The following is a 72089-nucleotide window of genomic DNA, read 5'->3' on the forward strand; positions in this document are numbered from 1 at the left end:
GCAATGGTTTGAGAGTTATGGCCTTCTGAAGGTGGGCTACCCAAAATATTTAAAATAATTGTCAAAGATGTATTTGGCTGACTCTACATGTATTGTTAGGGTCTGCCGACCCTAGGTATTAAGTTTCAATGTCTAGAACCTTCTTGAGTGGCATAAAATTGCCTATTTAAGAAAGATCCAAACATTGTCTAGAACAACTATAGGTGGTAGTTCACAGCTTAGTCTTGCAGATTACTATAATGAAGGCACCCATGTGGGTTAGCATATTGTACTTGTGAATTCTATAATTCTACATTTGTGGTGCAAATAAAAAGTCCATATTTTTTTCTTTCATTTGTTGTTGTTTCTTTATTTCTATTATGTGTTTAAGGTATTAAGGGGAGCACCCTTCATCAAGGAAAAGGACATTTGAGAAGTTAGTAGAGAAGATTAACATTCAGGAAGGAATAAAAAAAGAGTGGAAAAAGATCAAAAAGTATAGAGAAGTTCTCTCAAGAGACAACCTCAAAAGTACAAGAACTAAGCCTATAAAAGAATAAACTACATAGACTATTGAAGTGCAAGATGCACTAGAGATTGAGATTACAGAGGCTGAGGTTGCACCTAAACCTCACCAGGTAACTAGGAGATCTACAAGGACTCCAACAACAAAGATTGAGAAGTCGTTTGAGAAAGAGCACAAAGGGACTACAAGAAAAAGGTCAAAACCCTCTATCCCTAAGAAAGCAAAGGTCGTAGAGAAAAATAAACTAGAAAAATGAAAGAAATTTGAAAAAGAAAAGGAAATAAAAGACGAGCCTATGACTATGGTTAGTCATGAGGAACCAAATATTAATATTGAGGAGGAAAGGTAGAAGTGGAAACTTGATACAAAGATAGTCATTGCAAGGATCAAACAAGAAGAAAATTTAGATTAGATCAAGAAACATTACTTAAGGTACAATGATGGTGATCAAGCTAAAATTGAGAATTTTGTTTAGTGTTTGTTGAACTATCTTGTAGAAATCAAGGGTAATATACCATATTTTATATTTGATAAATTGGATGTGAGAAGACAACAAGCCTTAGAAGAAGATAATAAAATTTGAAAGGATAAGTTGTATGAACTATTCACACTTATCACCTATGATGGGATGAAGAGAACTTTGGAGAAAGCAAGGCCAAAGATGAGAACCAAGATGAGATCGGTTAAGACCGTGGCTGATATATATGATGAGATTGCAATTGAAATTGAGAAGGAATTAATTAAAATTTGAATGAACTAAGTTCAAGAATAGACCATATCACTTAGTCTACATAGAGATCAATTGACATTACAATCAAGGAACTGTTAGTTAAGGCCATTGAAGAATCAAATGATGTAATAAGTTCTTCAACATTGTAAAGAAACTAGACTTCTTTATGACTGACATCCCAGCTACATTAGATGTTATACCTAAAGACAAAGAGAAGGAACATGCCACTTTTGAAGACAATTTGATGAATATTGAAGACTTATAAGAAATCATGACAAAGGAAAATAACCTTGTAGAAAAATTAGCCAAAGTTGAGGAAGATCAAAATGAGGAGAGGATCAAGGTTAGAAAGACATGGATGATGATAAGATAAAGGTTAGATCTATGAAAAATAAAGGCGCACCTTCATTTACCATAGAGGATGCTAGTATTCAAGTGGAGAGTCAGTCCACTCCTTTGTTACAGAGGATAAGTGTACAAGATTACATCATTGTTATGACGAAAAAGGTACTTGTTTGAACAACAACCACACCTACATCATCTAAATCATTGTTTGAAAGTCACCTCAGCCAAGAAATTTAAAGTCTAGTAAAGGAGGATATGGATGAGAATGCACTTATGAGTCTTTCCTTGTTTGTGTTTTCCAAAGCTAAAGAACAATCATAGAAGAAGTCAAAAAGATATATGAAAATATTGGAGCAAGGACTTAATATGTTATTAAAAACCCTACCAACACCAAGAACACTTAATGCCAATAATGTGCAAAAAATCTAACAAGGGTAATTAAGGATCTTAAAATTCATTACACTACATAGGCATAATCAACAAAGGCTAAAGAAGAATGATAACTTGAAGCTGAACTATTACATAAAGTGTGTGAAAACATTGATAATGAAGTACAAGTCATTAAAAAATGCATCAAAGATATCAGAGGATATGTACAAAAGGGTAAGAATGTCTATATCACTTGCATAAGGTTAGCCAAATATGTTGAGGATGTCACCAAGTATATAAATGAAGATAAAGAAAAGGTAGAGAGGCTAGCTATCAGATTTGAGAAGAAAGAGTTAAGTGTTACAGAGATGAACAAGGTAGTGAGAAAGACATTGGATGCTATTAGTGTATTGTAGAGAGAAAGAGACAAAAATGGTGGGGAGATTTTCTTCATTGTGAAGTCTCTTAACCCCAAAATTAGACATGATGCAAAAAGAACTCGAGATATTGGAGTCTTTGAAGACTTACGAGGCATTTAGGCCACTTGACCTCAATGGAGTAGAGATTTGAAACTTGTGCCATATTTTTGATTATTCAAGTTGTAGAAATTATGAAGAAGACTTGTGATAGAAATTTTGAGACTCCAAAATGTAAATTTTCAGATATTATGAGGTATCTTCAGTAAGCTCAGAAGCGCTACAATTTTTATTAGTAAATAGATCAATCACTTTTCCATTGATGTCAAAGGGGGAGTTAGTTAGTGAAAAATATACATATAAAGGGGGAGATAGGAAAAGGGAAAGTTAGAAAACTATGTATGTATATAAAGATATGAACTAAAAGGGCTACACAATGAATAGATGAAATTTTTTCATGACTATGGTTTTTTATTAGTTTTTATAATTTTGGAGTTTTGATACTTGATCAATTTTTGACCAAGCGTTGTCATTAATGCCAAAGGGGGAGATTGTTGACAAGTTGGCAATATGGATACATAGATGTTAGGTATGGTAACAGTCTTGTCAGTTAAGGTTGCATGGAGTAAAGATAAATTTTTGGTTGGAGTTAATGAAGAAATTGTCCAAGTATGACAGAGGATAACTTTCAATAGAGCAATAATTTTAGTTAGCAAGCTTCATTAGAAGTATATATAAAACCAAAATTTTAGAATATGGTCAATGCATAGTATAGATGAGTTGGAAGGATTTAATGGGAAACAAGATATTGAGAGGGGGTGAATCAAGATCTTAAACTTTTATTTGCAAAAACAAATTATTGATTTCTCACCTAATTCATCTCATATCTTAGATCTATCATCAAAACTGTAATGCTGAAATGAAATTAAAACATAACATCCATGAAAAGTTTCAACACATAAAATAAATGATTTGGCTACCCATAAACAATTCAATGTGAAGGTAAAACTAGGGTGGGGATGAAACCCACAAATCTTCATTGTTGCAATGATAAAGTTAACCTTTTAGGGTTACAATGTTGATCATAGTAAATGATCTACTTGGTGAAGGGTCTAGCTTGTTAAAAGATTTAAGACTATTAGGTCTTACCCTATTAAAAGATTTTATACTTATAATCAAGTCAAAAATCTATAAGGAGATTCTGAATAGATTTGTTGGGATCACTCTTTTAAAAGATTTTCCTTGATTCAATCTATTAAAATTGATTTAGTACTTGACCCTCAGTTTGCTCTAAAAGTTGATTTCAGATCTCCTCTATTCAATGTCTCAACATGATACCTCCATTCTGTCCTTAACTTCTTAGATGAATCTGTCTATTCTCCTTTCAAACTCAACCTTCCTTGCTCTTTTTTGTCCTGGTTCAATCCTTCACTTGTGCATTCACTCATTCATTATTGATCGGTCATTCACCATTCCTTCTCACATCCCTATGATCCTAGGGTTAGAGCCCTCATTAAATATGATGCAGGAGCATCCTGGGTGTAAGGTAAATCTTGCATCACCCAAAAATATTTTATTTTCAGCCTTTTCTATTTTAATAAGGACTAGTAGACAAGATGGTTACTATTTTCTATTTGTAGTAAGTTTTTCATACGAGCTCATAATGTTCTCATTTTCTACAAGAAGGTTCATTTTAGAGTTGTAAGCCTACCATAAAAATATGCATTGCTCAGTTATTACAGATTTTCAGTGCAAAAAATTGTAGAAAAATCTTTAAGCTCACTATTGGAGGCCTCAGAGTGTTCGGATGAGGTCTGAAAACTTGACAGAAGGGTGCTAGTACGATTCCAAGCCTGTAGAATAGGAGCTGACATTTCTAAAAAGTGGTTATAATAGCCAATCGGAGCAACAGTTCGTGAGTTATGGCCTTCGGAAGTTGGGCTACCAAAATTTCTAAAATAATTTGCCAAAGATGTACTTGGTTGACTCTATGTGTATTGTTAGGGTCTGTCGGCCCTAGGTATTAAGTTTAAGCATCTAGAACCTTCTCGGGCAACATAAAACTACCTATTTAAGAAAGGCTTGATGATTGTCTAGGACAACTCTAGGTGATAGTTCGTAGCACTGTCTTGTAGATTACTATAATAAACACGCCCATTTGGGTTAGCATATTGTAATTGAAAATTCTGTAATTTCGCATTTGCAGTGATAATAAGAAGTCCATATTTTTTTTTTTACATTTGTTATTTTTTCTTTGTTTTTGTTATGAGTTTATGGTATTAAGGGGAGTCCCTTGCATCAAGTGGTATCAGAGCTAGAGTTCTTGAGCATGTGGATAGATTGCCGATTGTGAGGTAGTTTGCACTAGGACCGTGATTTGGGCTGAATGTATAGACAGATCACCGATTTCGAGGTAGTTTGTAGTAGGGTTTCATCAAAAGCACAAAAATGCCTCTATAAAGAGTGTGGCAGAAGAGCTGCAGGTGTTACACCTAAGGGTTTTCGAGCCCTCCAAAGACAAATGCAAGCATTGGAAGAAAAAATGTGTAGATGAATGAATCTATCCATAAGGATTGTGTATTGTCCTTGATGTCACACAAATGTCATATCAGTCATCAGAACAGTGTCTACCGAGCTCAGATGGTTAGCAAGGCAAGGAACATTGTCTACCAAGATTTGATGGTCAGTAAGGTAAAGAATAGTGTCTACCGAGCTCAGAAGGTTAGTAAAAGAAAACTTACAGTATCTATTGAGTAAATAGTTGTTGCCGAGCTTTCAAAGTAATCAAAGAAATTTAGTTTTTACCAAGCTCACTTGGTCATCAAAAGAAATGTGGCAGAAGCAGTTCTTAGCAAGCTCTCATGAAGGAATTCAGTTCTTACCGAGTAAACTTGACAGTCAAAGGATTTTATAGATATTGTAATGTTAACAAAGTCAAGAAAGTTAACTCAAGAAATTTTTGGTAGCAATATTTATGGAGTAGGGTCGACCAGTAAAGGATTTCATTATTTTATGAAATAATGTTTATTTGTTTAGAGTAATATTTGTAGCCGACTGATGTATGGTTTATTGGTAAATGTAACATGTGAATGAACCAACTTGACAATCTGAATGGTATAATTAAGAGGTCAAGTTGCAAATTCTAAAAGTGTGTGAGATGCAAGTATGGAATTAATGTGAAATGAGGACTCATTATTGTGGAAGCGAATTTGAAGGATGATCAGAGATTATTGAGGAATAGCAAAGCCATATTTGATCAAGGAGGATCTAATGATGCATAACAGAGACCTGTAGTCAACAAATTCAGTTGCATCTTGTTCAAGTTAATTCATTGTTGCTTTCTAACAATTGTAGCAGTGATTTCAAATCTCTTAACAGAGCTGGTTTAACAACCATTTTGTAAACCCTTTAACAAGGTGATAGTTCAATTGAATTGTTCTAAAGACCTCTAGCAAGGTCACTCCTAATAGGGTGATTAAATCCTCTAATAGGGTCACACCTAACAGTGTGTATTGTAACCTTTAATAGGGTTGGCTCCTAACAGGGCTCACTTCAGAAGAGTGAAAAATTGGTAGCTAGTTACTTGGTGGTTTTTCCCATATTGGGTTTCCATGTTAAATCTGGTGTCTCTTGTGCTCATTTTGTTTAACTTTTGCATGCATATTAATAACTATGAATGCTAGATGATCAGTAACTAGTTAATCTACTGAGTTACAGTATTCCTGCATTGTTTATCGAGTATCAACTGTAAATAAATATTAAAGACATCTAAGGGATCTGTGGATTTGTTTTCTGGTAACTGATTCACCCCTCCTCTCAATTACTCCATCTATAATTGCAATAGTTAGCATCTTGTAATTGAGAATTCTGTAATTCCTCATTTGCGGTGATAATAAGAAGTCCATATTTTGTTTCTTACATTTTTCTATTTTTTCTTTGTTTTTGTTATGAGTTTATGGTATTAAGGGAAGTCCCCTGCATCAAGTGGTATCAGAGCTAGAGTTCTTGAGCATGTGGATAGATCGCTGATTGTGAGGTAGTTTGCACTAGGACCATGGTTTGGGCTAAATGTATAGACAGATCACCAATTGTGAGGTAGTTTGCACTGGGGTTTCATCAGAAGCGCAAAAATGCCTACACAAAGAGAGCGTGGCAGAAGAGCTGTAGGTGTTACACCTAAGGGTTTTCAAGCCCTCCAAAGAAAAATGCAAGCATTGGAAGAAAAAATGTGTAGAGGAATGAATCTATCCATAAGCAATGAAAGCAAGGATGAGGATGAAGTACAAGAAAATGCCAAAGTAGGGGCAAATCTAAACCCAGAGGAAGAGAGGCTTTTAAGGGCCATCTCCAAGATTGGAAAAAGACCTAAGTTTGAGGTTCCCACATTTTTTAGGAAATCTTAACCTAGAAGAGCTAATCGATTGGATCAATGAACTAGAGGAGTACTTTGACTATGAAGACATTGAGGATCTGGATAGGGTCAAGTTTGCAAAGGAAAAATTGAAGGGACATGCAAAGATCTAGTGGCAAGAGGTTCAGTTGGAATGAAATAGAAAGGGAAAGGAAAAATCACTAGATAGGATCAGATGATAGCTAAAATGAAGTGACAATTCATTCCTATGCATTATGAGCTTTATCTGTTAAAGAAGATGCGAGGAATGAAGCAAGTAGGAAAATCTATTCAAGAGTATACCAAGGAGTTCTACCAAGTTCTTGTTAGAACTGGCTATGCAGAAGATGATAAGGAGAAAGTCACTCATTATCTTAATGGGTTAAGACACAACATTTAGGATGAGCTAAGTCTAGTTTGAATGAATAGTATTAAGGAGGCATACCCATTTTCCCTAAGAGTTGAGGAGAAACTAAGCAAGAAGTTTGACAAAAAGAATAGTGGAAGAGGCCGTGATGGAAGATCTGGCAGATGATCTTATGGAGGCCGTAATGATGATCATAAGAATAAGGATGAGGCTGAAAGTAGCAACTAGAACCAATTCCAATCATTTCTATGATCAGAGCATAGAGATCAGAGAGGAAGAGGCAGAGGACAAGGATCTAGAAGAGGAGGCTTCCGTGGAAAATGTTTTCACTTTGGAGAAGAAGGGCATAGAGCATTTGAATGTACCTAGTGCCAAGGAAAGACAAATCAAAGAACATACGGCCAAGATAGAGTTGCACATGTTGATGAAGATGCTAGATCCTCACATTTTGAAGATGTTGAAAGAGGAGAAGTCCTAGTTAACATAAGAGTCCTGCTAAGTGGTGAGAATGAACCTGATCAGAGAAGGAGTTTGTTTCGCACAAGGTGTAGATGTAAAGACAAGTGTTGTGATGTGATCATTGATGGTGGAAGCACTAATAATCTAGTGTCACAAATGATGGTCACCAAGTTGAAGCTGAAGAGACAAAAACACCTGCATCTATACTGTATTGCTTGGGCGCAAGATGACCACAAGGCTATGGTCAATGAGAAGCTCAGTATAGTTCAAGATTAGGAGATACCAGGTTGAGGTACTATGTGATATCATACCGATGAACATATGTCATATGTTATTGGGTAGGCCATGGCAGTTTGACAAACATGTTGTACATGATGGGAGAGAAAATACCTACACTCTAACTAAGGATGGAGTGAAACATAAGTTGAAGTCATTGAAGGATAAAGAAGAAAAGGTATGTAGTGCTACTAGAATATGTTTTGTCGATGGAAAATATTTCCTTAAAGGTATGAAACATGAGCATATTGTTTTTGCTATAATTCTTAAAGATAGTAAAGAAGAAGTAGAGGAGGTACTTGCAGAAGTTGTAGATATGTTGGAAGAATTTTTTGATATTGTATTGGATAATGTACCTAATGAGGAAGATTAGTCACCATATGGATTTGGTTCTAGGAGCTAGTTTTCCAAACAAGGCAATGCACAAAATGACACCCGCAGAAAGTGAAGAGTTGAATAGGCAAGTTCATGAGTTGTTGTAGAAGGGGTTAATTTGAGAGAGTCAGAGTCCATGTGTTGCACCAACAGTGTTAGCACCAACGAAGAATAGAGAATAGAGGATGTGTATAGATTCCTGTGCTATCAACAAGATCACAATAAAGTATAGATTTCCATTGCCAAGGATGGAAGATATTATGGACTGTTTGAGTGGAGCTAAGTATTTCACAAAGATAGATCTGAAGTGTGGGTACCATCAGATTTGTATCAGAGAAGGTGATGAGTGGAAGACTACTTTCAAGACAAGGGAAGGACTGTATGAGTGGATAGTCATGCCTTTTGGGCTAACCAATGCACTGAGCACTTTCATGAGGCTCATGAATGAGGTACTGAAGGAGTTTCTAGGTAAGTTTGTCATTGTTTATCTAGATGATATATTAATCTTTAGTAAGACCTTGGAGGAGCATTTGATCCATATTTGCAAGGTGTTTGAAAAGTTGAGGGAGGAAAAGTTGTTGATAAACTTGAAGAAGTGCAATTTTGTAAAGGAGTTGGTGTACCTAGGATTTGTAGTCTCAGGAGAAGGTTTGAAAATGGACCTAGAGAAAGTGAAGGCTATCCTTGAATGGCCTAGTCCAAGGAGTGCGAGAGAGGTAAGATCTTGTCATGGGTTGGCTACATTTTATAGAAATTTCATAAGAAGTTTTAGTAGTATTTGTGGACCCTTGATTGAAACAATGAGAGGAGATAGGAAAGAGTTTAAGTGGACTGCAGGGGCAGATAAGATTTTCAATCTATTGAAATAGAAAGTTACTGAGCAGCCTGTTTTAGCATTTCCTGATTTTAACAAGGTGTTTCAAGTAGACCGTGATGCTAGTGGTACTGCAATAGGAGTTGTTTTGAGCTAGGAAGGTAGACCAGTTGCTTATTTCCGTGAAGTTGAATGATGCAAAAAGAAAATATTTTGTTTATGATTAGGAATTTTATGCTATAGTTCAAGCATTGAAGAAGTGGAGACACTATCTTCTTCCCAAGGAGTTTTTTTTGTATACTGATCATCAAGCTTTGCAATATTTGAATAGTCAAGGAAAATTGAACCAAAGGCATTTAAATTGGGTTGAGTTTTTGTAGAGTTATACATTTGTTTTGAAACATAGAAGTGGGAAGTCTAACAAAGTTGCAGATGCTCTTAGTATAAGATAACTTTTGTTGACAGAAATGCAGATAGAGGTGGTTGAGTTCAAGGAACTTAGTACATTGTATACAGATGATCTTGATTTTAGTGAAGTGTGGAAGACTTGTACATAACCTATTACACTTGACAAGACAAAGTGGTTGGATTTTATGATCCAAGATAATATGTTGTTCAAAGGAAGCTAGTTGTGCATTCCAAGAAGTTCAATGAGAGAGAACCTCATCAAGGAGAAGCATAGTGGAGGATTGGCTGGACATTTTGGCAAAGATAAAATTATAGCTTTGGTTGCTGAAAATTATTATTGGCCATAGTTATAGAAAGGTGTGAAAAAGTTTACACAAAGTTGCTAAGTATGTTAGATGGTGAAAGGAGTGAAGTAGAGTACAAAGTTATATCAACCATTACCTATACTAGAGAAGCCATGGGAGGATGTCAACATGGATTTTGTTCTTGGATTATCAAGGAAATAGCATGGGCATGATTCTATTTTTGTGGTGGTTGATAGGTTTTCAAAGATGACACATTTTATTCCTTGCAAGAAGACTAGTGATGTTGTTCATGTAGCAGAGTTGTTTTTCATAGAATTGGTGAGGTTACATGGTCTACCAAAGAGTATAGTTTCAAATCGAGATACCAAATTTGTTTGGTATTTGTGGCATATATTGCGGAAGAAGTTGAAAAAAAATTTGAAGTTCAGTTCATCACATCATCCACAGACTAATGGGTAGACAAAAGCTGTGAATCACAGTTTGGGAAATTTGCTAAAATGCTTGGTTGGAGATAAACCAAAAGGATGGGATATGATTTTAGCATAGGTAGAATTTGCATATAATAATTTTTTCAATAGGAGTATTAGTAAATCATCATTCTAGATTGTATATGGAAGTAGTCCCAGAAATGTTTTTGAATTGAGGAAGTTGGATAAATGAGAGATAAGTAGTGTTGAAGCAGGAGATTTTGCTGAACATCTAAAGAACATCCATGAGGAGGTGAGGAAGCACATCATAAAGATGAATACACAATATAAGACTAAGGAAAATATGAAAAGGAGATATAAGAAATTTTAGATTGGAGATGAAGTCATGGTTCATTTGCGAAAGGAGTGTTTTCTAGTAGGTACATATAATAAGTTGAAGATGAAGAAGTTTGGACCGTGGAAGATAGTGAAGAGGCATGATTCTAGAAATGCATATGAAGTGGAGTTGCCTGCTGAATTGAAAATTTCACTACTATTTAATATTTTAGATTTGATAGAGTATTATGAAGAAGGTGATGGAGATGAAGTTGCAGAAGTGTAGTGGAGCATTCCATTAGCTAGTTCAGCTACCAAGGAGATTGAGGAGATACTAGACAGTCATGTTGGAAAAAGTACCAGAAACAAAACTTATGAGGAATATCTAGTCAAATGGAAAGGGAGACTAGTTGAGGATTCATCATGGCTAGCAAAGGAGGAGGTCAATTGTCTTGGTTTTCCTATGAACACCTGAGACATGACGACGCCACTTCTCAAATTATCCCATGTGTCTGATGCAAGAGCATCCTGGGTGTAAGGGAAATCTCGCATCACCCAAAAATATTTTATTTTCAGCATTTTCTATTTTAATAAGGACTAGTAGACAGGGTGGTTACTATTAATGGAAACTTGCTATTTTTAGTAAGTTTGTCATACAAGCTCAAAATGTTCTCATTTTCTATAGGAAGGTTCATTTTAGAGTTGTAAGCCCACCATAAAAATCTCATTGCTCAAGCATTAGTATCAGAGAAGTTATTGCAAATTTTTGGTGGAAAATTTGCAAAAAAATCTTCAGGCTGACCATTGGAGGCCTTAGAGTGCTCGGATGAGGTCCGAAAACTCGAGAGAAGGGCACTAGCGCAGTTTTGAGCCTATAGAATAGTTGCTGCCATTTTCAAAAAGTGGTTATAATAGCCAATCAGAGCAACGGTTTGTGAGTTATGGCCTTCAAAAGTTGGGCTACCAAAATTTCTAAAATAATTTGCCAAAGATGTACTTGGCCGACTCTATGTGTATTGTTAGGGTTTGTCAGCCCTAGGTATTAAGTTTAAGCATCTAGAACGTTCCCAGGTGGCATAAAATTGCCTATTTAAGAAAGGCTTAAAGATTGTTTAGGATAGCTCTGGGTGATATTTGGCAGCACTATCTTGCAAATTACTGTAATGAAGGCACCCATTTGGGTTAGCATATTGTAATTGAGAATTTTGTAATTCTGCATTTGCGATGATAATAAGAAGTCCATATTTTTTTCTCACATTTGTTGTTGTTTCTTTGTTTTTGTTATGAGTTTATGGTATCAAGGGGAGTCCCCTGCATCCAAATAGATAATCTTTGAAAGTTTTGGATCATAATCAAGTTCACAATTCATCCCAATTTCCCTTCTAATTTTTAGATTAGTTGATCTGCTTTCCTCGGGATCAATACCTTTTGTAAAGACGTGTAAACTCCATCTTAATAACTATCTCTAAAATTATTAAATGTTTTATAGAAGTTGACAAAAAATGATTTACGTAGGTGTCTGTACGATTACAATCTTATATGAAAAAAATAGTTACTTGACATCTAAATGTTCTAACACTCAGTCACAACTAACATTCATGGTGACACTTAGTTTCTACAAACTTGATTTATTTTGTTTACTTGGAAAAATTTGTCTTACAATTTACTTAGTCTCAACTATGTAAGATCAGCTTATATATGCACTTGGTCTCAATTGGGGTGCTCAATAGTATCTGTCTTTCTCAACAAAATAAACAAGTCCTTATATACTCGACCTTTACTAGATGACTCAGTTGTAGTGATGACCATCCAACCTTCCCTAGTAAATGATTAAATGCTTGAACACTAATAGGAAACTTAGGCATACAGATCAACAAGATGATGTATCTATGTTTTCTAGTAATCATATTGCAATTGGAATAAATTTTGGATGGAAAAAATGAAGATATTTTGTTATTGTAGATTCAAAGTATATGACAAAGAACAAATATTTCGGCTAAGGAATTGAATTGTCTTGAAAACTCAAGAACTTGGCAATGTAGGGATGACATCTTATATGTCAACCCTCACTTAGGATATTGTTATAAAAAGTTTTGATGAGTGTTTACATGTTTTTTTATTCAGGACGACTAGACAAAGTAAAAGTAAAGGGTATACAAGAAGATCTTTTAGATATGTGAAGACACACAATGTTGATGAGAGCCAAGTATAACCTATTTAATTCTATATTTTAATCCATTTCATGCACTTTCCTACTCACTTCCCTATTCCATTTCCACTCCATTCCATCACAATGTTACCATTTTTACGTTGCATATGGTTTAATATAAATAAGTATTATTTAATATTTTTTTTGGGATTAAAACATGGAAAATTTATTATTGGCTACATTTTACTAATCTTTATTTTAACTTTGTGCTGCTATATGAAACAAATCCTCCTATCGTTTCCTTGATGAGAACATCCTGTCACATTTTCAATAAGAAATGATGAGGAAACCTGTAAGCCTTAACTTGTAATAAAAGACACACTTGTTAGATAGAAAAGAATATATTCCATTGTTATTTCCATTTCCACCCATAGTCAAGTTGGAATTACAAATAAATAAATATATGTATTGTGACCATATTATTTGGGGGCCTACGGGGAAGACAAATGATAGGAATGACCAACAAATAGAAAAGTCTCAACTAATATAAACTCTTGTTGCTACTACAAATGGTTCCAAATAATCCCGTGGCTATTTGTATTCCATTCCAAAAAAATGTGGCTGAACAAATATGGCCGAAGATAATGTTATTGCTACTAAGGAGATGAGATAATATAGTCTCACATGCAAATCAAAACCACTACAACTATTATGAGTAATATTACTCCATATGTCACTATTCCATTTCTGCAATAAGATTTACAAGCACATACACAGGTGTAGACTATAAGAAACCTATGGTTCTATATGCCTTCTATTATAACAAAATTATTTGGTAATACGTATTATTGTTATAGGTCAAAAGAAAAACTATTTTGTTTCACACCACATAGATAGAGGTGGTTATCATCTTGAACTTATATATATCAACTTTCAGCTGAGAGTTTGTATGGAAAATTTTGATCAATAAATATAACACCTTGCATGATCGAAATTTTTTAAGGGAGAGACATTTTGAATTTCATCACTCAACAAACTGGGAAGGAAGGGCCCACGCTACAGAATGCTAGTGATTTCAATAGCTTACATTTTGTTTGTTTGAGTTCTTCAATAGAATAAGGTTTTCCTTCATTTCAATAGTTATTTTTCATAAATAGTTCTGTAGGCAGATTAGTATTATAGTTGGGTAAGATAAATTATCATGTTCACATTATTATATAGATTATTAATAATACCTAGCATATTCTAAATTTTGTATCATATTAAGAGAGAAATCAATATAGCAATATCAGATTTATATTAGTAAATTATTATACTAGATTAGTTATATGCCTAGTGTTGGTATTGTTTCCTATAGATTAGTTGAATTTGTGAATTGTTATATTTTTTACCATCATAGTTTTTAATGTTTATTTCTATTTCTAATATTCCTATTGCTAGGAAGTGGCAGTGCCTATCACTAGGATTTTTTTAGTTTTTCATAGATTCAATTTTTCTTGTTGTAGTTACATTCATAACCTCTCATCTCACAACTATCATCCCTAGATAGCATATTGCTCAAATGCCTTTTGCAAACTTACGCTTTTAGATTGACATGTATAGACCAGCCAAACATCATCACAAATCATTAATTCTTTCTTATTATTTGCCCCAGTGTTGGCCTATCAAATGCTATGACTATGTTATGTGAACTTTATGAATGTTGGTATATGAAATTATTCATGGTCAGATGTAATCAAATGTTGTATGGGCATGATTAGATGCAAGGATCACACAAGGACTAATCATATATTGAAGATATCAATACAATAAGTTTTGGTACTATATATATATATATATATATATATATATATATGTATATATATATGTATGTATATATATATGTATGTATATATATATGTATATATATATGTATGTATATATATATGTATATATGTATATATATATATGTATATATATATGTATATGTATATATATATGTATATGTATATATATATATGTATATATATATGTATATGTATATATGTATATATATATGTATATGTATATATGTATATATATATGTATATATGTATATGTATATATATATGTATATATGTATATGTATATATGTATATATATATATGTATATATGTATAAATATTTATATGTATGTACATATATATATATATATATATCTATGTACATATACACACACACACACACACACACACACACACACACATATATATCTTTGGTAGATTGTAATTCATTTTATAAGTAGTGAGCCCCTGATGTAATACAACTCTTAACAAGGATGAGACCTCTAACAAGGTTTATTCCTCTAAAAAGGACTGATGTACTAAATGTATGTAATATGATCCTAACATGGTCAACACTACTTACAAAGTATTTTTTATTCGTGCATCATTTTGTGGGTATCATCCCCACTATGGTTTTCCCTAGTTTAAAAAGTATGATGTTATGAGTTTCATTATGTTGTGCACTTTACTTTTTACTTTGCTTATTTGTGCAAGTTTATGGTTAATTGTCAAAATTAAAAGTTGGGTAAAATGTGTTGGAATATTGACCCCGCCTCTCCCCCCTCTCAATACTTCTTATTTCTAATAGAAACTTTATTGATAGGCTGATATATCCAAAGTGAACCTTCGAAGAAGAAATTAGAACATTCTAAGGTCCAGTGACCAACTTACTAAAGATAGTATGCTTCCAAAAAATAATGACTTTGCACTGCGATAACCTTTACTAAAGAGAAAAACTTGAAATATTTTTGGGTGATGCAAGATATCCCTCATACTTAGGATGCTCCTTCATCACTGCTAATAATGAACCACAAAACTATTGAATCTATATTCAGACTCTTGCATGTAAGGGAGAAAAGACTCAAATTTACAAAGAGGGGCATCTAGAGCCACTTTTCCTCCTAGAATATGAATTTTCTCCCATGTCCAACTCTCCAAGCCATTCCTAGAGCCATAATCTTCTTGGCATTCAATACCTTATTCCATATTAAGGATCTTAAAGGTATATCATGAAATTAAAAAATTCTATCCAATGAAGGATGAAAATGAAGATGCTTTCTTTTCTAGATTGAGTTCCATTCTTCATTTTGATAATAAGTCTTCCAAATTGTCTTGGCAAAGAAGGCCTTATTAAGATTTATGATACTCCTAAAATCGATACCTCCCAAGAACTTAGACTTGTAGAAAATTTCCTAGACGATGAGAGAAATAAATTCCTTATCCTCCACCCCTAGCCATAAATATATTTTTTGAATCCTTTCAGTAGGCTCCATAAACTTAACAATTTTTTTGAACAAAATTAGAAAAAAAACTAGAAGGATTTTAAGAGAGGACTTCAAAAATTGAACTTTTCTTTCTTGACTTAAAAATATACCTTTCCATCTAGCCAACATCATATTAAATTTATCCACTAGAGAGTTCCAAAAGGAATTTGGAGGTCTTAGGCACAAGAGGAGACCCAAGTAAGTGGAGGGAAACTAATTGATCTAACAACCCAAGATATTGGCTTTGTAATGTTCTCTCTCTCTTCAAAGAGTGTTTAAAAAGAAGGGTGAACTTTTATATCAGTTAATCATTTGACCTAAAGATTGACTATAGTTGCACAAGGTATTCTTAAGGACTCTATCCTCCTTAATAGAGGAGGATCCCATGAAAATGGTATCATCAACAAATTTTTGATGAGAGAAAACAAGGTTAGAGGAAGAGGTGTTGATACCTCTGATCTTGCCTTCCAAAACTAGCTTAATGATAAATCTACCAATGCATTCAACCATGAAAATAAAAATGATATTAGTGATGGGATCTCCTTGTTTAATTCCTCTTGACATTTTGAAAAGAAGGAGAAGGAGAACCATATACAATCATAAAGAGATATTGTATGGTAATGAACTGACTAATAAGTTGTAAGACCCTGTTACTGAAACCAAAGCCTTGAAAGTTCTAAGAAAGAAATCCAATTGACCCTATCATAGGCCTTGGAGAGGTCATGTTCCATAAGTAAACTTTTCTTTTAGGAAATGTACAACGAATAAATATTCTCATGGAATTTAATTATCTAGTCAAGAATTTGTCTCCCTAAAACAAATGATGCACGATGCTCCTTCCTTTAGTGAAGATGAAGATGATTGTATATCTTTCTTTTGGCGTCAAAGTGTGGGACACACTTTTCTATCTACCAAGGGAGTCTGATGCAGGAGCATCTTGCATGGGAAAATTAAATTATTAGGAGAAAAAAAAAAGAAGAAAAAAAGGAAAAAAAAGGGAAAAAATATAAAAAAAATTTGGAGGAGAGAGAAAGTGACGAAAATAGAAAGAAAATAATAAAAAAATTGTAAAATAGGAAAAAAAAGGAGAAAAGAGGAATTTCTATTTTCAATGTGCATAGGTGGCATAAATAGAAAAATAAGAAAAATAGTTGTCATTACATTAATCGAGGTTTGTAGGTGGCATCTTAGAAGCTTGTGGAAAGTTTCTTAAATCATGCATTTAATATTTGTTGTGATCCATAAAGCAAATTTAATTTTCCCATGCAAGATGCTCCTGCATCAACAAATCCACTTTGTTGAGGAAATATGATCAAACGAAGGAGCATAATGAGCCTAGAAGTGAGGACTTTAGAGATGATCTTATAGAAAGAATTACATAGGCTTATGGGATAGAACCTATCCATAGAATTGGCTACAATAGTCTTAGGAATACACACAAGAAAGGTGGGATTCAATTCCTTGAGAAGATTTCTAGCACCAAGGAAATCTTTAACTCTGTTAACAATGTCCTGCTCCATGACATGCCATAAGATATGAAAGAAAAACATAGGAAATCCATCAAGGCCATGAGATTGATTACCTTCAAAGGAGAAGACAATAACACTCACTTCCTCTTTACAAGGGATAATAGATAGAAAACTATTATGTTCCTTGCCTAACACCAATGGAATAAAATCCAAAAATATTTCTTGGGCTTCAACATTGAGATTCTCTTTTTCCATGAGAAGAGATGAGAAAAAAAGGCCAACTTCCTTCTAGATTTCATCCTCCATTTTTGACATATTTCGATTGATTGCAAGTCAAGAGACCCTATTAGCTTCTTTGTGCTTCATTGTACTAATGTGGAAGCATCTAATATTCTTATCACTTGTAGACAACCACAAAGAGTCAAACCTTTTTTACCAAAATTCCCCCTCCTTGGTGATAATATCATAATACTTTAATAAGATGTCATTTTTTTAGTATTCTTAATTATTATCATTCTCTTTCCATGTTTTGATTTTGATTTTTTTTTTTTCTCTTTTCTTATTTTTTGGCAATTTAGTTGATTTTTGTTTTCTTATTTAATATTTTTGTTCTTGCCTTCCTTAATTTTTTGCTTTCAGTTCTCTTTTATTTAATTTCCTTTTTCTTTTGGATTATCATTGCTTTCTTTTGGTCTTTTATTTTCATTTGATTTTTGTGTTTTTATTCTTATTGTTTAAAAAAAAAATTATGCTTGTTGTCTTTTATCTTTCTTGTGCTTTCTCATTTTTGTTTTTCCTTGCATCCTTATTTTTGTTTTCTTCTTAATTTTCTTTTTATCTCTTTTCTTAGATTTATTTATTTTGTGCCATTCTTTTTCTTTTCTTTTTATTAGGCTTGGTAATTTTTCTTTTTCTTTTTCTTTTGTATATCTCTTCCCTTTGACTTTTCTTGCCTCCTTGGTGTTTGTCCTTTACTCTTGTCTTTTTTACCTCCTTGTTCTATGTGCACCATATCCCTTTCTTATTTGTCTTGTATTTTTATCCTTGTAAGGTATGCAACTATTCACCTTTCATCTTCTTGAGCTTTCTAATTGTTATTTTTTGTTGATTAAAAAACAAAGCACAATCTAAACCATAAATTTTGAAAACAACTCCAATGGATTGTGGAAGGCTAATATTTTTAATTTTTATTGTATCATGATGCCATGATTATATCATCCTCATATAGTATTATTCGAGTTTGTATAATTTATCAATTAAATGTCTCTTAATAGAAAGAGGTGGGACTTAGGGCCACACATGGTTAGGTGATATTGTTCATGATAATTGATGCTAGCTGAATTTATGGCTATGCTATAGATCCCACAAAGTTCATTTTATGATTGTGATGTTGTAGGACCATTATTGTGGAAGAGTTGATGAATATATAATTACTTTTTGACTTTTTATTTCAATTTGTATTTCTAGTCATGAATAACATTTGTAAACATGTTATCCACATTTGGAATAAAGGTGTCATAGTGTATTCTTTCAATGGCTATCATTTGGTTTGGTAGGGTACTATAAATTTAAATAATATCTAATCATGTACTTATCCTAATTATTAGGTATTTGTGGACATAATTTGCTTCCAAATTGAAATGAAATTATGAATTATATATTATACCATGAAATTGATCTAATTGTGAATTATAATTATTATTTTATATTTCTCTTTCAAATCTTTAGTAGAAATTAAGCTTTGACATGCATTATATCTCCCACATAGAAGGAGAATGGTTAAATATTAATGAATAGTATCTTTTTGGCATAAAATGAATCATTATAATTTATTATATCCCTTGAATCTAACATTGAAAATATTAGGTTTTGCCAAAATTTAAATGAAACTTTGATTGAGTTAGCCAATGTGTTTTGTGTTAGCTTGTTATAAGATTACAATAGAATAACTCTACATTAATCTTGAGTTGTATGACCTTCTTCTTGGAGATATGAGGTTGAAACCTAGTGTTGAGAATTACTTATGACTATAGGCTTGTAAAAATGTATTAGTTAGCGTAGAAGTAGAATTTGAATGATTTATGACCTCCAAAGTGCATTCTACAGTGTATGCTCTACACTCCCTAGAACCACCTATCTCTAATAGGGAAATTTGATCATGCAATAGGGTATGATTTTCATGGACAAGTTGCATTGATAATAGGGGCAACTTGACCTAACATGGGCAATTTTAATTGACAACAAGGGCGATCCTTAGGTAATGAGGTCTCCCAACGTTTTTGGAAAAATAATTCCTAAATGAAAGTTGTTAAATAGTGTTTTAGTCACATGTAGTTTAGAGTTTATTTCTTGTGATATTGCTATCAAGATTCAACTATGTAGTTCTTGAGTCAAACTCATTGACCCATGTTTCATGAGTAGTGGTTCACACGAACCCATCTCCCACTAGAATGAGTGGAACACTTCACATTCATTAGATCTAGGTGATGCTCATAGTGGTGAAGCACCAAGACTTCCCAGGAGGTCACCCATCCTAGTAGTACGCCAACTTGAGTGTGCTTAACTACGAAGTTTCCTCCATGGTTAAACCCACTCTAATGAATGGGTAGTTAAGTGTGCTCAAGCTAGAGTAGTACTGGGATGGGTGACCTCCTGGGAAGTCTTTGTACTTCACCTCTCTAAGCATCACCTAGATCTAGTGAATGTTAAGTGTTCCATTCATTCCAAAGAGAGATGGGTTCGTGTGAACCACTAGTCATGAAACATGGGTCAATGAGTTTGACTCAAGAACTACACAGTTGAGTCTTGGTAGCAATATCACAATTTGACTTGCTATGGAAAATATCTCCTACTTATCAATTTATTTCTTCTTTTGTATACGAGTGACTATTTAGTGGCTTTGTTAGTTTAGATCTTGGTTAGATCTTGTATCTCTTGGTTGACCCATATCTTGACTATGTTATTATTGTATTTGAATGTTAGTTGTGTTCTCTAAGAATCATATAATAAGACAATGAATTGTTTTCATTTTAATCCTCTTATTTGTTAAGAATGTCACTCTAGTACTCAAAACACTCTCAATAGAAAAAGTTTGACCCACTCATATGATTGTTGTAGCAATGTTGTCACATTATAGAACGTAGACTCCAAAACTTTATCTACATTAAGAATTGTACCACATCATAAATCACAATAATAACTTTACATTAGATAAACCAAATATCTAGTCCTTTGTCAATGGGCCTTTGGTCCACTGGTGAAGTTGAATGACTCACAAAGAGGCCATCCGTATTGAGCTCCTAAATCATCTATGTGGTGACCTTCGCTGATTAGTAGCTCGCACGTGGTGCCTTCACATTGCTTCTCAAATCTGAACCCTCCACCCAAAAAAATATCTAGTCTTCATTTAATTTTTAAATTCACGTCAACTATCATTTCCAACTATATCGAATAATCGAGTACACCTAACGTTTTTCAAAAAGGAAATAAGAGACCGTTGAAGAAGTAGTTGCAGGTTTATACCATTGAAACATTTGCTCTGTCACACGTCTCTTACACATTCATTGTTATTTATTGAGACACGTGAACTTTACAATTTTACTTTTAGACGCTGCAAATTGTCTGCCCACATTTTATTTGTGAACATACAATTGAATAGACTGGTGTATACAGTAGTTGAGAGATACTTTTCTCATATAAATGACAAATCGCCAAGGCCGCTAGTGCTTGGAAACTTTGGCCTATACATATGGAGATTCTTATGAATGAACTCACCAAGGAAGAATTCAAGAGAATGGGGTGTAATGGTGGAGAATATGATTTTGTGGAAGGAAGATTAGCAGAGCAGAAGTTGGTTGATGGCAGATTGTTTCCCAAAGTTTTGCTGCCTTCAAATGATGCTGAGAGGGAAGATGTTCATGCCTTGGTTCACAAGATAAGAAGCAACAAAGCATGGTTGGAAGATGAAGTGGTGAAAAGCAATGCTCTTCTTTTTAGAGGGTTTGCAGTGAGGTCTGCTGAAGATTTCAAGGCAGTCGTTGAAGCTTTCGAATGGGAAGAACAGCAGTATCTTGGGTTTGCCCCAAGAACAGAAGTTGTTGATAGAGTTTTCACTGCAAATGAGGCTCCCTTGCATGACCAGATTGATTTCCACCATGAGATGGCTCTGGTAAGTTTCTTATATTTTATAGTGATTGTCTAAATGAAATCAAGCTTGGGAAATCCACATAAGAAATTAATTGATTAGAAGATAGTTTGGATCTACATGGTGGTCACAAAGAGTGAGCTAAGAGCTCCCATCAAATCATCTTTCAAGCAAGATATTTCCTTAGTCCTTTCTTTGGGTTGTCTTCTTAATGATTAGTTGTAGGAGATGCATTGCTTGGTTGATGAAGCAAGAAAAACCATGACATGTAGAAGATTTTGATCATGTTTATGCAAATGAAACAATGGTGGAGAATATTATAATTACTTTGGATTTATTTTTAAAAATAAATAGTATGGCAGAGAACATTGTGACAATGTTAATTTGTAGATGAAACAGTCATTCTATAAGCTGTTTTTTCATCATGTGGAATTTCTTTGTATTAACATTTTGAATCACATCTTTTGATCTGTCATGGACTTTGATAATAGATCATAAAGTGCGATAAAAAATATTGATGCAAATAAATTAGATACATCTAAATTCAAAAAATATCATGATAACGATCATTGATGGTAAAATATAATGTCTCAGATTGTTATGATGATGATGCAGATGAAAGAGTGGCCCTCTAAGATATTTTTCTTCTGTGAGAGTGCACCTCCTGAAGGTGGAGAAAGTTGCATAGTGCCAAGCCATCTCATTCCTCCACTCATGGAAAAACTTGTACCAGAGTTTGTAAATAAAGGAAGAGATGTTGGGCTGCTCTTCAACATAACAACACCAAGCCAAGATACTTTGAATTCCTTCATCTCCAGAACATGGAAAACAATGCTTGACACCTCTGATCCACAAGAAGCAAAGAAAAGGTGATGTATTGCCACTTAGAGAAAGTTGATTTCCCCTAAGTTCTAATATACATTTTTACACCAAAATGTAGATCTCCGTAAAGTCTTTACGTTTTCTAAAATATAAAATAAAGAGTTATGCATAACAAACATAGAAAATTTCAAGTCTAAAAAATTTGTTCCCTTCCTTTCAATTCTCTAGTGTTTGCTCATTCCCTTTACTTGAAAATATTAAAATCATTTTTTAATTACAAATCCTTTGAAAGGCGTTACTTATTTGTTTATTTTTTTATATATTTTGGTTTTGAAATACAAGGATACTGAAGAGGTTCCGACAAAAGAAGTGCGGTCTCTCTGGATGCTAAACCTAACTCCACTAATAAATGAGGTCCCAAGGATAATATAGATCTACTTTCACCACCCATGACCACTATTTTAGCCTCTTAGCATTACTTTAAGTGACATTTTCTCTTTGGGCTTAGCTCATATTTATGTTGTTAGACATTGCCCATATGCTTTTTTGTCTAGATACATGCTCTAGTTATTTGATTCTAAAGGGTGGTGCTCTATCTCCATACTTTAAGGTATCAATTGTATACTTTATCTCATTTTTTATGGTAAAAACTTTTATGCATTAAAAATATTTTTTAATTTGGTTAAAAAATAAATTTATTTGATGTTTGAAAAATAAAACTGTTAAAAAAAAAAAAGATTTATAATTTTAGTCATATAGTTTGATTTGAATGTTAATATAATATATTTTAATAATTCTTAAATTATTACAAAAAAAATATTTTTTGAATAATTTCCCTTCTTTTCAGAAATAAGATTTGGTGATTAGCAAGTTGTAGGCATGGGGAATAACTCCTTTTCAACCAAACCCTAGGTAGTCTCTTTCAACCCTATCACTAAACCACTCGATGTGCATCTAGTGTGGGTTTATCTTCCCAAATCTTCCCCTTTGTTTCTGAGAGAATTATTGTTTTGAAGATATTGACAGCTCTATTAGTAATTTTCTAAAGGTGGATGATACCATGAAAGTAATGGCTCTCTCTACCTTTACACACATTTTAGTTATGATTGATTTATCTCAAAACCTCTCCCTCGAGATGTGGTTCTCATGGAGGAGGATAGGTCATGGGCTTGATTGGTGGATTATGAGGGTCTCCCATTTGATGTCACTAATGTTTTTGTACTTGTCATCTACTCTTATAACAAAAAGGTGGAAGGATGTAATGATGAACATATGACTATCTTGACTTTTGATTCTTCCTCTAAAGATTCATCAAAATATGATGACGACTCTCCTTTAAATGATGCCCATTTTGAAAGTATGGCTTCTATAGGACACTTGTGGATCCTAATCACCTTGCTACTAATGTAGTCCTCTTGTCCATGTGGGCCCTTCTCCATCTATTTCTCCTACTCAACTCTAATCTTTGGGTGATGATGCACAACCTTCTTTGATAGTTTTTCAAATAGGGCTCAATACTTTCTCCAACTTATTGTGCAGATTCTAGTGATAACATCGCCTAGGTTATTGTATAACAACATAGGAAAAAAAAATTTAGCCTCCCATTCTTTTCCCATGTCACGAATGAGTTCCCTACCCAATTGTGAGGTGGCTTACTATATTTTTTACTAGTGTGATGGTTATGACCTACCCTTGCAACAACTAGCACTTTTACTATTAGTGTGTCGTTCATCTCCAATATTGACGCCTATGGCTTGTGGATGTGTAGGGAGCAATACCCTTTTTTTGCACTACTACTTTATATCAAAAATATTTTTTAAGCCTTAACAAAAAAAACATTAGTTAATAAGTATTTTATGTTTGTTTTTATAGAGTAATTTTTTTTATACATAAGTTGGTTTTTACTTTTTAAAATGTAATTATTTCTTAGAGCGATCTAATATTTAGATTATACATATAAATATGTTGCTCCTAAATCACATGTTTTATTTTAGGAGGGTAAAACTAGGATGTATAATAAATATATTTCTTATAATTTTTGCAAAAGGATTCACATACTAATCTTTTCTAAATTTAAATCTCATCCTTCATTTTCAATGATATTGATCATGATTCATTCAAAATGATATTTATTGGAGTCCACCTTAACCTGTTTTTCTTTCTTGACAGGGCCATTGAGATACTAGGTTGTATGCATTTTGAATGTCATGATAATGGGACTGCAGATTTTCAATTTGGCCCTTTAGAAATAATTAGAACATTGGAAAAGGAGAAAGGAAATGAAGTATGGTTCAACACCATAGTAGGGTATGGTCAAGGAAATAAGAACCAATTTCTTAGGTTGGGAGACGACTCAAATATTCCTATTGAAGTTGTGAAAGCATTCAAACAAGTTATGGATGAGCAATGCGTGAACTTGAATTTGAAAGATGGAGATGTGTTGTTATTGAATAATTTGGCTATTCAACATGGAAGGAGGCCATCTAAACCTCCTAGGAGGGTCCTAGTTTCTATGTGCAAATAGTCTATAAATTGTTTAGCAATAGAAAATAATATCTATTGTGTAATTATTGTTTAGATAAATTTGATCTCAATATGAATTGTGGATCTAAGGACAAGGAATATTTATAGTTGTACCAAAACAAAGTAAATTCTTGTGTAGGGAAAGGAAATCAATGGTGTTCATTGTTTTAAATGTATACTACTGTAACTATTTTCACAACATATACAAAATTTTCTAAAAGTTTGCTTAATTTTATTGCCTATGTGAAAATAACTTCAAATTGAATTTATACATCATTTTTGGTTAAGCATAACAGGTTATGGAATCATGGTTGCATGCTAAGTTGAGTTATTAGATGGCTTTGAACATTATTAATTTCAAAGTATTCAAAAGGTCTAAAGTTTGCAGAAAAATCAGAAAAGAATACATGTACAAAAGATATTTGTATTTCCTTAAAGGAGAGTACATATTTTTTGTTCCACACAAGTTGTAGTAATTATTTGAAAATAAAAAAGTTCTATTTCAATTTTAGATTCTTTTGAATGCATTCTCAAGAAGGTAGAAAATCTGCAAATGAGCAATGAACACTGATCATTTAGCAAAGAATAGAAAACATTAAAAGAGATCACAATTTCGTCATTGACTAGTAGCGAGGCAACCATGCTGAATTTAATGAAGTACCCAGGTTCCCACATCCTTGTTGCAACCTATATAGAAAAGAAGAATGATGTCAATGACATGAAATGACCGAGCTTAGGAAACAAAGAAATATCAACCAATGTTATCTATTCTAGTTGAACAAAAGAAACATAAATCAACTATATGCATAAAGGAATAAGGACGAAGAAAATTGATTTTATGCTAATGTTGTTTGCTTCATGTGCAGATTTAGGTATGTAAGACCAAGTAGTTTGTTGAAGGGACAAACATACATATAGGTGTAAAAAATTTTGACTGAAGTCATAGACACAAAGATTGATTAAGGAGGTTGTAGAGGGGGCATACAAGCATTATAGGTATGAGACCTTCCAATTGAATTCATGGAGCTTTAGAAGACTAGCTATTGAAGGGACACGAAATTTTTTCATGAAACCTTTATATTGCTGCATGAACAATTCTATAGGAACTTATCATATTCATATATGCATTACAAGTTGCTACATGAAGAGGTTTCCTTAGTATAATGCTACAAGAGGAGCCATAATTGAAGGTTTAATAACATGAAGAGGTACTGCAATAATACAGTCATAAGTATTTCAAGAATGCATATTTATGCATATAAAACTACAAATGTCATTGAAAGCTCAATGAATATTTCAAATAGAACAAGGAAAAGTTATATGCATATGTGGAAGTAAAACAAAAGTTTTCAGCATGACTACAAAACGATCTACATAAAAGAAAATCGACCAGGCCTCTATATAACAAAACTTACATATAAAATTCACTAATTTGATAACAGAGCATAATATTTTGCAAATGAAATAGCAAAATTTTATCCATTTTTTGCATTTGAATTTTTGGAAAAACTAACAAGAATCAAACAAAATGCCTTCTGGGTTATGTCCAAAATGGGGTGATTTAGGTCTCTAGTAGGTAGAATCCTCATAGAGTCAATGAGCAAGGGGATATTTGGAATTTTCTAAAAGATTTTTTTTTTTGATTTATTAGTAATGGCTGAAATACTTGTCCATTCAACGTGCCCAAAAATAAAGCCTCAACACTAGATAATAGCAACCTTATATGCATTTAAAGAAATACCAACACAAATGACAACATATACAAAGAAAACCAACAATCACAAGGTTTGCTTTTCCATTTGAGTATAAACTTTTTGAGAGAGGTGTATAAAGAAGATGATATACGGGAAAGTTTCAACATTTCAAAAATAAGTATTGACATCAAAATATTGCAACTAAGATAGCTTTATCAGAATTTTCCTACGAAGAACAAGGAAAGAATTTTCCCAACTTTAACAAAATTCATTTAGTCTTCTGCAAGGTTAAATGCAATAAAAGACAAGAAGATATTTAAAAGTAAAAGGTGTCATAACCCATTTTTCTCAATCCATAATTATCGGCCCTTAAGGTGTCATGTGGGATTTCATTAAAATTATTTTTTATACTTTTGTATAAATTGACAAGTAACATAAAGGTAACAATCTTGAAGAAGATAAGTAATTCCCAACAAATCTGATATGTTTTGCATGAGAACCATTACCAAGAATCATCAGTTGGAGCTAATACCAAAAATCTATTCAAGAATGGGGGAGGGGAAGATATTTTTGGGAGGTTTGGTAAGTGCTTCTGGAGGCAAGAAGAACTAGCTAGAACTGCGCATCTAGATATCAATCCGAATAGTTAGGGAATCCATAGTCTTCTTAAGAAAAGCTTAACTAAATAGAAGAGGAAGGAGGAAGGGATCACAAGAGTCAACAGGAAAGGACATTAGAAACTTCGGTGCAGTTGGAAACTATGGGCTAAATTATCATTAATAATCAAGAGGAGCATTTTGCAATCTAAGAGAAAAATTAGAGGTGGCAGCTGGGAAAAAGATATGGAAGGAAAGCTTTGGGAGGGGAGTCTCAACAAAAAAGTTAGCTTCTTCAAATAGTACAAGGCTCCCCAGTATATTTGTGCATTTTATTGATTTATGCTCATTCTAAACTGTAAGCAATATGTAAATAATTTGGATCTTGTCGATGGTTTTCTCTATGCAAAAACTACCTGAATAGCTTCTTAATTACACCTAAATATATTTTGTTGCTCTTTGTTCAATTAGTGGATTATGTTAGTTCATTATATTTTATGGCCATTTTTGTGGGGAAAATCTAATACTATTCAAATTGCAGAAATAAGCCATTAGATTTGTTACATTTGGAAAGGGATTGGGCATTACACCTTGTCATCATTTTCTATTAGTTGCAAAGGCTTTAATATCTTGTGCTTTTTATTGAAAGAATGTGAGCCGCTATCACAACTTTGTCTTTTCTAGTGCATCAATGACAATGTGAACCATTTGGCTAGGAAGAGAATTAGTTTAATATATTGTGATGCATTTGAGTTCTTCATCTTTACCTAACCATAGAAAGCTCCCCAACAAAATGGTTTTGGAATGTGGTTTTGTCTGTGAACAATTATAGATGCATGCCATGCTATTTTCCAAAAGAGAATCTAGAGGAAAATAAATATAGATTAGTCAACAACAAATACATTGATTCAAAAGGAGAGGGTTGGCATTATGATAGTTTTTCTCTTCTGTTGATTATTTTATACCTTTTTGTAGGGTGGCTCATTGAAACAAATAAAATTCTTCCTTAATTAACATACTGTTTCAAGTTGTGTGGAATGAGGCTAAGGTCTTTGAAAAGAGGGATTTTAAACATCAACCTTTAAAACCATTACCCAACATCTCACATTCTATTGTAGAGATGGAAATTTCTATGGGTGTGTGACCCTAATACAAAAACTTATAGTTCATCTTCTTCTTGTCTGAGAGTGTGGGTAGCTTGACCTGGTCATATGTGCCAAATCTAGAGTTATATTGTCCTTGACCTTTAGATTGTAGTTAGATTTCCCTGAACCTTCAACTTGAACTAGTGTATAAATGTTAATATGGATGAAACTTAAGTTAATTATTCTTATAGTTTGACAATACCAGCTTGTTATGGTGTAAATTCACATCCATTATGCATAAATCCAAACAAAGAAAAAATGGGATGTGTGTAGTATTTGGAAGGAAACAAATACAACTAAGTGATAATAATTGGAACATACCACGTGCTTTCTAGGATTGGAAATTCATAACTATCTTGAAATCATGTAGTCATGTTGTACTTCTCATGCTTAGATGCCTTGCTTAAGTTCATTGTATTGGGAAGACTTTGATTTGGCCACCTTCCTTATATTAAATTTTGAGAAGTGGGGTCTTTTGTCTTCCAAGGAGTCAAAGAGGAATTTAAAAAAAAAATTAGACACATTTCACTAAGAAATTTGAGTATTTCCTTGTACTAGTGAAGTGGTGTTGGTAAACTTAAATGAATATTGAAATTATTTTAGTATGTGCAAGAAGAATGTATTTGTAGTGTTTATTTAATATAATGTGATTATGTCACGATATGCTTTTCGTGACAATGTAATATGTGGAAGTTTATATTATCTTGCAATAGTTATCCTTGATGATGTGTGATCAAATATGATATTATTGTAGGAGAAGTTAGGATGGAATAATATGTTGGTATATATATTTTTCTACTTGCCAGTAATGTGGCCATTAAGATGCTTTGGGCTAAGTTGTTATTGCATATTTATTTTCTATGCATGGTCAAAAGTCCACCCAAATGGAAAGTATTGTATGAGGTATTTCATTATTATGAAAGTTCTTTGATGTAATTATTATTACACTTAAATCATCATAATGACGAATCACCTATAATTCCTTTTCTTATAACATGATTTTGGCTAATGAGTAGAACTTTAATTTAGGGAAAAACATGCAGGACAAATGTGATCTTATGTGATTGAAAATGTTATATAATGGTTGTACCTTGAGCATTATGGATGTAGATTTATATTAGGCAATTAACTTGTTTCATGTGGAATAAATGATTGTATTAAGAGGGTTGTCTTCTTTAGATTAGATATCTAGAAATATTACACATAGAGATAACTAAGTATTGATAGTGTGGCCAATATTTAGATTTATTGTGACATGATTTAATTGAAATGAACTATGAGTCACTAAGAGAGTGATCGTACTACCTTACTATATGAGATGAAGTCATAATTTTTAGAAAGAGTTTTCCATAACGTGTGATATGCCTTCCTGATGGACATATAGAAGAAAACTACTGAGATAAATTACTTTTCCTATGTAATTGATTGAAACATATTATTTTGCATTTGGCTACAATAATCTATGATATTATCTTTTCAAAGATGTGTTACTTGTATGGTTGAATTGTAGACAATGTGTTGCACAATTACATTACTTTTCTTGGTTTTACCTGTTTATTATTTCTTGATGTTAGGTTGGGTATCCTTCATGCCAGAAAAGATTCTAGGGAATCTTAATAGCTTTGTGGTAGGGTGGTAAAGCACTCATACATTATTCTCGCCCTTGTGTTCTTAGACAAGTTCTGGAGCTCATTTCAACTCGCTCATCATGGTTAGACCATCTGGTATATGTATTCTTTTATATTTAATGTTAATTAAATATTTACGTTGACTGGTCAATATTCCAATTACCTTGACTCTCTTTGACCTTCTACAATTTATAGAGATTGTTGATGTGGCATTGATTTGCAAGGGCAGTCTTTACATATGGTATAAAAGCACTTGGTTCCACACTAGGACCTTTTAGTCCACTATGCTAGACACACAATTGTAAGTCAACTAATTTACTTTACATTGTATGAGTTGATGATGTGGGTTGCATGTTGTGTCTTTTAGTTATAATTACTTTTGACATAGAAGGATATGATGCTCCTTATGCATGTCATGATTTTGAGTTGAAATTGCATTCCTTTAAAGGTTGTCAAAATGGAATGTTTATGGAATGATTGGTATTTTTCCTATCTCATATGGTTATGATTATATCTTGGTTTAAATTATGTGGTGGTATAATATGAATTTTTTTATATTATACCTAAAGTATTTATTTCTTTCAAGTGTGATGCAAGAAGAGTGTAAAATTTAGTTAACTATTGAGATAGTCAAATGATGGTTGACTTTTGCACTAGGCTATGAGTGCCTACCAAATGAAGATTGGGCTGTGATAGAAATGAATTTTTTTATTTATTGTGTAAATGATATGTGATGCGCTTTTGATGCAAGATTTTTTTTTATAAAAAGAAGAAGAAGAAGAAAATTTAGGCCAAATTCATGAGTTTCATGAATAACCTAGTATGATAAGTAGGAAGAACATGGATTTCATTTGAAAAAGTATTGCATGTTCCATTGTGCATTTAGAAATAATTGATTATCAATATAAATTGCATGTGATGCATCTGAAGTTTGGTTATGTTCTTAGCAACCCTTGGATGGAAGGTGTCGTTAAACATTGACTCCCTCTTAGTGACTAGTGAGAGTCATTTTGCTTTATGTGAATTAGGTTTTCATTTTATTATGTTCAGTTTCATGAACTTGGATGTGCTGAAGGACTACCTTGAAAATTTATGTTCTTGTGACCACCGAGCCACCAATTTCTTATGTGACCTATTTACTATGACTTTTGTTCACTTTTATTTTTGGTTTTGTACCTCCTTTTTGGACTTTGACTTGAGAATTATGATCTTGTTTTCAAGACTTCTTTGATCTTGAGGTGGCTAGGGTGTGTGTGTATTTTTGATGATGGTAGTCCTATGATTTTAAAGTGATGTCATCTATCATGTTTAGTATGGAACATTGATAGGATGTTGAAAGGAGTAGATTGTGAAGAACATGCCATTATTTCTTTTTGCATTAATTAAATCATTTTTTTTTTCTTTTTTCTAGAAGATTACCTTCTGATGTGGGTTTCAAATGTGGACAGATAGAAAGGGGTAGAAGTTATGCTTTCATTTTCCACTTTACCTTCCAGTGTAATACTAACACTAGAAAATTCTTTGGGCAAAGCTATGTTGCCCTTGTTTCATCTCCCTGCCACATCCATGATTATGGCTATATGGAAATATGTGGGGTTAGACATATGTGTGAGGTAGTATATTTCATGGCTGCACCAAATACCTCCTGTCTTTGGTACTATATGGGCATTCCACAGTTGGGAATTCTACATGTTAGGTAGAATTCCAAGAATGTACCTTTTGTATTACTAGGGCATTTTCGGTTTGGGTAATTCTATGAGTTAGGTAGGATCCCAAGGAAATGCTTATTGGTAATATTTGGGCATTACAAGCTTGGTTATTATACGAGTTAGGTAAGACCCCAAGGAAGTGTAAGGCTTCATGGTTGGACAAGAAAACACCTCAACCATATTTTATGTGATGATTGAATGGCATGAAAGCCATACATCACAACTTGTGCTTATATGTTGGTTAAGAACACTATGGTGACGAGATGGGCTTGAGGGCCAATGGTCACTAAATTGATAAAAAATGGATTTACTGATCTGTGCAGGTGATTGGTGAGCATACCTAGATGATTTACTTAGTGGTGCAAATCATATGGTAGATGACATTGCACTTGTATGATGTGTTTATTACTCCATGTTTGACATGTAGGTTGACATTTTCTATGATGCCCATTGAGGTATGATGCTTTAGATTATGCTTCATGTATTTATTAAATCATGCATTTTTATGGATGGATGACGTATAGGCCAACATCCCTAGATAATGTCACATTTTACCTTCTTAAATGGATAATTATTTGATAACCCATGAACATGGTGAATGAAATAGTTGTTGACTATTCAACTAGGGTTTTTCTTGCTTATTTATGCATTCTTTCAATTGATGATGTGAAAATTGCTTAGTAGGACATGGTTATTACATAATATGAAATAAAGTTTGACATATAGCTCAACTTCTTCAGTATATTCATGTATGACATATGTTGTGTTCGACAATCTGGTTGACAATTGGCTTATGAAATGTAATTATCATTGCACCTATCATTTCAACATGTAAGTTGGAAACTAGAATGAAGTTGCATAATTAATTGGAAAATATTTTATCTACTTTTTTATTCAACTATGTGTATTCAAATTTTGACTAACGTGACTTGACTTTTTGGCCTATGTGGAAAGTGTATGAAAATGCATTATTCCTGTGAGAATGCAAAAGGGTATGTATAGATTCTTCTTTTACTTATTTTGGAAGTATTTTTTATTGGTGTTATGTATATCTGATGATCTACCATTCATGTGACTTCTACCTTATATAAAATTTTTGACTCATTTTATTTAGTCAACTTGGTTGATGAATGACAATAAAGGATTTGGTCATCTTGAGTTATCTGTTTCGAACTCCTAGCTGATATGTTGTTCGATATATACTTGGTCATAATGTATTTGACTTAGACCATTGGTCAATATGTCTGAGTGGGATTTATTTTTATTATCTATTGATGTAGAACTTTGGGTCAATATTGCTTGATACATTTGACTATGTGGCCTTTATATCATTCGATTACTTATCATATCGGTTGGATATATGTTGTAAATTTTGAGCTAAATGATGCATTATGATGTAAATACATTTTGATATAAAATTTTACAAGAATTTAGATGCATAATGATAATTAAATGTTAATGAGTACATTGATGAAATTATATTTCATGAAAAATTAAATGATGATGAATTAGATGTAATGTGATTGCATTGCCTGATTATGTATCATAGACACTAACCTATTGATGTGGACACTTACTTACTAAGTGAGTACCACATGTTAGATGGTGCGTATCATAAGTATGGTTGATTATTTTTTGTTACTTTTGATCAAGTGTGATTAAAGATGAGTTAAGGGAACACATTGACTCTTGATGTTTATAATTGAATACTTCTCTTCTCGAGCTACTGACATTGAAATGAGTTAAAGGTATCATGAGTGTACATGTATAAGTATGGTAGGAAGTGGATATGAAGTACCTAATAGTAGGGTCAAATCCAAGTGATACAAAGGTATGATAAGTAAGCACATGTATGTGTTTGGTATTATGTGATTTTAAGGTAACATGTTACTTAATTTTGAGAGTTCTTGAGATAAGGAAGTAATTGATTTGATATTCTTTGGATATTTGATTGATTTGTGATATATGATGGACTAACATTTTGGTGTTGTTCTTGCAATGCAATAGAGGGAATGACACATCTTAAGAAAGGGGGAATATTGCTGGAGAGAGGTAGTCTAACCTTGTAAACTATAGAGAAGTAATGGAATTCACACACTCACGTAGAAAAGGTCTTGAAATGATTATTTATTATGCATGCTTACTTCAAGTGTGTGTTTATTTATCTATTACATGTTGGAATATTCAAATAGGAAAGAATACTTATGAGAGGGGGGGGGGGGGGGTGGTGAATCAGAAGTATTACACTTTAACCAATAAAACTTTTCACTGAAAGTAAATTGCATGCATGTAAATACATCAAGAAAATATGAAACTAAGACATGCATCAACAACACATAACACTGAGATTTGGTAACCCAGAAACCCTCCAGGAATAAGAAGGTAAAACTGGGGTGGGGCTGATACCCACAAAAATTACTGTAGCAATATTGTTCAACCACTTCTGGTGGTCTGCCCTGTTAAAGGCCTACCCTGTTAAAGGCTTTACACTGTGTCAATAGTGACCTGGTTAAAGGATTTCAAACACTTAACATTAAGTGTCACCCTGTTAAAGGATTTATTCACCTTTTGATAAGGATCTACAAATAGCTACTAAGCCAACCTATCTACATAGGATTTCCTTGCTAATACAATGGTAAGAGAGTATTAGGTATTATAAATTTGATAGTTTGCAATCCTTGTTTTCTGAATGTAGGTACTTGTTCTAGCTCTTTCTTTGATTTCGATCCTCTAAGATCTGATTTCTATTTTTCTACTTTTCTTTGTTCTAATCAACTGATTATTGAATTCCTGCTCTTACTTTCTATGTCTCCTTTTACTGAATTCCATTATGTTTCTCCTTTTGTTAACACTGCTCTCCTTCTCTCATCTCTCTTTTTCAATGGAACTTTCGTCTTCCTTAAAAAGGCTTCGAAGACTTAGGGTTAGATATGGATCTATGATCCACATTGAATCTTAATTTCTCGCTCAATACTTACCTTTTGTTGATTGGTTGCATGCAGATTGCATAGAAAATGTAAAAGATTTGTTCTTATCTCTATATCTTTCGAGATTTATCTCATGTTGGCTACAAAAATGGTTTACATCATAGTTTGTGCAATTACAAACTCTTATGCTGATATCTTGAGTTACTTGGCTCCTGAAGCATTACTGATGCTGGTTCATGCTGTTTCCTGGATAGCTCGGCACCTAAACAAAACTGTATCACTTGGCACCTTATGTTACTCAGCACTTGTTATTACTTGACACTTGATATCACTCGGCACCTTATGTTACTCGGCACTTGTTATTACTCGACACTTGATATCACTCGACACTTGTTATTAATCGGCACTTGATATCACTCGGCACCTTATGTTATTACTCGGCACTTGATATCACTTGGCAAGTATAGTGAAAAATGGTTAAGTGTATTGACACTCATCTGTCAAAATTATTCTTTAAACCAACAATCTCCCCCTTTGACATGAGTGGAAAAAACACTTAACTAAGATGCTTATGACTTCTTATAATACTTTGTACACTTAGTGACTTCTGTTCTGTTTCTGCATTCTGATCAATATCAAAATTTGTCAAAAATAAATTAAAAAATTCTCTATCTCCCCCTTTCATCATATCATTCTACACTTGACTCCCCCATACTTAATCTCTTCTTAACACTCCCCCATACTTATTCTCCCCCTTTTTGACACTTATGCCAAGGGTTCTAGAGGGAAATGCCATACTTAGCAAAAAATGTACTATTTACTTCAAGGAGTACCTTCAGAGCTGCATCCCAATTTGCTAGTGCAACATCCAATGACTTATGCTGGATGGCAATCTCTGCTGCTAGATGTACAAGTCCATCAGATGTAGAAAGATTGGGATCTTTCTTGAGGACTGTCTCTGCATTCATCTGCTCCTTGTGAAGTAATTCCAAATGAGGAGTAATACAGGATTGAATTTGCATCAATTTAGCTTTTGTGGTTGCCTCCTCTGCTACTAAGACAACTAACTCTCTTTGTGTGTGAAGCGATTGGACAAAATGCTTCTCACTCTGAGCTAGATTTGTAGGGAGTTGCATGCTAGAAATCTTCAAATTTTTCTCCAAGCTCAGTATCTTCTAGCTAGTGTCCTATGTGAATGTGGAAAAATCACACAACTTGTTGTACAGGGAAAAAATGTTTCCAAGTACAGTTTTAACTATTTCAATTTCTTAGCCAGTTGCACTTGTGATAGTGCTATATCACCGAATATTTTATTATTTACCTTTCCTTGGAATTTTCTTTCTGACCATTCCAGTAATTTGGCATTTGTTTCTTGGTCTTCACTAGTCACTTGGTCAACTATATAAGATAGTTGCTCTATAATTGGTCTTGACTCATCTAGAGACTGTAAGCAGAAAACTTCTATGAATATGTATTTTATTTCATTTAAGGTAAGCTTATGCTTGTGTTCTCTTCTTAGTACTTCTTGTCTCCTTCTTTAGTCCAATGCACTCTGAATTTCATTGATCTTCTCTTCAGTGAGAGTGCTAGATTCATAATATGGAATCTTTATTTCTTCATCAAGCTTAGGAACTCCATAGTGAAGTTTCCTAATTGTGTTTGATGAGCTCGAGCCTAGTGTCCTAATTTGTAATTGTAACCTATCAGTGCTTGGATGCTGAAGAGTCTATGTTGGAGTACCAAATTTTGGTAATGCAACCAATGTTTGTATTGCACACTCCTCCTTCTTCTTTGTCTCATCTTTTTCTTTAGCTTGTATATCCTTTTGATGATCACTAGGTGGGGTTGAACTTGCTAGCTGTTCAGATGTTTCTTTAATTTCCCTTGCTGCTGTACTCGACATCTGAAGTGTATAAGTGACTACACTTGGTGGAGGTGGTGGTGGAAGGAATAGAATACCAGTAGTTTTTATGGTTGAAGTTGGCACTTGTGTTTTCACCTTGACTACCTTTGTTTTAACTTCTAGATTCTGTAATTCATCAACACTGACCAATACAGGATTTGAACTTAATTTTGCTACTAGTAATGATTGGTCAAGGATTTCTAAATCCTCTGCAGTTAATGGATTGATGTTTGGATTTGAAGTGTCTGTAACATCCTTGATTTTTATAATCTTTGTAGGTGTGATGGTGGCATGAGGAGGACTAGGAGGGGATACCTATGTGTCTTGCACACTTTGATCTTGTGGCTCAGCTCTATCTTTCTCTTCCTCTTTCTTCTCTGTATGTGCCTTTTCTTCCTTTTCTTCTTCAACCTTCTTCTCCACTTGTTCCTTCTCTTTTTCTTTGATTCCTGATGCCTTTTTCTCTTTTATCTTGGCACTTGCCTCTACCTTATATTCTTCATTATACACATCTTCTATTTTCTTGCAAACTATTTTCCACAATCTTGTGGATTTTGTAACTACCTCTTCAATTTTGTTCTGTAAAATACTGAATGCTCTATGCTTGGGAGTGAATCTATTGTTATGCCTTTTGACTGCATTTATTACTTGATCCTTAGTTAAATCAAGTAACAATCTTGCTAATGTTGATTCCCTTATCTCCCTTTCCATTTGTAAACAAAAATGCCATTTATCCTCTACAATTTTATACAATTCTTTAGGCATTGATTCATCTAATTCTAGAGGTGTGTGCTTATATTCAGCCATCATAGCATACACAAATTCCTCTAATTTATTTTTCTCTTCTTTGGTGAGATTAGAAAAATTTAGGTTCTTTAAACCTTTCAAATCATCATTCCTAATCTTTGAACATAATTTATCAATAGTAGTCTGAGGTTTGTGCCTTACCACTTGAAATTGGTTATTGTCCTCTGACTCTGTCTTTTCCTCATCTGTTTGAGACTGGGCAACAAATTTTCTTTTCTTTTTAGGCTTGGCAGTAGTCTTCTTTGGATTTTTCTCCTTCTCTTTTGCCTCCTCTTGGGCTTTTTGCACTGTAGCCCTTGTAGTTGGTCTCTTTGGTGTAGGAGTAGCAGTCTTCTTTCCCTTGGGTTGAGGAGCAGGAGGATTTGTGGCCTTTCTTTTTGTGACCTTGGGTTCAACTTGTGCTTACTTGGCTTCTTCTTCCTTAGCACTTTCTTCTTTATCTTCTCCTAATCCTTGAGTTAGACCTTGTGGTTCATCTCCCTTATCTTCAATATCTTCTTCTTCCTCTTCTGTTGTTCCTTCTCCTTCAACACCAAATTTTCTCTTGATTTGTCTCACCAATTTTTCTTTCTTCTTTACTACTGAGGCAGTCTTCAAATCTGTTATCACCCTTGATTTAGCAACATTATAGGTTCCAAAGGCTTTTTTATTATTATCAACTTCTTCTGCAAGAAGAGCTGTTATTGCTGCAGAGGCTTGATCAATATCAAGTTCATAACCTAGTGGCCTAAGCCATCTTACTCTAGGTATGACTGCTTGTATATAGGTATAATCGATATCTACAAGAAAACAAATGTCTTTTTTATATTTCTTAGTCAATGAGACTGGAATTCTCATTCTTTGTTTCACGGACTGTTTAAAGTCCTCAAAGTAACTAGTCATTCAGGCATCAAAAATTTCACCCATCTGTTCAATATATCCATTGATTTGTTCAACAATTGTTTTGTCTGGACTCCATCTCACCTTGCCTACTAAAGGGAATTCTTTCATCAGATAGAAAAATATGCACACCAAAACTGATCCGAATTTGCATTGAGCTCCCTTGCTCTTCCTTATAGCTCCCAGATTCTCATTAATCTATTGAAACATGAGCTCTGCTAGATCATAAGTATGATCCTTTTTTATTATCTTGTATGCAACATCAACTGCTATACAAGGCACATTGTTTAACCTACTTGACTAATAGAATTTGTGTGAAATGATTCTCACAGCAAAATCTAGTAGAGAATTTGTGACTGTATCAATAGTCATTCCTCTATTATTCCATTTAGCACCCGTGTTTTTCTCTATTACTTCCCTTTTGTCACTACGCAGGGTCTTTGGCTGATCTAGGGTTGGAATACCAGTAACCCTATGAACAGTTCTCTTTGTGAATTTCACTGGCCCTGACTCTAACCAAAAGGCTCCATCATGTATTCTACTCAAAACTATGCGTACCCATTCAATTTTGAAAACAATAAAAAATTATAGGGTTTTGGTTAATCCTTTTCTTTCTACTATTGAGAACTCATCTTTTAGTATCTTGTTCTCACATAGCTTATCATATGCATTGTAAATTTCTAAATCTCCTATGGCTCCAATTTTGCAGTTATAACATTTGCAAACATCTTGGACCATAACAACTTTATCAGGAATAACTGATAATGCACGTGCAAGATTATTCTTGTATGCTACTTCTGGAATGGGTTTGAATTCAGGTTGTATTACTTCATTAATGACCAACTGTATTTCATGAATCTCTTTACCCTTAGTGCTTCTAGACCCAGATGCCATTGTTTACCAAACTAGGGTTTACAGTATAAAGAAAGTTTATAGACTCTACGTAGCTCGACACTTAAGTAAAATACCTCAAATCAATGAAACTTGTGCTGAATCACTATTAAAATCTTCACAAATGGCTTTTGAGCTGACCTTGATCTTCTCTGCTCTTCTCGATCAAAAATCAAACTATGTACCCTTTAAAATAGAGTAATTAATGCTTAGTGTGTTGACAACTGTCTACTCGGCACTTGAAAATTTTTGACATGACTCGGCACTCATTATGTTTTACTTTACTCGGCTCCCATTAGTATTTCACTTTGCTCGGCATTATCTATCAACTCGGTAGCTATCAGCAACTCGACACCTGAAGACAATTTTGGAAATTTTTGCAAGACTCTTAATTTGACTTAGCATCTTTGCTTATACTGATTTCTTCTTTGCAGTTCTTCTATCTTTTGGGACTGATGTTTGATGTAACTTAGTTTATCAATCCCACACACCCATTCTTGCTTAATTTGATGAAGTGTGATCACTTGACCCATTAGGTGAATTGATCTTTGCACTTGATGTGTTGCATTCATCTTTCTTCTTCCATGTCGTATTCATCTCACTTCTAATATGTTCAACATCTATCTTTGCCTTTTCATTGTTTAACTTAGAACTTGGTTCCTTTGACCTTGTTGGACAATTTCTGCTGAAATGACCAGTTTTAAAGCAACTGAAACATGTAGTTTGACTCAAAAATCTTTTATAGTTCCCCCTAAAATGTGTTCTTATGCAATTCTGGGGTGTATGTCCATATTCTTGACAATAGTGACAACTATACTTGGTGTTGTAATCCCAAAATTCATGGTTTGATGTCTTTGCTAGTTGATTTGATGTCCACATAGGCTTTGATCTGCATTCAAAAGCTCTATGTCCATATTTCTTGCAATTATGATAGTGACCCTCAAATCTTGATGTCTTAATAGTCTTGGTTCCACATTCATATGCTCGATGACCTTGCTTCTTGCACATATGACAATGGTTCATACTCTTAGGTTTATCATGCTAATGGGCATTCTTGCTTCTACATACATTAGATGTATGTCCTTTCTTTCCACAGAAATGACATGTAGGTTTGAAATTTTTACCTTTGTCACTTCTTTGTTCTGCACTCTTTGATGATTCTCCAACTTTAGTGCTGTTGTATCCAAGTCTTGATGTATCATGGGTTGATCTTGGGGATTTCATTAATTGCTCAAAATACTTGATGGCTTCATTGGGTTTATTGAATTTTTTAAAAATTTCCTTCTCTCTTCTTAAGTCATTCTGCAATTGTTCATTCTGCATCTTCAGTGTAGAGATCTCAATGTCTTTCACATTAAGTTCATGATGAAGGTTCATCATTTCGGCAAGTGTATCCATCTGCATGTTTGAGATCCTTGTCAATTTAGTACATTTTTCTTCAAGCCTGTTTGCAAGATTTCTTTTGTCATTTTCCATCATGGCTTTATCCTCAACTACTCTTTTCTTTTGTTCAGTGATTTCACATAATATTATGGCCTGTGATTCATGTTCCATCTTGAGAGATTTTATCTCATCTACTTGAACTTGGTTTTTCTCCATCAGTTCTGCAATTGTTGCATCAAGCTCTTTAGTATCTCCATTGGAAAATATGTTGGTGGTATCAATCTCTTTGTAGTTTATCTCATTTTTGGCTATGGCTAGATCCTTCCTTCTTTTCAATGAGTTTCTCAACTTGTTTCTAGATTCCTCCAAGCTATGCAAAGCAAGTTGCACATCTATCACCTGATTTTCAATGATCTTTCCAAGTTTGAAAGATTCCATCTTTAGATCTTTTCCTCCAAGCTGTTAGGCTTTTTTTTTTTGTGAGAACCTAATCTGCTCTGATACCAATTGTTGGAATATTCAAATAGGAAAGAATACTTATGAGAGGGGAGGGGGGGGGGAGGTGAATTAGAAGTATTACACTTTAACCAATAAAACTTTTCACTGAAAGTAAATTGCATGCATGTAAATACATCAAGAAAATATGAAACTAAGACATGCATCAACAACACATAACACTGAGATTTGGTAACCCAAAAAACCTCTAGGAATAAGAAGGTAAAACTGGGGTGGGGATGATACCCACAAAAATTACTGCAACAATATTGTTCAACCACTTCTGATTGTCTGCCCTGTTAAAGGCTTGCCCTGTTAAAGGCTTTACACTATGTCAATAGTGACCTGGTTAAAGGATTTCAAACACTTAACATGAAGTGTCACCCTGTTAAAGGATTTATTCACCTTTTGATAAGGATCTACAAATAGCTATTAAGCCAACCTATCTACATAGGATTTCCTTGCTAATACAATGGTAAGAGAGTATTAGGTATTATAAACCTGATAGTTTGCAATCCTTGTTTGCTGATTGTAGGTACTTGTTCTAGCTCTTTCTTTGATTTTGATCCTCTAAGATCTAATTTCTATTTTTCTACTTTGCTTTGTTCTGATCAACTGATTATTGAATTCCTACTCTTACTTTCTATGTCTCCTTTTATTGAATTCCATTATGTTTCTCCTTTTGTTAACACTGCTCTCCTTCTCTCATCTCTTTTTTTCAATGGAATTTTTGTCTTCCTTAAAAAGGCTTTGAAGACTTAGGGTTAGATATGGATCTACGATCCACATTGAATCTTAATTTCTCGCTCAATACTTGCCTTTTGCTGATTGGTTGCATGTCTTTCCAATTTTCCAATTGGTTGCATGCAGATTGCATAGAAAATGTAAAAGATTCGTTCTTATCTCTATATCTTTTGAGATTTATCTCATGTTGGCTACAAAAATGGTTTACATCATAGTTTGTGCAATTACAAACTCTTATGCTGATATCCCAAGTTACTTGGCTCTTGAAGCATTACTGATGCTCGACACATGTTGTTTCCTGGATAGCTCGACACCTAAACAAAACTGTATCACTTGACACCTTATGTTACTTGGCACTTGTTATTACTCGGCACTTGATATCACTCGACACCTTATGTTACTCAGCACTTGTTATTACTCGACACTTGATATCACTCGACACTTGTTATTACTCGGCACTTGATATCACTCGTCACCTTATGTTATTACTCGGAACTTGATATCACTCAACAAGTATAGTGAAAAATGGTTAAGTGTATTGACACTCATCTGTCAAAATTATTCTTTAAACCAACATTACAGCCATGTTAATAATATCCTGGAAAAGTTGTGCCTTAACATTATTATAATGCAATTCAATTGAAAATTTGGTTTCATTTAGGAAAAAAATAATAATCTTGTTGATTATAGGGTAATATTTGAATGTAAGCACATGCATTATCTTAAATTTTAAATAATGAAAGTTAGATTTTGATTTCATTAATATGATTGTCCTCAATATTTTCTTAGATATGATCAAATTTTTTGATATATCACCACATCGGGACGATGCCTTCTTTTTAGTGGGAGAGGATGTGATAACCCATTTTTCTCATTCTAGAATTATCAGCCCTTAAGGTGCCATGTGGGATTTCATTAAATTTTTAAATTTTTTTTGTATAAATTGATGAGTAATATAAAGATAACAATCTTGAAGTAGATAAGTAATTACTAACAAATCAATTGTGTTTTGTATGAGAATTGTTACCAAGAATCATTAGTTGGAGCTAATACCAAAAATCTATTCGAGAATGGGGGAGGGGAAGATATTTTTGGGAGGTTTGGTAATTGCTTCTGGAGGTGGGAAGAACTAGCTAGAACCATCCATATAGATATCAATCCCAATAGTTAGGGAATCCATAGTCTTCCTAAGAAAAACTTGACTAAATAGAAGAGCAAGGAGGAAGTGATCACATCAGTTGATAGGAAAGGACATTATAAAATTTGGTGTAGTTGGAAACTATGGGAAAATTTATCATTAATAATCAAGAGGAGCATTCTACAATCTAGGAGAAAAATTGGAGGTAGTGGCTCGAAAAAAGACAGGGAGTGAAAGCTTTGCGAGGGGAGTCTCAGCAAAAAAGTTAACACCTTCAAATAATACAAGGTTCCCTTGTATATTTGTGCATTTTATTGATTTATGCTCATTCTAAATTGTAAGAAATGTGTAAATAATTTGGATTTTTTATTGGTGGTTTTCCCTGTGCGCAAGCTACCCAAAGAGCTTCTTAATTTCGCCTAAAACAATTTTGTTTCTCTTTTTTCAATTAATGGATTATGTTAGTTCATTAGATTTTAAGGCCATTTTTGTAGGAAAAATCTAATGCTATTCAAATTGAGGAAAGAAGCCATTAGATTTGTTATATTTGGAAAGGTATTGGGCATTAAACCTTGTTATCATTTTCTATTAGTTGAGGAAGATTTAATATCTTGTGCTTTTTATTAAAGAATGTGAGCCATTATTACAAATTTGTCTTTTCCAGTGCATTAATGGTGGCATGAACCATTTGGCTAGGAAGAATGTTTGAGTTCTTCATCTTTAACTAACCATAGAAAGATTTGTAGCAAAATGGTTTTGGAATGTTGCTTAGTTTGTGAATGATCATAGATGCATGCCACACTATTTTCCAATAGAGAACCTAGAAGAAAATAAATCTTAATTAGTCAACAATGAATACATTGATTCAAAAGGAGAGGGTTGGCATAATAATGGTTTTTTAATTATGTTGATTATTTTATACCTTGTAATAGGGGTGGATGATTGAAACAAATACAAATCTTCCTTAATTAGCACACTATTTGAAGTTGTGTGGAATGCAGTTGAGGCCTTTGAAAAGAGGGATCTTAAACATCAACCTTTAAAACCATTACTCAACATCTCATATTCTATTGTGGAGATGGAAATTTCAATGGGTCTGTGACCCTACCACAAAAACTTGTAATTCATCTACTTCTTGTATGAGAGTGTGGGCAGCTTTACCTGGTCATACACACTAAATTTGGAGCTAGATTGTCCTTGACCTTCAGATTGTAGTTAGATTTCCCTAGACCTTCATCTTGAAGTGGTGTACAAATGTTAGGATGTAATGAAACTTAAGTTAGTTTTGCTTATAATATGATAATATTAGCTTGTGATGGTGTAAATTCACATCTATTATGTGTAAAGCCAAAAAGAAAGAAAGAGATATATGTGTAGTATTTGGAAGGGAACAAATATAACTAAGTGATAATAATTATAACATACCACATGCTTTCTAGGATTGGCAAATCATAACTATGTTGAAATCATGCAGAGTCATGCTATACTTCTCATGCTCAGATGCCCTATTTAAATTCATTGTATTGGGAAGACCTTGAGTTGGCCACCTTCCTTATATTAAAATTTGAGAACTGGGGGTTTTTTTCTTCCAAGGATTCAAAGAGGATTTTTTAAAAAAAATTAGACACATTTTAGTGAGAAAGTTGAGTATTTCCTTACACTAGTGAAATGGTGTTGGTAAACTTAAATGAATATTGAAATTATCTTAGTATGTATAAGAAGAATGTCTTTATAGTGTCTATTTAATATGATCAGATTATGTCATGATATGCTTTCCGTGACAATGTAATATGTGGAAGTTTATGTTACTTGCAATAGTTATCCTTGATGATATGTGATCAACTATGATATTAGTGTAAGATAAGTTAGGATGGAATATTATGTTGCTTGATGTATTTTGGTACCTGTTAGTAATGTGGTCATTAAGCTACTTTGAGCTAAGTTGTTATTGCATATTTATTTTCTATGCATGGTCAAATGTCCACCCAAATGGAAAGAACTGTATGAGGTATTTCATTAGTATGAAAGTTCTTTGATGTAATTATTATTACATTTAAATAATCATAATGACTAATCATCAATAAAAGAATTCTTATAATGTGATTTTGGGTAATGAGTAGACGTTTAATTTAGATAAAAACATGTAGGACAAATGTGATCTTATGTGATTGAAAATTTTATATAATGGGTGTTGAAGTTGATGAAAGATTAACCTCACATCTCCCAATCACTTGCATGCAAACACTTGTCACAGAAATAGAGAAGGAAAAGTTACAAAGGCTAGAATTGCTAGATCCATAGATAAGACATTCTTGATAAGCAAAAAAGAGAAATTGCTATTATCAAAAGTGAGTGAATAAATTACAAAGAGATTGATCCTTAAAAAAGGAGATCAAAACCCTAATAGGAAAAACCTAGGTTGCATGACAATTATTAATTATTATATGCCTAAAGTTTAACTTAAGTAAACTAGAGATAATAAGTGACTTAATAATTAAATTAAAATGATTTAATTAATAAGGAAATATTTTATTACTCTATTAATCTCCCTTAAGATAAACTTAGGGAGTAGCTAAAAATCTAGAAACTGTTGTTGAAAGAAAATTTAGGTCTTGACAACAAGGCCTAGTGAGGTACCTAAGCACAATCAAATCTCTATAAAGAGGAGAAATAGAGAAAACCACATGAGAAAAACTCTTCTCCAAAAATAGATAGAAAGAATGTTCCAGAACATAGGAACAAAATGATGATCACAAAGAACACCACTGAAGCATGAAGCTACAAACATTGCTAAACTGTTGATCTAAAGAACCTCTATTGTATATAACATGACCGCGTAGAGAAGACTAAGTCTAAAGAGTTGATCAATCAAAGATGGAAGGTATCTTCATGGCCTCTAGAAAATAAGAATGAAACAATGCTTATATGGTAAATGATCCATCTCATCAAAATGTGTATGTATCCAACCACTGCAATTGCCTAGTACATAGGATCAAATACTGAATACATAGCTCACTCCATCAAACCAAGAAAGAAATAAAACCAACATAACCCCCCTCTAATGTTGAGAGGTAAGACATGAACACTAAATATGAATGCAATATCTCATGTAGAAAGAAGAACTAAGAACATTGAGAGTGCAAAGAAGTACAATACCTTTACTAGAATGTGCCATTAACACATCATGAAGCTGATGTCATGGAAGGAACACTCAGTTGACAAAGGAAGATGATGAGTATGGAAAACATAAAACCCTCCAAGACACTTTATAATATAGTGCGAGTACAAAAAAAATATAAAGATGTCCAAGATCTCGAAATGCAATAGGGTGGCACTTTATCTCAATGTGTTTGTAAAAATACTACAAAAGGATGTCAACAAAGATAAAAAGAGACATAGGGCTGAGAAAATAGATAGTACAACCCATGAAAAATCATCTAAAATAAAAAAATCAATCCCCAGACCTAAAACAACCAAAATATCCATTAGAATCACAAAAACAAAAAAATTGAATGGGATGTGCCTAGAGCAGAATCTGGAAAATAAAATGTCTGAAAATATGTCTCTCAGAGTGCAAAGTAGAACTTATAACTTTGATAGTCAAAATAGTCCACCAAACAAAATAAAAAATCCAAATAAATTGTACCATCATGATAGGCTCAAAATCATCTTTCTGATGCTTCTTTCAGATCGAAAAATGGAGCTAGATAAGCAAGTTATGGCCAAAAAATGACATATAGGTCAAAAAACCAATAAAAAAGTGAAAAAAATTACTGCCTCAAGATCCATGTAAAATGTCTTGAAAATTTTACCCAACAACACCAGATATTGCCTCGAGAAGTGTGCTAATTTTGTACAAAAATGTCTTGATTTATGTGCCAAAAAACTTGATTTTTGTATAAAATTACAAATCACCACCTTGGGAAACATGCCAAAATCATAATTTTTGAAACCAAAATCTTGATTTGCATGCCAAATTTAGAAAATCACCACCTCGGGAGATGTGCCAAAAAAATCAAAGAATCCTCGCCTCAAGAAACGTGCCCAATTTGGAAACAATATTATTTTACCTCAAATTCCAATTGTGTCTGAATTTGACAAATTTTATATGAAAATAAGGTTTTTTAGGTGCTCTAAGCTTAATGATGATGTCCGTTTGGGCTCAAAGTGACCTGAAAAATCAGTGAAACCCCAGATTCAATACAAAATAACTCTAAAAATTGAAACTCTATAAAAGAAAAAAAACACAGATCCAAAAGGCAAGACAAACTTTTCATAAATAGAATAGGGGCATGAAGATAAGAAGCTTTGATACCATGTTGAAGTTAAAGTTAATGAAAGATCAACCCCACAACTCCTAAGAATCACTTGCATGCAAACACTTGTCATAGAAAAAGAGAAGGAAAAGCTATGGAGGCTAGAATTGTTAGATCCATAAATGAGACATTCTTGATGAGCAAAAAGAGAAATTGCTATTATCAAAAGTGAGTGAATAAATTACAAAGAGATCAATCCTTATAAAAGGAGATCAAAACTTTAATAGGAAAATCCTAGGTTGCATGATAATAATTAATAAAATAATTAATTATTATATGAGTCAATTTTAGATTAAGTAAACTAAAGATAATAAGTGACTTAATAATAACATCAAAATGTTTTAATTAATAAGGCAATATCTTATTACTCTAACAATAGGTGTACCTTGAGCATTATGAATGCACATTTATATTAGGCAGTTGACTTGTTGAGTTTCATGTGGACTAAATGATTGTATTAAGAGGCTTGCCTACTTTGGATCATATATCTAGAAATATTACACATAGAAATAACTGAATATTGATAGTGTGATCAATATTTAAATTTATTGTGACATGATTTAATTGCAATGAACTATGAGTCACTAAGAGAGTGATTATACTACCTTACTATACGAGATGAAGTCATTATTTTTGGAAAGATTTTTCCTTATGTGTGATATGTCTTCTTGATTGTCATATGAGAAGAAAAATATTGAGCTAAATTACTTTTCCTATGTAATTGATTGAAACATATTATCTTGCATTTTCCTACAAAAATCTATGTTACTTGTCTTTACAAAAATGTGTTACTTGTTTGGTTGAATTGTAGATAATGTGTTGCACAATTCCATTACTTTTCTTGGTTTTACTTGTTTAGTCTTTCTCGATGTTGGGCTAGGTATCTTTCATGTTAGGAAATATTATGAGGAAGCTTAATAGCTTCGTGGTAGGGTGGCAAAGCACTCCTACAATATTCTCACCTTGTGTTCTTAGATAGGTTCTGGAGTTCATTTCAACTCGGCCGTCATGGTTAGACAATCTGGTATCTGGTATCTGATTTATGTATTCTTTTTTTATGTTGACTCATCAATATTCCAATTACCTTGACTCTCTTTGATCTTCCATATTTTATGGAGATTTGTGATATAGCATTGATTTTTCAAGGGCAATCTTTACAAAAGGTCGAAAGTGTAGCAATATAATATTTAAATAAAAGACATTAATTCTTCAGCAGAACAACAAACTTGGAGTCAAGAATGACTTATAGTTGAATAATACTAAACCCTCCAGTTATTGTGAGTGGAATAAGATAGTAATGTAAGCCACATTTCTCATAAGGTAAGTGTTGTCACAAATGTTTGCACCCTTGTCCAAAGTTTTTACCTAAGGATAACCTTACGAAACATGGAAATAATCTCCAAGCTATGGGATTTGAATTGTGAGGTTGAGTCTCCAAAGAAGGTTGGCTTCTTTTACTATCAAGGTGCACCTAACTACTCTTAGAGAGGAAAAGGGAAAAATAATGCGTAAAAGAAAATCTACCTACTCTAACCTAAAGGGTGATGCACCAAAATAGAGTGTTCAAACCAATCTCTACCCATACATGCACTATTGAACCATCATGACACCAAAGGATATACACATTTAGACTTGCTTTAATCTATCAATTGCATGCAAATTAGAAAATCCAAATAAATGACACAAGGAAAGAGAAGATTCACTTATATACCATTCATAGGCCAAAAGAGATACAGTCATGCAAAATTGTAGATATATACAATACATCAATGAGAGGTAAGTAATTCTTGCACTTTGTTGAGCTGTCATTTGACACGATGCTAAATGGCAAGAATTCTTGCGAACTTCTCTCTTGAAAAGCTAATATTGTGAGTCGACTCCAAGGTTATGGGTGATCTTGTGACCTATTGAAATCCACCCAGTTGAAGATAAATGTGAATGTTCACAAGGAGGTCTTTGCTGGTTCTATTTTGATCTTGGAATGAAGCAAAATCTATTCACTATCTCAGAATAACACACAAAATAAAAATGTTTTTGTATTTTCTATTTTTCAATGAATGCACTTTAACAATGCAACTAAAATGAGTTCCTATTCTAACAAGGGGTTAGCAAAGAAAATAATGAAATTGAAAGAAAATAACATGAAATTAAAACCAAATAACATGAAATTGAAATCCTAACAGACATAAGCTACAGAAAATAACACACTGCAAGTTAAACTTTCAAAGAGATCGGTAGGTAACTAATGAAAGTAGGAGCAATGCTTCCTAGATTCCATTGATGCAATTGTCGATGAGAAATTTCAATAACTGAATGATGTTTAACTCTTCATCAAATTGCAAGGCCACAAAAAGTGCCCTCATGTGAGACAAAGAGTTATGCAAGCACAATTTGGTGATTCCTTCTCAAGCTCAATACATCAGTAGAATTCATAAATCTATAGCAAACACCAGAACTAAAAGATTACACAACTAGAAACAATGCAATAAACCTTTGGCTCAATCACAATCTCATTAACAAAATTCACAAAACAATGACACATTCAAGCAAGAATCACTACACTCCAAATGCAAGCACCAAAAGCATAATTTTATTGCATAATAATGATAGGCCTTGTTACATATTAGAATAGGGTATTTATAAAAAATCATCTCCTCAATTTGTGTTGAGAGTGAGAGATATCTTCATGTAATAAAATTATTTTAAACAATAAAACAAACTAATTATATACAATCTAATAGTTAATCTGGTGCTTAATAGGACTCCATCCATATTTTACTCATTAATCAGATGCATGAGCCCTTTACATGTCAAAAACAAAAAAATTATGAGAGAGAAAGCATGAGAAAGCTTCAAGTCAAAGTGGAAGTGTCTAGAAGTGCCAAAAATAGAAGTTGATCCTTCACTAGGCATATGTCGAAGTTAAACTACCATTAGAATGCATTCTTGATGCACGAAAAGTGCTATTTTTGGAACAAGCAGTTAACTATTAGTGCACCTTTGAATTGCAGAGCTGCAAACCTGCATGCTTGCAGACCTACGCTCCTGTGGAGCTGCAAAGCTATGCACTAGCAGAGCTGTGGAGTTGCAAACCTTGATAGGGTCAAAATCTCAAAATTTTACTAAGTGTAAAAATTAAAATTCTAGCATCTAGGTTTTGATCTTCTTCATCCTAAAGCTATGTTTGGATGTTTGCATTGAATTTCTCTATCATCTCAACAATTTTAGTCGCATCCAATAAATCCAAAGCCTCGTATTTATCCTTAATCTTTTGTCTATAATTTTCTACCTCAATTTAGGTATCAGCAAAATCCCTGAGTTTGGTATCCAATTCTAACAATGCTTCTTCAGTCCTAAAGGCTTGTCGAATGTCCTCATCATCAGAAAACTCCACAAAAATCTTCCTAAAATTCTCCACTATTGTCTCTATAGGTAACACCTTTTGTCATTCCTCATCTTCAAAAATATCCAAGCATGCATCACAGTAGTGTCTCTTTGCTTCCAAAATTTGCTTTCAGGTTTGGTCCTTGAGCTGATGAATCTCTTCATGTAATATTCCCATTACTTTATTGCTATCCACTATCTCTTCTATCCAGTCATCAATCATATCTAATTCTTCGCTAGTATATACATCAATCAAAACCCTGTATCTTTGGCCCTTTATGGCTTGTAGAATTTTCAAATCTTTACTCCAGGCTCGTACTTCACTCCATAATACTGAAGTCCTACTTCGAATCGCTACAATTTTATTCACATTCTCCTATGTAGCATGTAGTAACTTCAAAAACCTATGATGATTGTAACACCTTTCTCCTCAAAACTTTCCCACCACTAATGACAGGCTTTCAAAAATGGATCAATGTGCACCGCTCCCCCTTCTCTAAGTATAATGTTCAAGGTCTGCTTAGGGTGCTCAGGATCTAGAGCACCAACTACTTTGACTAGATATCCCTTTAGGATCTCAACTTGCCTTCGAAGTGCTTAGAGTTCGACCTCATCCTATTCCATATGCTTAAGGACCTCTTTGACTCCCAGGGTCATTATCAATTAGGTTGAATCTTGTGTAGATCTCCCCAACATAAAATCCTTAATTTGTAATCCTCAAGACCAATACCTTCTGCATCTGTGCCTTCAGGAGGGAGATCCACTTGTGCAAATAGTTCTTGGTTCCTTGTGCTGGTGACAAATGCCAATGGCGTTGCCTCATGTGATGGAGACTCAGGTTTATTGAAAATCTCTACAATGTCACAAATATCTTCTTCTGAAGCACATAATTGAGGCTTAGTACTCCTCATTATTTCCTTCTGAATCCATCTAGGGATGCACCCTACTAAGGAGATAGCTCTTGATGATGAAGGGTTGTGTTCTACAATTTCCTTCCCTTTGTCACTCTTGCTCAGAGTTGTCTCCTATTGGGAGGGCTCCTCTTCTATAGCCTCACTCTTAGCAGACCTTGTAGCCTAAACCTCAGTGTCTTGGGAAGGTGATTGAGAATATTCCACCATTTGTCCCTCCTTTGACACTTTGTCAATTGCCATTTTTCCTAGTCTCTCCTCCTATGATGGTCATGGTGATGCACTGTTGTAAGAACTTGCATTGCAAGTGTATTGTAATCTTTCAGATTTGAGAATACATTGTGCAAGTTTTGGAGGGTGGGATTTTTCTCTTAGAAGGGTTTCCCCATGGTAACCATTGTGTTATGAGTTCATTGTTATTTTGATTAAGTTATTATATATTTCTTGAGATCTCTGCAATATTTAACTAAATTTGCATAATCATCCTCTCAAAGATCAGTTTAGGAAGTAGTTCCACACACCTTATCTTCCTTACAATCATTTCTTTTTAAGTACACAACCCTTAGATTTAGATGTTAATCACTAAGTTTTGAAGCCTCAAAGAAACATTGTTCTAGAAAAGCTTTTCAAATCAGATCCTTCAAATTTTTAAAAAATATTACCTTACCTACAACCTTTAAAGAAGTACCTCTCTTAATCTGTCAAATAATGACATTTGTTTTCAAGCTCTTGTCATGGAAAAATTTAAATCAAAAGGAAAAGATTTTGAGAAATTTAAAGTTCCTTTCTATTAGTGTAAGATAAACAGAAAGGCTTTCATTCTCATACTGTAATTAATAATAAAACAAACTTTCTAGTATGGATCATAGACGTACCAAAACAAACTCTTAACAGTAAACAAACCAAGGGCAAACATTAATAGAAAGAAGAAAATGAAGCAATCAAAACCTTTCAAAGACATGAAATTTGTGCCAAAGAATCTTTACAATGATTTGAGTTTTCAAATCTTGTAAATTTATATTTCTCCTTATTCTTTTCTGTTATTGAGATCTTAATTTAATTAAAAATATGCTAAAACATGTAAATTGTACAAATATACCTATTTGTAGTGGAAACTAATATCTGACTGCTTTTTTACAATTTCTGTTAAAATTTAAGTTGTAGGACTGTAATCTTTTCCTATTTTTAATGTAAACCATCAATTGTAAAAATAAAAAATGTACAAAATAAGTCTTTCAAAGATGTCACATGTCTTCACCATACTTTTCTCTCCTTTTTATTTACATAAAATTTTGCTTCCAAATGTTATTTACAGAAAATATTCTTACAATTTTCATTTAAAAATATTATTTAAAGTAAGTGCTAAAAATAAACAAAAATAAATCAGCTTCTACAAATCACTAGTAGAAATGTTGAGCTATGGCTGTGGGACCTACCTTTTATTTACTTTCCTATACAATCTCTTTTGTGAGATTAGGAAAGGAGGAGAATGTGAATGTGGTGGAATAACTTCTTTAAAAGGGAAATAATGGATAAATGAAGAAATGGGTGTTTGACTTCACTATGGAAACTTTTTCTCTTGCACGTTCATTGTTATAAATTGAGACACGTCAACTTTACAAAGAACATTCAAGATGGCATGTTGACAATTAATTTGTGAACATACATTAATTCAAGGGAATGGATGAGAGTAGTGATTCCCAAGGGCATGGGCTATAATGTAGGGAGTTAATTGCAAAATTTTTTCTTCACAAAAACTATAAATGACCATGGGCACTAGTTTTGTGTGTATATATGAAGGGGATTATAATATTGAACTTACAGACTCAATTTGCAAAGCCATTTAGGTATTATGATATGCCTTTTTTTGGTCTATATTTAAGCAAGGAAAGTTGAAGGACAATGGGGAGTTTAGAAGCGTGTAATGGTGGAGTAGAATCTAATTTTGTGGAAGGGAGATTAGAAGAGCAAAAGTTGGTTGATGGAAAATTGTTTTCCAAAGTTTTGCTACCTTCAAATGATGTTGAGAGGGAAGATGTAGATGCCTTGGTTCAGAAGATCAGAAGCAACAAAGTATGGTTGCAAGATGAATTGGTGAAAAGCAATGCTCTTCTTTTTGGAGGATTTGTAATGAGATCTATTGAAGATTTCAATGCAGTTGTTGAAGCTTTTGAATGGGAAGAACAATAGTATCTTGGGTTTGCCCCAAGGACAATTTTTTTAGATAAATTTTACACTGCCAATAAGGCTCCCTTGCATGATCAGATTGATTTCCACCATGAGATAGCTCTGGTAAGTTTGTAGTTAGATTCTTGAATGATTGTCTAAGAGAGAGCTTTGGATCTACATGTAATCAATGGAGGTTACAAAGAGTGAGAGAGCTCTCTTTGCCTTCTTTTCTTTTTTCTTAATAAGATGCATTACTTTTGTTGGTGAAGCAAGAAAACAACACATTACTACTTATTATGGTGTATTGTAATCAATTAGTGTAAAGAAAAGCATGACATAGAAGATTGTGATCATGTTTGTGTTAAATTAAAGAATGGTGGACAATATTGTAATCACTTTGTATTGATTTTTTTGGTTTTTTTGGAAATAAATAGTATGACATGGAAGATAAAGATTGGGATGATGTTTATGTTGATGTAGATGAGAGAGTGGCCTTCTAAGCTATTTTTCTTCTATGAGACAACACCTCTAGAAGGTGGTGAAAGTTGCATAGTTATAAGCCATCTCATTCTCCACTTATGGAAAAAATTGTACCAAAGTTTGTAAAGAAAGTTAGGGATGTTGGATTACTCTTCTACATAACAAAGCCAAGCCAAGATAGTCTGAAATCATTCATCTACAAGACATGGCAAACTATGACTGACACCTTTGATCCAGAAGAAGCAAAGAAAAGGTGATGCATTCTTAATTTTGAGCATGCTTTTTCTACACACCAAATAACAAATCTCCATATACTTTATTTTTTAATATAGAAATGAAAACTTTTAATAACAATAATTGAAGACTGCAAAGTCTATAAAGCAATTGGCCCCTTCCTCTCAGTTCTCTAATTTTTTGCCTCTTCCCTTCACTTGAAACTATTAAAAGTATTTTCTTTAAAACATAAAATCTTTAAATACTTTATTTATTAATTTATAAAAAAATTGTAGTTAATTTGATTTTTGAGAAAAATATTATGAAAAATAAACAGTATAATTTATATTAGTAGTGATAAATTTGATTTCATTATTATTTTATATTATATATTTTTAAAAGGTTATTTAAAAAGAGGTTTTATATTTTTATCATTAAATAAAATAAATATATTTTATCTATAATTTGTTTTTCTTCTTCTTTTTAAATAATTATTTTTAAAAAAATCTAATATAGATTATAATGCATATAAATTTATGTTATCATGCAAGGTTATGTTTTAGTAGGGTAAAACTAGAATTATAATAAATACATTTCTCATAATTTTAACAAAAAAATTGACCTTCCTATCTATAATTAAAATAAAATTGCATCCCTCATTTTCAACATTATTGATCTTATGGTTCAATCAATACAATAGTCATTGTGGCTTTTTTTTTTTTTTTTTTTCTTGATTGATATGGCCATTGAGATACTAGGTTGTATGCATTTTGTATGTCATGATAATGTGACTGCAAATTTTAAATTTGGCATTTGGAAACAATTAGAACATTGGAAAAAGAGAAAGGAAATGAAGTATGGTTCAACACTATAGCAGGGTATGGTCAAGGAAGAAAGAACCAATGGGCTAGGTTGAGAGACGAGTCTATTATTCCTTTTGAAGTTGTGAAAGAATTCAAACACATAATGGATGAACAATAAGTGAACTTGAATTTGAAAGATGGAGATATATTTTTGTTGAACAACCTCTCTGTTCAACATGGAAGGAGACCATCTAAACCTCCTAGGAGGGTCCTAGTATCTCTATGCAAATAGTCTATAATATATTGGGTAATATAAAATGGTTATCTATATATAATTATTGTTTACATAAATTGATCTCTGTAATGCCCCACCAAGGGATCTAAAGAATTAACCTAAAGTTTCACTAAGTTTGGTAGCAATTTTTAAAAAAAAAAAATGAAAATTAAACTACCACATACATAAAGTAACGGAAGCAATAACATCATTCAACTAAAAGTAAGCATAAATAGACATAACAGGTCACATTCTTCATGGATCCCTTAAGGTTGAGTCACATCTAAATTATCTATTAATGAATCCATCTAACACTACATCCACATGATATAATACTGAACAGTCCAACGTTCTTAAATTACATTTTCGATTGCTCGATCATCCACTATACATGCCACTGGGTATGAAAGGCTTAAAAGAATATACATCCATGTAAATAAAGTACATCATCATTCTAAATCTAATACATGATGCAATAACATAAATGAAACCACAAATCATACATGATACATCATCATAGAAGATATAAACATCCATCGTAAAAGATAGACATAAATCATAAACACTACACATAATTATCTAAATGCACGATTCCTCCCAATCGTAAATAATATCATTAGACCATCATGGATCCTAGCCGTCCTTCCATGTGTAACATTCCAAATCACCGAAGAGATCATCGGTATTGACATAGTAGGAATGTCACTCTTAAATCATACTACATCATATGCTGAAAGTAATCTAACATGCAAAGTAATAGCATAAGATAACATCATCTAACATATGCAAATCATCAATGTGAGGATACATGTCCACCATCATAATCCATGAGGATAAATTCCAATAAAGAATACATCAGCCATGGTGTCTCAGACAGATCTCAAATGATAAGAGTGAAAAAACACTACCACTCGACTTCGTGGAACCTAAATGGTCCACTGCCACTGCGTTGAGGAGATAATCTCAAGTCTCAAATAGGTTATCAAAATCACATAGCATAAATACTCTCTAAGTCCAAAAATCCTAAAACTATACTAACTCAAAGGTTCCAATCACAAAATGACATCTAATCCTAGAGTTACAGAAAGACATGTAGGAAACCTACTATGCAAGCAGGAAAGTGTCATCGCACGGATCACGCTAGAGTTACCCTGGTAGTCTCTCAATAGACCTCGGCCCCCTAGTGATCCCTTTGTGGCCACTAGTATCCTCTCATACAGATGAGGCATACTACAGAATGAAAGGTCGCAACCAAACATTCTCTCTACTCCCATCCTAGTCTATACTAGCACTTGAGGCATGGGCGAGAACATATAATTATCTTATTAGGTTCATTTAATCCCCATTTAGTGTAAATGTTTTCACTTGTTAAAAAAACTTACAATGAGTTACCTTGGCAGCCACTTAGGGTCCCGACCACCATTGCAAGCCACTTCCCGACATTACAAGTAGATAACCTACCCTAAGCTCATGGAATCATAAATCACAAAATCACCACAGTCCTATACAAGTGACTGGAAAGAAACACCAAAAGATAATCCATAAAAAGAGCATCAAATCTCCATGAGCACATGAAAAGCATCCATAGATAATCATGACCACAACAGTTCTCTATTTGCAACTGAAGGTATCACTGATAATCAAAAGTATCCATTGGTTCTCAATAACCAAAATATATCTCAAAATCATACTAATCAAAGACTCCAAAATGGTTGAGTCAAAACATGTCACAACATGACATCATCAAGAAATAAATCAACATTTTAGTCTCATCAAGGCGACTAGAAAGTAACCCAAGTATAACTAATCGATGACTCAAAAATGGTTAAGTCAAGTGTCTTAGATACACATACATTTCAGCTTCACACATGAAGACTAATGAGCAATAAAAATCAGTAAATACAACATCTCATAGAGCATACCATCACATTACCATGGTTGGGTTTATAAAGAATCGAGATCAAAAGACATCATCATGACATCACAATCATAACCCCCGAGCCTCTGGTAGACATCCTATGACTGGTCATCACTAGTCAACCCAAAAACCCAAAACAAGAAGCATAGAGAAAACACAATGCAAGCACATGTTTTTGGTTTGCTAAAATTACATAGTTGAATGGAGTATGGAGGTTTCAGTTTTTGTTTGCAAGTATACTTCAAGTATATAAGATTAATCATTTGACCTACAAGTCAACCCGTTTGTTCCTTTGATAGCATTATCCTTCCATTATTTAAAATAACATTCTAAGAATAACTGAAGGATAAATATTTACTCATTAGACTAATCTACATTGTCCCTTACTTAATATTATTTGCTTTATTTTGCTAAGATCAATGTTACTAATTGAATAACTCTTCCTTATCATTAATTCAACTTCTCCAAACAAAACCAAAGGATCATATTCTTTTAAATTATAAGAAAGCCAATTATCAATCTTCAAATTAATCTTAATTAAATCATATAATTAATTTAATTAATAGCGTACACAATCCGTGACTCTATATCATTCTAATAGTTCATAATTTAAAACTCAATTAAATATCACTACAATTTAGGTCTCTTAATTTAATCGTTATAATATTTAAATCATCACTAACAACCATTAAAATATCTAAAGTCATTATTCAAGTCATTAGAATAAGACTTATCAACTTTGATGTAAATACTTTACAATTTCGTTAAAAGAATCGATATTAGCATATCAATTAAAACTCTATTACATAACTTAATTATCAATTAAATTTAATTAATTCTATAATTAATTAATTAAATTAATAATCACATAACTGTTATAATGATTCTTGTCAAGCAAGGAGTCTCTCTATGACTTATTCCCAATTAAATTCTCACTTAATTAAATTAATTAATGAAGTATATAAATCCCCATATACGACTCCAAATCAATTAATAATATCTTAATTGAAACTCTACTAATAATTTCCATAATTTAAACAACTCAATAGAATAAACATTATTTAGATGGACATTAATAATATCCCATTTTTATTTTTATTTTCATTTTCAATAAAATCCATTTACAATTTCGAGAACCCCAAAATAATTGGTAACTTAAATATTTAAACTCATTCTAATAAAATAAATTCTAACTCTATCACTTATTTGAAGTCTTTTTGACTTGATTAATTACTCCAATAAATTTTTATTAATATTATATATATATATATTTATATATACATAAATATATATATATATATATATATGTACATATATATATATACATATGTGTGCATATATATATATATATATATATATATATATATATATAATAATCAATATTAATAACTTCATAACATAAACCTTACCATTGAATTCATATGATAATATTATAACATATAACATTACCACTGAAAGATAACATTATATATTATAACATTACTAATGAACCAAATTTCATATCGCACAACATTGTTTAAGTAAATTTAAATAGGTAAATGTTGGTATCATACTCCCCACGGCATGCAAGTCGTACTACACAATACATAACAAAATATAATTTAAATGCTGACAATTTTGCCTTTAAAAAGGTCGTGCGGCCCTGTCTGCCATCATAGGGCCTGTGACTGCAAGTACGATGCTTCAGCCCGACTGTAATGAGTATAGGGTATGGGGGGGGGGGGGGGGGGGTGTAATCCACCCTCCCCATTATATTTATATATATAAAACAATTTCATGAATTGTATTTTCAAAAAAACGCACCGCGATTTTTTATAAATGTTTTTAAATATATATCTTTTTCCATTTTCAAAAAAATGTGTAAATATATATATATATATATATAATGGAATTTCATTAAACATTTTTCTACTGTGATATGACAACATCATTTTTAAATAAATAAATAAATAAATATATATATATATATATATATAAACACACACACACACACACACACACACACACACACACACACACACAAGTATTCAGATTTGTATAAATATGTATATTTTAAAATGAGACATATACATAATTGAAAAGGGCTTCCAATTTTAAGAACTTTCCTATAAAATATTTGTTCTCTAAATTTACCCATTAATTCTTCTAATAGGTTTGACTATAAATTTTAACCCTAGCCCCATAATTTCATCAAATCTATGCATATGAAAGTTTTCCTATATAGAATTTAACTACTCATAACAAAAGCATGCAAACAAGATATGCAAAATTCTCAGAAAGCATTCAGAAGACACGACAAAGACAGGAAGTGCAAGATGTGAAAATAACATAAGCAAAGTCACAAGTGTCTACCTGGACACTGATGCTAAATCACTTCTCCTCAAGCAGAGCAACCTCCTTCCTTCTCCCACATTCTCGGTCCTCCAACCACACTCCAAACACTCTCCCTAAGCTTCTAAGAGTGCCTCATTATAAAGAACTCTCAAGAAGCACCTAGAATGTCTCTAGAAACAACCAAAAGGTGTTGACAACTAAGCATGAGTCTTTTCCAACCTTCTAGATGAGTCACAAGGTTGTAGACACCATGTGCTTAATTTGTGCGCTAACTCCTGTGTTGTTGACAACACATGCATAATTAGAGTGCAAACTCCTGTGTTGTCTACATGACAACTCCCAAGAATTCGCATACTCCTATGTGAACAAATATTATGCACATTAATTAATTTAATATTCATATTACTCTTTTCAATTTAGTTTATTAATTTTTAAATCTAATGCACTCACTTTAATAAATCCACTTGTTTTATCTTAATATATTTATGCACACATCATGCAACCTATAATCTTTTAATAATTTTAATATCTTTTCCACTTTTAAATTCATTTTCAAAACTTAATTGCTAAAATATTTATTAACTTAAATAAATATTATCACATTCCAACTTTAAAATTATAATTTTTATCTTCAAATTTAATTATTTTATTTAGTTAATTTTCCAATTAATTAAATAAAATAAATATTAAAATACCATATTAATTTTCCATTAAATTAAATCATTAATTAAATCTTTTAATTAGGCTTAATTAATAGAAAATACACTAAAGACTCATAAAATAAAATATGAAAAACCCACTATAGCAAAACACATACAAAATCAAACCAAAAGGGTTAATATCATGAATTACGTCATTTGACGCATTCAAAGGGTACTCAACTCAGATACTTGTCTTAATTTTCAATTAGGACAAATGGCTTAAAGGGTTGGGATTTGGACTTGAGGATTTATCTCCCCTCTCTTACCATTGAGATAATGCGATAGGGTACGCTCATCCTAGCAATTCAGGAAAGTCAACACTCAATACCTGCAACCTGCATAAAAACCATGCATATATATATATATATATATATATATATATATATATATATATATATATATATATATATATATATATATATATGTATGCTAAGCTAAACAGGCAATGGTAGGAAGTGGTGCATCGTGTAGATCCCGACTAGCAGGTGACTATGACTCCCTTCCTTAACCACATCAGAAACACCATCCAAGAACAAACACACACACCATACACATGCAAGTATGGGGTAAGTATCCATAAGAAAACATATGTGATAATAAACCATCTAACTAATCAATAACTGAAAATAATGTAATAATCATCATGCATACATGAAATGTAAAGTCTAAGTAATCTAATCACATATCAACTGAATCCATAGCACAATATATGATAGTCTCAAAACAATGTTGCTAACCATCAACATAAAACTAGCCTTAAAAGAGTTCAACAATGATAACAAAAATGCGAACTAGGGGCAGGCACTACAATCTCAATATGAATTGTAGAGCTTGCGATAAGAAGTATTGATAGTTTTGTAAAATAAAGTCAGTTCTATGTAGGAAAAGGAAATTAGTAATGTCTATTATTTTAAATTTATATTAGATAAAAATATGTTTCTCTTTAATCTACTTACTATTTTCTTGAACTTCCAAAGTAATGCGAGAGGCACTATTTTATATTTAAAAAATGTGTAAATATTAATATATTTAATTTTAAATTTAATTTAGTTTCTAAATGTATTTGGACATCTACTCTTATGATTTTTCTTTCAAATATATAGTTCCTAAGATTAACATGGTAATGCAAATTTGATTTTTTTAAGACATTTTCTCACCCAAATGTTTTGAATGATAACTTTATACTTTTTAAATATGTAAATATTTGTAATTAACAAATGTTTGTAAAATGGATGATCAAAACATATAACATGGACAATAAGAGCAGTAGTAATAGAGGAAGAGGGGGAGCTAAGGTTTCTCCAAGGACTACAAAGGAAGGTGAGTTTGATGAAGATTATGGCAACTCAATTTATCTTTGGGGTATTTTTGTATCAACTATTATTTTTGGTTGGGAAACCATAGGTTTTATTGGGAAGTGATTTGGCTTCAAGGAATGAACTTCTATCAATTTGGGGAATCTTGTTTGGGATTTGTGTTTTGGTTATGGATAGCCTAGATGGGTTGTTGGTTTCCTCAGTGTATAGTAGTAGATGTGTTAATGAGTGTTGTGGTAAATCCTTCCCCTACTATAGTATTTATGCTCGTGATGATAGGTTTATCTTTTTCTTACCCTCTTGAGATTTCCCCTCATTGGGTTCGTATGATCTTTGTGATACTACCCTTTGTGCCATCTATTTTCTCTTTTGGCTCTTTCATGATCTATAGGAAGTGTTTTTTATTTGGATATTGGACTTGGGTTTTAGATGTTAGTATTTTATGGTTGTGGTTGTGGGAGATTTTTTTGTTGGTACTTGTTGTATGTTTACTATTAGGTTCTTTGTTTTGGAGCTAAGGTCTTAAGTGATTTTTTGGAATTTTTGACACCTTCTCATGCTCATACTTCTCTCTCTCTCTTGGGTTGTAATGTGTGTTATTTGGCAAGGAGATGGAATGGAAACATCTAGTGCAATAGAATGTTTTTCTAGTGATATATTTTCATGGGCATCTTTGAAGCAAAGATAGATTTCATGGGTGTTGTTTCAGATGATTGGTCTTCTATTTCTACAATTTAGATTATCTTTGTGCTCCTAGATAGAGGCTATTTATGGAGAGATTTTGCATAATGATAGTGCCTTGACTATAATAAATGTATAATCATCTATTATAGAAGGAAACAACTAACAAAACCAAAACTATTCAACTTCAACAACATACAAGTGGTAGTTTTGTTTGGAATTTGAAAATGAAGTAAACTAATGAAATGTGTAAAAATAGATGAAATTTATGATTATTATTTTTAATAATATTTTTGAAAAATAATTGATAATTTTATTTAATTTTTAATGATAAGTTTTTAATTGCTAAAAATTAGGGGTCTAGTTCCCACTGAAAAATTAAATATAGATAAACAAAATTTCCCCTAATTCTAAAATATATTGTAGGTGACATATATAGCTAGTACATCAAGAAGAAAAAAAGGGGTTTTGACTTTTATTTCTTCTTTTAAAATAATTCTAATTCCAACTTGCCTAAAATTAGTGATTTTCATCTCCCACCATATTTTTCATAACAAATCTATCAAATCAGAAAACAAAAATACAATCTTGAGGAAGATTCTCTTTTGTAGCGAACCATATATTTTTCAAAAGAAGATATTGAGCCCTTGGTGCAAAAGATAAGAAGAAACAAAAAATGGTTGCAAGAAGAAGTGGTGAAAAGAAATGCTCTTCTTTTTAGAGGATTTGCAGTGAGATCTATTGATGATTTCAAGGTAGTTGTTGAAGCTTTTGATGGGAAGAACAAGAGTTGTTTATTTCCACCACATGTGAGATGGATCTAGTAAGTTTGTTTCTGATATTGGGTAATCCATATTAGAAGTAAATTGGTTTGGATCTAGATGCAATCTATTGAGAAATCAAATTTGGAAAATCCATGTTAGAAATAAAAATATTAGAAGATAGTGTGGATCTAATCAATGGAGGTTACAAATAGAGAGAAGGATAAATGTTGATCTCTTCAAATTATCTTCTAAGAAACTAATCTCCTTGAGCTCTCTTTCTTTGGCTTGTTTTCTTAATGGTAAAATGCAATAGATGCATTGCTTGGTTGGTGAAACAAGAAAATAAATATGTCTATTGAATTTATGGTAAATTATAATCACTTAGTGTAGAAGGAAAAGCATGACAATGAAGATTGTCATCATGTTTGTGTAAAATTAAGGAATGGTGGACAATATTGTAATCACTTTGTGTTGCATTATATTTTTAAAAATAAAATAGTATAACATAGAAGATTAATATTGTCTATGATGTTGATGCAGATGAGATAGTGGCCTTCTAAGATGTTTTTCTTTTGTGAGAATGCACCTCCAGAAAGTGGTGAAAGTTGCATAGTTCTAAGCCATCTTATTCCTCCACTTATGAAAATAATTGTACGACAATTTTTTAATAAGTTAGAGATGTTTGTTTTCTCTTGAACATAACAACACCAAGCCAAGATACTCTAAATTCATTCATCTCAAAGATATGAAAAACTTTGATTGATACCTATGATCCAGAACTAGCAAAGAGAAGGTGATGTAATCTCAATTAGAGAATGCTTTATCTATACTACAAACAAGAGATCTTTATAGAGTCTAATTTTTTAATATAGAAAAAAAAGTTTCAATAACAATCATTGAAGATTTCAAGTCTCTAAAAAAATTGTTCCCTTCCTCTCAGTTCTCTAAATTTTGCCTCTTCCCTTTACTTGAAACTATTAAAAGTATTTTCTATAATTTAAAAAAAACTTTGAATGGTATTGTTTATCAATTTATGAAAAAATTGAAGGTAATTAGATTTTAGAAAAATAATTTTATGAAAAAATAAATCAATAAGCAGGGTTTATATTCTAAGTGATAAAGTTGGATTTTAATATTATTGTATATTATATATTTTTAAAAGATTATTTAAAATAATGATTTTTCCTTCTGAAATTAAATTATTAAATATATTTTATATAGAAAAAATTGCTTTTATTTCTTTTTAAATAATTATTTTTGAAAAAAAATTTAATATATCTATTATAATGTATATAAATATGTTGATGTAAGATTATATTCTATGAGGGTAAAATTGGAATGTATAATAAATACATTTCTTATATTTTTTACAAAAGAATTAATTTTTCTATCTATAATTAAAATTAAATTTAATCTTTTATTTTCAGCAATATTATTATGATTTTAATTAATATAATAGTCATCATGGCTTAGCTTATTGTTAGAAATTTTTAGAATAATTGAGAGGGGAGGGGGGAGAGGAGTGGGAGGTGAATTAGTTACTCAAGGTCCTTAAGTACCATTTAAAAAATTAAACAATATACTGGTAAATAGATTTGTTCTTTTTAATCATAACTCTTAAATGCCCAAACTTGGAAGAATATCTAGTTACAAATAGTTAAAAAGCCACTTATGGATGAATTGACTTTTCTCTTAATTGGTAGTTACAACTCCCTAGAATAGATTTGTAATGAATTATGTTTTTCTCCTAAACTAATTCGAGGTATGTTGTTAACCTGAGAACAAAAGAGGTAGAACCAAGCTAGACCTAAATAGAATATAACTCAGGCAAATAAAAGTTTCTGAATATCTAAACAAGTTTATGAATCCACACATCTTATGAATTCATAAAGCTTAACTGAGTAATAGTTAATACTAGACTAAGTTAATTTGAATCTGAACTATGATTAACAAACAAAGAATGTTGAAGGGATTTCTCTTTGAATGAACAATGACACTACCTATCACATTCATTTGTTGCTTTGAAATAGGGGAGTGAAACTTTGTTCTTTCCTTGTTTCAACTCAAACAAAAGAAAAATATAAGACTAAATCTAACCAAATTGGAACATAAAATAATTGATATAGAATACCATTCAATTGTCTCTGCAACAAAAAGTACTTCACACCAAAAAAATTCCAAACTTTTTATTAATCTTTCAATCTCATACATATACAATTTCGAGATGACCATTACAATGGAAGTTCAATCAGCTCATCTTCTCAAGATTGAAAAATGGCAAGGCACCAATTTGTCACGTTTCAATAATTACAAAAGAAAACAAATTAAAAGATAGAATTTGAATCACTTTGACATCTTCACCTTTTCTACTTTTTCTTTGTAGGCTTTGGCGGCAACTATGATTGGAATGAGCTCTTCATGCCTAAGCATGTGGATATTGGTATACCTTAAGAGCCATTTGGAATTCTCTCTGGCTAACTCCTTTACAACATTTAGTTGATTTGGTAGTTCCTCTGTGGCCACGTCTATACATCTACTAAGTGCCCGAAGTTCAAAAAAATTATTTTGACTACATGAAGATATATTAGAGAAACTATCAAGAAATTTGGAAAAATTTTCCTTTATGACATTGATCCTAATAAGTGTTTTTCCTTGCCCACTGGTCTGGGAATCTATATGTAGTCCCTTCATAAGTTCAAATCTTTTTTCTTGCATCTTCTTCACTTTATCCTCTATTTCTTTAAGCCCTTTCTTTGTGGACTGGATCATCTCAGTCTTAAACTGTATGCTTTGAAGCCATTCAAATAGAGGTTCGTCTCCCTTTGGAAATATTTTTGCTTCAACCATTTCCTTGGCCTTCATTTGGATGATCATCTTCAAGAGGGAGATTTAATCATCACACTTCATCCTTTCTCCAGCTAGAGTATTGCTCTTTGATATAATGTTATCTTTTTATGTTTCTAACCTTAAGATAACATTACCAATCTACTCTACAATAGTAGCTCCTTCTAATTTGAGCTTCTCAATCCATTCTTTACCAATCTAACCAAAATGCCTATCTTCTTGGAGTTAAGAGATGAGGGCTTGAACTTCATTAGTAGTAGGATTTTGGGTCACTGATACTCTAGAGATGGCTACCAATGGAGTGACTAGATGTATGATGAACTTATTCAATTCTTCTATCTTAGCCTTCATTTTGGTCTTAGACAACTTTAGACATTATAGCTGCCCCTCGATCACCTCATTGGTTGATTTCCATAAGCCAACTTTGGTGTCATGCCTAGCTTCTCCAAGATCCATAGAGTGCAAGCTAAAATCATTGGTAGTCATGTCCTTAATCTTCCCTCATTTTTTGGGCTTGGAAATATCCATTGTTAGGTGTCATATTTTTGTATCTTGCCCAAGTATGGACAAGGTTTTCTACTTCTTTACTTTTGTCAATGCAGATCTAGAGTAGATTGTAAGAGACATAGTATCTTTAGTAGAGGTGCCCTCAACTTTCCTTTTCCTTTTTCTCTCTAGAGTATCCTCCAACTAGGAGTTGGTACCTATCACCTTGGAGGCCATCCCGAGTGATTCTATACTAAACATCTTTCTCTTAGCTAGGGTTTTTGTCACAGCAGTCAAAGAAAAATGATTCTTTGGATCTCAGGAGATAAGCTTAGAAGAAGTCTAACCCTCTTTTCTACTTCATCAGACTCAATAGACTCACTATTACTGCTCTTTCCATCCCCTAAGTCTACCATCTGTATTGAAAAGCCACTTGGTTGCAGAAGTGTAGTGCTCGCTAGCAAAATGAGACTATGATGAGGAGAGGGAACTCAGGTAGTATGGGGAGAAGGAATTGGAGAAACATGAGGTGATAGAACTAGTGTGACATGGGGGGATGGAATTGAGGTTTCTGTGCTATCTTCCTCCATCTTCTTTTCTTTAGTACTAGTCTGGGTTCCAATGACTGCGAGGGAACCATCATGATAGGTCTTGGCTATAGAGATATTCTTATCCAAAGGTTGATCACCTCCACTTGATTGTTGAGCTGGCCCTTAAGTGGCAGCTATTATTATGCCTAGTGTAGCACTCTAAGATGAGGAAGGTGTTGTAGCTATTGGATAAGCTTGTGTGGCTACACCTTTACTCTGGTTCCTCTTGGTTGTCCATTCAACCCATTTCCCTGTTCTCTTGATGATCTTGGCCATCATGATATCAAAATTCTCCTCAATGTCTACATACAACTCTAAACTAATAGGAATCCCCCTTAACTTAGTTAAATATGTATTACTATACATATTTTGGCCATCATCTTCCAAGCCTTCTACATCAAAGTTGATACCATATGTTTTGATTTGCTCCACTATGAGCCTAGTGAAAGCACGATCTCTGTTTTTGAGCTCACCTCTATAGTGTGCCTATTAGTCTTTGACGGTGGTAACATGTTTGATCATGCTCCCAATCTACAACACATCTCTTGCATACCCATTCAAGCCAAACATAAGTCTCGTGACCTCATATGCCTCTAGTTGATATTTAGTCTCGAATGCTTTGAGCATATTTTTTGCATCAGAGCGAGACTCATAGCTATAAGCTTCAACCTTCATAGGGAATTCATACGCCTTCTTCTTCAGGCTTGCACTCAACATGTTCACCTAGATTGCCTTCCTCACAATCTCTATCAACACAATCATATCACTCAGATACCTAGGTAGCTTCAAAGGAAATCCATCGAAAGTTGCAATATGAAAATAGGAGAAGGATGAGAACTAGATAAAATAGCTACCAAACTAACTAATAGCCACCATTTCCTTTAGGCTGAACCTCCTCTTCAAGCATCCTTGGAGTTCACTGCAAATTCTCATTATAAATGCATCATTAACCCTAACATATTCTACAATTGTAAACATGGATAGAACTCATAGCTTTTCACATCATTAGGAAAGTTCTCTATTATGGGAAGGCTTAGCCACAATTGTAGAGAAACTAACATATAAATCAAGAAATAAGATTGTAAAAGGTGTTTTAAAACTTTGTAGCGCTAAGGGCTCTAGATAGATGCTCACTTGCCTCATAGGCCCAATCAACATATTATGCATCTGAATAGATAATTTGTACCAAAAAGAAATCCAATTCAACAATATTAAGTGCTTCTACCTCACCTTTCAATCTGTGTAAGAGAACCAAAATATCTACGATCTCAGGCTTGAGATCAATGCCAAATAGAGTTTTAGGAACCTTACTCTTGGCACCCTACAGCTTTTGGAACCAAGACCTCATAATTTCTTTTCTCCACACCATTTTCTTCAAGGAGAACTCAAAAATTTCTCCTCCTACTATCAACTTAGAAAACTCCTCCCATTTTGGAACTCAGAGGAAATTTACTATAGTTTTCCTATCAATAGAAATCAAAACTATATGATCAAGAAACAGAATTTGTCTAGTATCTAGGTTGTAGTGATTTATACATTCAACAATTAATTTAGGCACTTGAACTACCACCAAAAACCCAACTGCTTCCACTAATCCACTTCCTTAGAGCTTCTCAAATATAGGATGAATAAGTTCTAACCTCAACCTCCTTTGAAAATCTTGCATGTCATAGAAATGGAGTGAGGTATCTATGAAACTTTGTAATGTAGATTTAATCCCATTAATTCCATTGAATTGAGCAAATCTGGTTGCTATTTTATCTGAAGAAGAAGTGAATCAAAACTTTGAACTTGAAGGAAGTTTAGAGAATAAAATTTTCAAGTATAAAAGATTCGAAAACATTGTGCAATTCAACAACACAATAGTTTAAGAAAAAGCAATAATTTGAAAAATTGTTATGTTTCCCTCTATACAGAAATCCTAATTCACCTATTAATCTTCAAGATCCGTACCACATGAGTGAATTAAAGGATAAATTCATTGGATTAATAAATGCGGGAGTTTCTAACAAACATTTCCATGTCTTTTCACTATTTCCATTGGCCTAATAGTAACTTTCCTTTATTTCATAATTGCCTTCCCGTTTTCCACCTAGTTCTAAAGAATTGAGAACGAAGTACTCTGTAAGGAAATATCTACCCAACTAGATTCCACTCACTACACTTTTCCAATTGTGATTAGCTTGTTTCCATTATCATCTTAAGGTGTCTTTCATGCAAGTTGTGTGCCCAATTTCCTTACAAAGTCAATTTCTTCATGAATGGGGAAAGCCACCTTCATGGGTTGAAAACTTGCCGAGGAGAAGGCAATTTTCATTTTTTGCCTATGCTTTTGTTTTCACTTTATCCTTCAAATTAGTATTCCTTTTAGTTTTAGAAAAGTTAAAAAGGACTGCAAAAGTTGAAGAGGGGCCCACTTACTTTTTTTTCTCTTTTACAAATGCCTTTAGTGGGAAATTGACTTCATGGGTGGAAAGCCTGCCATGGAGAAGTCATTTTAGAGTTTTCCACTTAAGGCGATTCTGAGCACCATGATGAATCCCAAATGTTTTCCAAGGTGAATACTGTGATGAAAATAAGGCTTATCCATAAAAAAACTCATTCCCTTCTTGCCTTAGCCTACAAGCCACATTTGTTAACCTCTACGAAAAATCACCTTCATGGGTTGAAAACCTGCCGAGGAGAAGGCAATATTTGATTCTCTGCAAGATTTATATATTTTTCACGTGTAAATCATGATAAGCCACCAACAAGTCCATCATTGAAGATAACTTTGTGAAATCCAAGAATTTCCATCGAATTAGGTTCTAGACTACCCACAAACTCATGACATCGAGGAAAACCCACCCAGCCATGTGATGAAGGAGAAGGAAAAAATGGATAATCCAATGGAGAAACTTTATTCCTAAGAAAGAAAGACTAGACCTAGACATACCTAGACCAAACTAAGACTCAAAATTTTCCACTTTGCAAAATGGGTATAGGATGAAAAGTGGGGCAACACAATAAACCTCTTATTATTCTGCTTATCCTATTGTTGCTCAGTCTCTAATGTAAAAAAAATTTACTATTCCAAATATAATATGCTTTACTAAATATTAAATGTAAAATATATAAAGCATTCAACACAAGTTTGACACTAAGATTTTTACATGGAAACCCAATTTGGGAAAAACCACTAGGAACATGCCATCAAATTTTCAGTCTTTCGAAGTGAGCTTTATTAGGAGTCAACCCTATTAAAGGTTACAATACACACTATTAAATGTGACCTAGTTAGAGGATTTAATAACCCTATTAGGAGTGGCCTTGTCAGAGGACTTTGATCATTCCATTTAGAATGTCACCTTATGAAAGGATTTACACATACTATTAAGTCTTTCAAATCACTAGTAGGTCAACCTTTGTTAAAAGGATTTCAATACAATTTTTTTACAATGATTAGAAAGAAAATAATAGGGTTTCAATATGTGTGATTACAACTCACTTTTCAAGTTTAGAGCTTTTTTCGATTTAGATCTTGATTCATTGAAAAGTTCTCCATTATTGTCTCTATTCTTGATTTGCTTGGCAACCCTTCAAGCAATCATTCTTCCCCCTTCATCAACACTTAAGCCTTCTTGCTCAGATTTCACTTATCACTATCAACAACATCTCTACAAGATTTCTTCTTTAGCTTCACATTCACTCACACAATATTTGTTTGTCTTTGATACACCTTGCTCTATATGTACCTCTTGCATATACTTGCACTCATTGATAGTTTGTTCGACTCTACAACTCCTTAAATAGGAAATTATTTCTTTACCATTTTCTATGATCACCATAGATCTTAGCGTTTATAATCAAGGTCAACATGATTCTCTATATCTATCTATCTTCTCGATCTTCTTCTAGAATCTTTTTTGGAATTCATGTGTTAGGTCATTACCTAATCCTTGCCTTGAATTTAATGATCCAACTCATCAATCTTATCTTCAACATAGTTTACATCTCCCAAGAAATCAATTGAGTTGGCTGGAATCACAATTTCTTTGAATTCATCTTTAGTATTATTACTCAAAAATCATTAGGTTCTGATGCTCGATCATCACTAAACACTTGGGTGCCATACAACTTTTCTGGCTAAGCATCGACTAGCTTTCTTGGTGGATAGTGATGTTTGGTCAACTCTAGATTTTCTCGGCACTAACTATAGCTTAGTTAACACTAAAATCACTCAACATTTCTTTTCCATTTTCTCTATTTCTCATCTTGGCTTAACTTTCTTGACATAAAAAATCATTTTTCCTTATCATAGCTTTCTTTTCATAACTCAACCTTTCCTCTAGATCCTATTGTTATGATAAATTTTTGAAATCATCTTCATCAATCAAATAGATATGACATTTAGATTAGGTAGCAATATGTCTCATATATAGATTTGATATCAATGACAAACAAATAATTGTTCCAATTGTAAGTTTCCAACAATCTCCCTCTTTGGCATTGATGGCAACATCTCTATATTCCAACATTCTCTATATCCTAATCACTTGATTACCATACAACCCAAAAATATTTCTCCCTCTTTGATATAATTCTTCTTCTTCTCTCTCTCTCTCTCTCTCTCTCACACACACACACACACACACACACACACACACACACACACACACACTTATTTATCCCTCTTTGTCTATCAATATCCTTAGTTTTAGTCTAATTCTTTAATTCTCTTTACTGATTTTCTCCCTCTAAAATAATAGATCTCCCTCTTTTTATATTGCTTCTTTTGTATATTCTCCCTCTTTGGGTATCTCTCCCTCTTTGATAACAATGCCAAAGACACTTTAGATTTTATAGCTTCAATCTCTTCATGCATCTGAGTTATGTAGATTTTGCATGTTTGGTTGATTTTTGTGATCTATCTATGAGTGATCAGTTATGTTGTACTTGAATATCTACCTTATGCTAGGAATAAGGTGTCTCAACCTTGGATAATTCCTATTCTTATTATTTATTTTGTAAATGGTTTTTTTGCAAATAATTTAATTAAGTGCAAGTTTACATGTCTAGTTGGCATGTTGAT

General features: G+C 32.9%; 1 protein-coding gene and 1 pseudogene across 2 annotated transcripts; both read left to right on the plus strand.

Annotated features, from left to right (window-relative positions):
• The first annotated feature begins 21005 nt into the window (after positions 1-21005).
• Positions 21006-25071, plus strand: LOC149554574 (clavaminate synthase-like protein At3g21360). Of its 2 annotated transcripts, none has more exons than XM_089828630.1 (3): positions 21006-21574; positions 22166-22419; positions 24542-25071. In XM_089828630.1, the coding sequence occupies exons 1-3, from the start codon at positions 21155-21157 to the stop codon at positions 24894-24896; spliced, it is 1029 nt and encodes a 342-aa protein (XP_089684756.1). In that variant the 5' UTR covers positions 21006-21154; the 3' UTR covers positions 24897-25071. The 2 variants fall into 2 exon arrangements, with proteins under 2 accessions (XP_089684756.1, XP_089684755.1); XM_089828629.1 differs by having other exon boundaries at positions 21146-21574; positions 22145-22419.
• Positions 25072-53347: 28276 nt separating this feature from the next.
• Positions 53348-55402, plus strand: LOC149554575 (clavaminate synthase-like protein At3g21360; annotated as a pseudogene).
• The last annotated feature ends 16687 nt before the right edge of the window (positions 55403-72089 follow it).

This window comes from Cupressus sempervirens, chromosome 5 (assembly GCF_028749045.1).
Source record: "Cupressus sempervirens isolate cs-2001-9-10 chromosome 5, ASM2874904v1, whole genome shotgun sequence".
NCBI lineage: Eukaryota > Viridiplantae > Streptophyta > Pinopsida > Cupressales > Cupressaceae > Cupressus > Cupressus sempervirens.

What these genes read in the sequence shown, in the direction of transcription:
- LOC149554574 (XM_089828629.1), top strand. Translation starts at nt 21,155, where the DNA reads ATGGAGATTCTTATGAATGAACTCACCAAGGAAGAATTCAAGAGAATG. An exon ending in TCCACCATGAGATGGCTCTG is followed by an intron (nt 21,575 to 22,144) that starts GTAAGTTTCTTA and finishes ATAATGTCTCAG; the next exon opens with ATTGTTATGATGATGATGCA. An exon ending in CCACAAGAAGCAAAGAAAAG is followed by an intron (nt 22,420 to 24,541) that starts GTGATGTATTGC and finishes CTTTCTTGACAG; the next exon opens with GGCCATTGAGATACTAGGTT.